Below are 72089 nucleotides of genomic sequence, written 5' to 3' on the forward strand. Positions count from 1 at the left end.
TTGACCAGATCGCCCCACAGATATTCAATCGGGAAATCTCTAAAGCGACCGAAAGAGAATGAAAAAGAAGAAGAAGAAGAATACGGAGGAAGAACAGATTTTATTATACACACACAAGCAATGGATTGAAGAAGCAGTAACACAGCGAATCGTTAACTTACACTATTCATTTTTACTTAGCCCCAAGACAAACGAGTAGGACAGGACGTTCACACTTACACAGGGGATATTGCAGGCAGGTAGGGCTTGAGATGGACTGCTTGAGAGGGAGGCAAGGTCGGGAGGCCGCAGCTCACAATTCCTCGCGGTTTTGGCGGGAAACCCTCCGTCGTGTATCCACTGCGGTAGACGTCACGCGCTGGTTCGGCACACCTGCTCCTCTTCTTGAGGTGGAGCCGTCTCCCTCCTTTCAGCGCGTCTCTCCAAAGCTGGTTTCCTTGCCGAGTACCTCTCCTCTTTGGCTTGGAGCGTTTCGCATCTCACCGCCTCTTGGTGCAGTCTCTTTGCTCATCTCCCAAGGCCTCTCCAAGTCATCTCGCAGCTCATCTCGTAAAGCAGTCCCTTACAGTCGCTTTTATCACCTCGGGCGAAATCAAGCCGCCGGCTCCCAGGGCACGCCTACCGGGTCGCTCACCGCGGTGTTGATTGGCTGTTAGAGCTGGTTCACTCCTTCCCTCTTATGACGAGGTGGAGACACGCCTTTCTTCCCCAACCCTACCTCGTGGCCAATGGTGGTTTGAAGAAAACCGCCCAAAATGCGGAAGGCAATTGGAAGGGAGGTTTTGGGGAAATTGGAAGGGCCTACGCTTATTTTGTTTGATACAATGCAAAGTCAATCTAGTGGGAAACACATATTTAGCCTACATGGAATAAGGAAATACACTATTTAAAAGATATATCGTGACCTGCGTGTAAGTTTCATGGAATTAACTAGGAGGCCGGCTACGACCATTATTTACATTACCAGGGTGTTACCGTACCTTTTGTAACGTTCACATTGTAACGTTTTCACATTCGTTACACTTCCTCCAAAATTGTTACACTTCTCAAAAACCGTTACACTTCTCAAATTCGTTACACACTTCTCAAAATCGTTACAATATATATATATGTATGTGTATATACATATATATACATATATACTCGGCGATACATACATATATATATATATATATATATACATATATATATATATACATATATATATATATATATATATATATATATATATATATATATATATATGTATATGTATATTGCTACGTTTGTGGGGGTAGGTGATGAAATACCATAGTGGAGATAGAACTGTGTAGGCTAGCATGGACTGCGTGCAAGTAGGAAGCCAATCTCGATTTATTTAAGTAGAAAAACTATAAGCTTAAGGTTATTTGCGTGTCACCACACGGGGGGTGGTGGTATGTTAATTAGGTACGGTCGAAGGCTCGTTTTCTGCGGTATGTGATTGCCTCCTGTGATTTTTCCTATGTTGTTACAAATATAACAAGCCAGCCATGAAAACCCACATCTTTAACCAACAACAACCGACATAACTGCCGACAGAAACCCAAACATTCCCGAGCAGAGCCCAACATTCTCGATAAACAAGTGAACCCCACCCCATCAACCGACTATGGAAAAAGGCCACCCCCGAAGTTCGTCATTGGTCGAGCCCAACCATGGGGCGATTCAGTAGAACATGGCGATTGGTCCGGGTGACATCAGAGCGAGAAGGTTCTAGGAGGGGAAGAGGAAGAATCGCCTCTCTCTTGTGCTGGTTTCGTGGCAGACCGTCACTTTGTCTCGGGTAGTTTGATTCAGCCAAACTGAGCAATCGGGGGAGAAGGGCCTTCGTAAGAGAGGTGACCAAGAACCCGATGGTCACTCTGGCTGAGCTCCAGAGATCCTGTGTGGAGATGGGAGAAACTTCCAGAAGGACAATCATCACTGCAACACTCCACCGATCTGGGCTTTATGGCAGAATGGCCAGACGGAAGCCTCTCCTCAGTGAAAGACACATGAAAGCCTGCTTGGAGTTTGCAAAAAAGCACCAAAAGGACTCTTAGACTGTGAGAAACAAGATTCTGTGGTCTGAAGAGACCAAGATTGAACTGTTTGGTTTGGCACCAGCAAAACTACGGGAACACTTCAAAAAACTGCATGGCGAGGGGCAGTACAAATACGCAATGCTGGATGAATTCAAATTGAAGAGAGTCCGATTCGACGCAAGTGCTTCCTTGCCCACTCTCGGCTTCATTCCAATTGACAAACCGATCCTCACCACGTCGTATGAAGTTGCATACCTGATCACAAAGCAGGGCAAACCGCACACCGTTGGCGAGACACTCATCAAACCGGCCGCGTTGAAGATGGCCAACATCATGCTGAGAAAAGCTGCTGAAAACAAATTGTCTCTTGTTCCACTCTCAAATGACACCATCAGATGCAGAATCGACGACATGAGCGACGACATCCTCGCCCAGGTAGTTGCAGATTTAGTCGCGAGCCCGACGAAATTCAGCCTTCAACTCGACGAGACCACCGACTTTTCGAATTTGAGCCAGCTCATCTTATTTGTGCGTTATGTCAAAGGAGATGACATCAAGGAAGACTTTCTGTTCTGCAAGCCTCTCACAACAACGACGAAGGCAGCTGACGTGAAGAAGCTTGTGGATGACTTCTTCAGAAGCAACGGCCTCTCGTGGAACATGGTGTCTGCAGTTTGCTCGGACGGAGCTCCAGCCATGCTGGGATGCAACTCCGGTTTTGGAGCACTAGTGAAGGCCGTTGCACCACACATCATCGTCACGCACTGCGTCCTGCACAGACACGCGCTGGCAGCAAAAACCCTGCCTCCAAAACTGGCCAATGTTCTGAAAATCGTCGTTGAAACTGTGAATTACGTGTGAAGCCGTGCTCTGAATCATCGCATCTTCAAAGAGCTGTGCAATGAAATCGGCTCTGAATTCGAAGTCCTTCTCTACCACTCTAACGTTCGATGGTTATCACGAGGGAAGGTAGTGAGCCGTGTTTTTGCCTTGCGTGTAGAATTAGCCCTGCTTTTGCGAGAACACCAGCATGGCCATGCAACGCACTTCCAAGAGTCAGAGTTCATCCTCACCTTGGCGTACTTGGCTGACATCTTCGACGCACTCAATCATCTCAATTGCCAGATGCAGGGCGGTGGAGTGAATGTCATCGAATCTGAAGAAAAGCTGAGCGCTTTCCGAAAGAAGTTACCGTTGTGGAGGCGGCGAACAGAGAACGACAACTTCGCGAACTTTTCGCTACTGGACGAGTGCGTGAGCGGGATCGAAGATGAGTCTGAAGTTGGAGGCACTGCTGTTCCGGGGGAGCTGAAGCAAGTGATTGCCACGCACTTGGATGAGCTGGGAAAATCATTTGAGGGCTACTTCTCCGACCAAGAGCAATACCCAGCATGGGTGCGGCAGCCGTTTACTTTCGACGTTGCAACGGCAGATGTCAACGACCAATACCTCGACGACCTCATCAAACTTCAGCAGAGCCAGACTCAACAACAACTCTTTGGCACAACAACGCTCTCAACGTTTTGGTGCCGCCAAATGGAAGGGTATCCTCACATCACTAAAATTGCCCTTGAGATCCTCACGCCGTTTGTTACAACGTATCTCTGCGAGCATGCGTTTTCGAAACTGGTGGACATTAAAACAAAGAAAAGGAGCAGGCTTGCATGCGAAAATGATTTGATGGTGGCCCTTGCCAAAACAAAACCACGCATTTCCCAGATCTCCTGGGAACCTGGGAAGGTGCAATTGAACAGAAGATGCTCCTGGGAAGAACAGAAAACGCATGAAGATGCAATTCTTCTTAATTTGTTTTTTGTCAAATTTGAGGGGTTCCGCGAGTGTTCGGTGGGTTTCGTTAGGGTTCGGCGCCTTTAAAAAGGTTAAGAACCACTGCTCTAGAGTGACTATAGACAGCAGCAAATGAATGTCTAACCACGAGAACTGAAGGATTTCATTATGAGGGCCATTATTTAAAGGGAAAGATCCCTATACATAACCACTCAAACATGCCATTGTTGATCAACCAGGTGATTGAAGTGAAGTTCCCGTTACATAATCAGCCATTACAATTGAAGAAACGTGTTTCTAAAGCTGCACATTTCAAAAAATGAAAGTGATAAGTTTCTTTTAATGTTCAGTTTATATATGTATGTATGTGTGTTTCCCAGGCAGGCCAATTCATCAGAGTGTGCTTTTGATCATTATTTTTCGCAGTCTCATCTGTATTTTGACGATTCTTTTTAACGTAGGGCCTTATGTAATTGTGTTCAACTTTCTGGGACAAAGCGTTCGATCGCTATATGTCTGAGTTTTCCAGCAATGTGGATATACAGGGTAAACATGCATTGACTAAACATGTTCTGAATGCCGATCGTCTAAGCCAGGGTTCATTATTACCATCTTGCCTTATGCAGAGATCGACTGAATGTAAACATGCAATACTTGAAGTACGCACTGTAACACGTAGCTCCATAAACCATTGTTACGGATTCGGCCCTAATGATGGTTGTTATGATTATTGTTGTTGGTTCTAAGTATTCTGGTGATTGTGGTTGAAGGGAAAGGGTTATTATAGTTAAAAGGTTTAAAAGCGCTCATGATAAAATAATACCGGAAATGGCAAAGTGGGCCGGAAGAGGTCGAGGGAAGAGGAGGAGGACGTGAGAGAAAGGAAAAGGAAGTGTTAGGACGAAGCTCCGCACCTGGCTTGGGCGAGCTTACATGGCGAGAGAACTTTGATTCCGAGAAGGGAATCTTGAGCGATTGGTGATCGCTGGAATTGGGGAAAAGCCTGCGAAGCCAGGTACAGGTGTGATTCCGGAGAATCTTTGCCGAGCAGCGACGGCTCGAGGACGAGCCAGCCGCCATTACTGGGACCTCGTGGGTCGTTCGCGGAACATTGGGTTGGCCGCATCCGCGGGTCCCGCCATCCGGTGCTTTACCGAAATAGGTGTGCGCACTAAAGCGGCGGCGGAAGATTGCCCTGCGGTTCGTTGACTGAACGGGGAAGGTGCACATCCGGATCGCTTATTTGGGATTCCATGTCCACGGTCAGGTTGATGTTGGATTAGACCACGTGACGGTCCATGCCTTACCTACACCACCATACTCACCTCTTCGCGGTCTTCGCCTCATCTCCGTTGAGTTATAGAGACATTGAAGGGTTGGGCTCCATTCACTGGGAGCGCGGCTCACTGCTGAGCTGCTGCTGAGCTGGGACTGGGATCTGTGAGTTTATGTTACGTAATAAGGTGGTACCATCTTGACGTTAATTGTATGACTGATTGCTTTCATTGCTGTATGTTTTTCCTGTGTGCTTTTAATACAATCGGTTCATCTACAATCTTTGGGTGTGGTTCCACTATTGATTTGTTTTTGACACCGGATAACATATTTTTTTCTGCCGGGGCCCCTCGCGGGGTTCGGAGGTTTACCGAGACCAGGAGATCGGTGAGGACCCCGTAACAGAAATTGGGGGGCTCGTCCAATTGATATTCGTGGCCTCGCAATTGGGTGTGCGTCCGGCATCTATAAAATTCCTAAATTTAGTCCGGGAAAGAATTCCCTAACATTCCCAGAATTCCCAAATTTGGAACTTTTCCCAACATTCCCAAATTTTTCACCCATAATTTTTTTTTAAATTTCTTGTGTGAAGGTTAACAGGTGTTAACAGTAGTCACCATGGAGTTTGACGCAGAGAAGTTTACAGTGACCCCTAGTGAAGCACAGTTCAGAGCGTTAGTAAAATCGGACCTCTTGAAATTGGCCAAACATTTTAGCTGGGAGGTCCGAACTAATATGAAGAAGGCAGAGTTGCAGACAGTGGTGATACAATCTATGGTGGGATTAGGAACATGGGGAGAGGTAGCCCGGGATTGGTTATCCGAGGAACCAGAAGAGGTGGAGCTCCGGAAACTGGAGTTGCAATTGCAGAGCGAGGAAAGAAGAGCAGAACAGGAACGAGAACTCCAGGAAAGGTTAAAAGCAAAGGAAAGGAAAGCAGAAGAGAGAAGAGAAGAGAAACAAGCAGAGAAAAGGAGAGTGGAACGAGAACTCCAGGAAAGATTAAAAGCAGAGGAAAGGAAAGCAGAAGAGAGAAGAGAAGAGAAACAAGCAGAGGAAAGGAGAGTGGAACGAGAACTCCAGGAAAGGTTAGAAGAGAAGAAAGCAGAGGAAAGGAGAGTTGAAAGAGAATTCCAGGAAAGGCTAGAGGAAAAAAAAACAGAGGAGAGAAAAGCCGAAAGGGAGTTAAGGGATCGTGAAATGGCCCTTCAGCAGGAAATTAAACTCAAGGAGCTGGATGTAATGAAAGAACGGGGAGAGGTACCATCCATGCCGACTGGTTCGACACCTAGTCAGAACACCTGGGATCTTGGCAGACATGTGAGGCTGGTTCCACCCTTCAATGAAAAGGAGGTAGCCAAGTTTTTTCCACACTTTGAGAAAGTGGCTCGACTGTTAAACTGGCCTGAGGAGTACTGGTCCATACTAGTGCAAAGTGTTCTGGTGGGTAAAGCTCAAGAGATTTATTCGGCTTTACCGATTGACCAATGTGCAGATTATGATGTATTGAAGAAACACATTCTCAAAGCCTATGAATTGGTCCCGGAAGCTTACCGGCAAAAATTCCGGAATGCCAGGAGGAGGGAGAGTGAGACCCATGTGGAATTTGCCAGAGTGAGGGAAACCATGTTTGATAGGTGGTGTGATTCAAAAGGAGTTGGGAAAGACTTCGAACTATTGCGACAATTGATCCTGGTGGAGGAATTCCAACAATGTGTCCACGAGGACATTAAAGTTCATCTGGAGGAAAGGAAAGTACCAAAGCTGTATGAGGCAGCCACCATGGCAGATGACTATGCTTTAACACACAGGATGGGATTCCACAAACCGAACTTCTCGCCCAGACCTAGCCAGGGGAGCTATGGCACATCAGGGGTGGAGAATGAAAATCCATGGGGGCGACCTCGGGATGAAAATGAGGTCCACTTTGACACCACGACTTTTAGAAATCAGAAGACTGCGGTTCCAAGACAGACCTATCGTCCAGGGAACTCGAGGCAGACCGCCGCCCCCATGCCTTGGCAGACCACGAGGTTCTCCTCCGGGCTTACTTGCACTTTTTGCCATAAACCTGGACACTGGATGTCCAACTGTTATGCTCTGGGAAAGGAAAATCAGGAGCGGAGTTCGACTAGTACGACTCCAAATGCGATGGCCATTGTGAGAAATCGCCCTCAAAAGGGTTACCAACCATTTATTTCCGAGGGGTTTGTGTCACTGGATGGAGCCTCGGCTAACCGGAGACCGGTTAGGATATTGAGGGATACAGGAGCACATCAATCTTTAATGCTTGAAGGCATCTTGCCATGGTCCGAGGAGACGGCAACTGGGGATAGTGTTCGTTTACAGGGGATTGGTGGCTGTGTTAGTGCTCCACTTCATGTCATCCATTTGGTGTCAGGACCGGTCACCGTCGGTTTACAAGCCACGCTTCCTGTAGAGGGAGAATCGGTTGTTATCGGGAATGATTTGGACGGTGGTCAAGTTTATGGTAACCCGATGGTCGTTAAAAAGCCCAGTAGGGAAAATAACACCACACCAGTTAGGGATGGCGACAAGTTTAGCAAGTTATTTGTAGGTGGACTGAACTTCAAAACACAGGAAGATGTTTTGGAGTCTGCCTTCAGCAACTATGGACCGCTTTTGGAAGTTCTGCTGATAAAAGACAGGGAGACACGAAAGTCAAGAGGGTTTGGCTTTGTCACGTTTGAAAACTCAAAGGACGCCAGAGAGGCAGAAAAGTATCTGAATAGCAAGGAGTTGGAGGGTCGGACCATCACAGTAGGGAAGGCATTTCCTCGGGGTCGAGGGGGCTACAGAGGAGGACCACGGAGTAGTAGTGGTGGTGGCCGCAAGCGATATTATTATGGAGGCTTCCAGAGTTATGACAGCTCCCGAAGGACGGATTATCCGAGCAGTGGCCGAGAAGGAGACCGCCAGTCAGGTGACTACTGTGACAAGTGGTCCCACCGTAATTATTAGGAGTCCGGAAAAGTTGAAGCACTGAATGCTGTGGAGCCGCTGAGCCAAGATTCCTACACGGACTAACCGTGAACGCCACATTCCTAAAGGTGTCCAGGTTGTGAACTTTCCTCCCCGGACTAACCGTGAACTCCACGTTCCTAAAGGCGTCCATGTAGTGAATACTTCCAGGCCTCACCACCCAACCACCATGGAACCTGGCTTTCAGCTCGACCTCCCGGGGAAAGTGCTATAGATTTGCTGGCCTTTGGGTTTTTGATCACAACCCCTTAACCTTCATTCAAGAAAAACTAGAAGTAAAAATCAGAGGGGCAGGGACAATGTCGTTGTTGACGCTCGGTCCAGAGGGAATTAACTTTGGAAAGCTCTGGGGGTTGTGTCAAATTTTGTTGCTTTATTTTTGGGGGAATGTTGAATATTGTTGCCCACGAGGATTGCTGATTTGGGTTGTGAATTTACTTTTGCTTGTTTAAAGAGGGCATCCAAAGAAAGTTTTCGCGGTGTTCAAACTTTCTTTCTTGAGGGGGGGGGGGGGGGGGAAGTGTTACGGATTCGGCCCTTATGATGGTTGTTATGATTATTGTTGTTGGTTCTAAGTATTCTGGTGATTGTGGTTGAAGGGAAAGGGTTATTATAGTTAAAAGGTTTAAAAGCGCTCATGATAAAATAATACTGGAAATTGCATAGTGGGCCAGAAGAGGTCGAGGGAAGAGGAGGAGGACGTGAGAGAAAGGAAAAGGAGGTGTTCGGATGAAGCTCCGCACCTGGCTTGGGCGAGCTTACATGGCGAGAGAACTTTGAGTCCGGGAAGGGAATCTTGAGTGATTGGTGATCGCTGGAATTGGGGAAAAGCCTGCGAAGCCAGGTACAGGTGTGATTCCGGAGAATCTTCGCCTAGCAGCGATGGCTCGTGGACGAGCCAGCCGCCATTACCGGGACCTCGCACGTCGTTCGCGGAACCTTTGGTTGGCCATATCCACCGGTCCCGCCATCCGGTGATTTACCGAAATAGGTGTGCGCACTAAAGTGGCGTCGGAAGATTGCCCTGCGATTCGTTGACTGAACGGGGAAGGTGCACATCCGGATCGCTTATTTGGGATTCCCTGTCCACGGTCAGGTTACTGTTGGATTAGACCACGTGACGGTCCATGCCTTACCTACACCGCCATACTCGCCTCTTCGCGTCTTCGCCTCATCTCCGTTGAGTTATAGAGACATTGAAGGGTTGGGCTCCATTCACTGGGAGTGCGGATCACTGCCGAGTTGCTGCTGAGCTGGGACCGGGATCTGTGAGTTTATGTTATGTAATAAGGTGGTACCATCTTGAGGTTAATTGTATGACTGATTGCTTTCATTGCTGTATGTTTTTTCCTGTGTGCTTTTAATACAATCGGTTCATCTACAATCTTTGGGTGTGGTTCCACTATTGATTTGTTTTTGACACCGGATAACATATTTTTTTCTGCCGGGGCCCCTCGCGGGGTTCGGAGGTTTACCGAGACCAGGAGATCGGTGAGGACCCCGTAACACGATCCATAAACGTTTACTACTCGCTACATGATGCGCATTGCATGAACGTGTTCTGGTTGAGATCACGCATGAATGCAATCCCAGTGAGCAGGCATCTTGATGGCTAATGCCAACCGAATGACTATTTGCGAATTGCTGCAATAGTGACTATGGACCCTGGACTTTATCAGAAGATCTTGTGCATCTTGATCGATCTGAGAAGACCCAAAGGACTGAAAGGATAGGGGTTCCAGACAGGATGAGAGGTGGTTTTGAAGGAAGAAGCAACTCTGTTCTGCCAAATGAATGTCAGGCCATGATCAGCAAATTTCCAGCGATAAGTAGCAAACTTCAGGGGCATGGCTGCATGTATTCAGTACCATATTCCAATCATGGATGCCTTTGCTCAAATCCTTTGGGCAAGCAGCAATCTGATGCACCTATCAAATAAATACTTTTTTTCTGTCTTTTTATCCCTCCAGAAAGGTCATCAATATTAGTCTAATCAACAATAGCTCCAAAGTTTATCAATTCAGTTGAAAACGTGCAATCATCTGATGTCAGGTTTTGATCAATAAAATCACAGTTGCTCCGGTTCATCCAGGCTGCACATGCTCTTCCAATAAGCCATTTCTTGTGACAACCCCAAAATCCAGGTGTCCTGTTCACCTGCACTCCTTTGTTAGTCTTTTTTACCACTTATGGAACTTGCTTTCTCAGACTGTTCAATTGCAGTCTTCCATCCAGGTCTTCAAGTGGCCAGTGCACCACCATCGCATGTTGTTCTTCATCCCTTCCTGCAATTTTTTTTTTAAAGGATCGAAGGATCATATTTGGGCCGCACGCACGCGCACACCTCACACACATCTACCTCATTAACCCTCCCCATCTATTTGCCAGTTGGTGTTATTCCTTCCCTCTTCTTATTCCCCTGTTCGCTCATCCTTTTGGTTCTTGCATCCACGAATTGTCCCACAGCCCCACTGTCGTCGCCTTCTCTCCGCTGTCCCTTCACACTTCCAAAAGCCTGCACTCTTTATTAAAAAAAGGTTGCAAACCAATCGTTTAATCGGGTTCACTTATCATCCTGTTGTTACAGTGTTTGTCATTCTATACTGCATGGGAATGTGTATTCTGCTGTTTCAGTAGTGGATGTATATACCCTGGGACTGAAACTGAAGGTCATTATGATCCTCTCACCATATATCCTGTGCTTTTAACAATGTTTGGCAGGCCGCCCTACATTCCAGGCATTTCGCTAGCACCATCAAAGGCCTCCTTCCCTCATGGCTGACCATTGTCCTTGGGTTGCCCTTGATGCATGGTAGATACTTCATCTCACCACCTACCCCCAGCAGCTTGGTAGGTTGTCGGGTATTGAAACGCCTAGCACCCAATTCTGTACCTTAGGTCTCTTGTCAACCTTCACAATTTTCAGGTGTTTTCACTTTATTAGCAAGCTCTTCACCAAGAGACAGACATCATTCATTGCGGACGTAGCTAGTTAAGGTTAAAACTGATCTGAAACCAATAATTTGCTGAAACAAATTTCATGCTCCTGCTGACAATCGAATTTGTTTTCCTCTTATCACAATCTCTGGAAAGCCTGATCTCAGCTGCTTGGCCAACTTCCGTGTCGATATGGCAAAGGTCCATTCAAAAATGTGATGGTAGACAATTTCAATATGTCACGTAAAATGTGTTGGTGGTGTCAAAGTTCATGCTTTGAGACGACATTGGCATCCTTGCAATGACGTAAAGACAATACCTGGTAGCAAGTACATCATCCATAGAAAGGTGGAGTCATGTAGGACCTCCGCCCACTTGGGAGGAGTCTGGAACCTTCCCCAGTCCAAAGATACCCTCCAAGCAAGGTCCTTAATTGAACAATGTCCTGTGAAGCAACCAACACACCCATGAAGCGTTGGCCACTAAAACATGTGTAATACACCATCACAACTTTGTCATCACACATAATGATGTTCATTCATGATACGCTGCCCCTCCGCCCTCCATATGGAGCGGCTCACTTCACCCACCACCGCTATCCTCCCTGTGGAGCGTTCTTTGCCTTCGTAGGAATTACAAACTAGAGGAAAAAATACAAGTTCACAGAAACGTTTCTCATTCATCATCGCATCGGTGCATCATCCCATTGCTCATGAGCCCCACTCATCATGTTATAACCTGCTGTGGGCTCACCTGTGCTCATTATAACGCCTCCGTGTTTGGAGGGAATCTGAATTGTGGAAGGCCACATATGAGCTCCATGAGGTCTTCCAAAAGTCTTCACCTTTCCGTTGGATGTTTTAGTGTTTTGCTTTGCAGGTCAGAGGGCTTTGACTTCTCATTGTGTGTCGACTTCCAAATGTATGCGACACATCGCACACACACGCCACACGATTTGAGATGGAGAGGCTCCCAAGATGTGAACAATTCCTGAAAGTAGCTTTCATTTTCCCACTACTGATGGCACTCCCGAAATAAATACATTACCCCACTTATGTCTCTACTCATAAATCCCCTTTTTCTCCAGCCACTGGAGCCATTATTCTGCTCGATCACACCATCCCTTCCCACACTTACATGGACAACTATCGGGGATACATCTTTACGGTGGTTGTATCCCCCAATGCAAGTCAGTGGCCAAATCTTCCTCATTCTTCCCTGCCGCCCGGATTCGTCAGGGCAGCGCGGTCATGGTCAGAGTGCCAATCGGTCCTCATGGACCAGCCCTTTCCCTCTTCTCTCTCTTTCTTTCTTTCTCTCTCTCTAAATCTTTCGTGGGCCTGACTTTGTGGAGGTGGGGTATCCCATCCTGTATGTGGGGGATCTCTGGGTCACTCCTGCAACATCGTTCGGCTGTCTCCGTGCCACGGGCTTGTTTTGAGAGAACTGTCCAGGGCTATACAACAACATCACTTCCACAGGGACTCTGGACACGTTACCTCCTTCCCTTTCATGACATGCAGGTATTGGTATCAAGACTCATAAAGTAGCAGACAAACAGGGTCAAGGGTCAACAGACAAGCCTCTTGCACAGATTACTGAGTGAACGCTGTGGTGAATGCACTGGACTCTATCAACCTTCTCTCTGATTCGATTTACTTTATAAAACGTGTGAAGAGGTTTGTTGCTCGACATTGCATTAATCATATACACTCTAACTGTAACACCACCCCCTCACTCCAAACCCTCACATAAACTGGCCTCGAGAAAAATAACCCACACACATGCATCATCCCATCCCTGAGACCAAAATATTGGAGCTTGCCTTGGATCAGTCCTTTATCCTTGTTTCTGAGATGTAATAAACATCTGACGTGAGTCACATGAGACGTCTTGTCAGGGTTGGCCACGTAAGCCACGTTCTGTCACCATGTCTCATACATCTTGAACACATTAAATCGCACTGTGTGGGTTGCTGGGGGAGGAAAATATAATGTGACCTAGTTTTGTCGCCTAATGTCACCTTGAGGCTTTTATACCCCCTGCAGGCTTTTTATACCCTTTTCTTCATCATCGTGCTTTGAGTCCCACCTCCTCCTCCCCCCCCCCCCCCCACATCACTTGTTGATCTGTTCTCGGCTCGGTGTGGGTGAGACCCACAGTGGGTGGTGAACGCTCTGCATCATGCGCACATTGTGCGGGACGTAGGTGTTTGGGGAGTTTCTGGTTATGGCTGCGCTAGAACAGCGGTTGAAATTATACCATATGAGTGTTGGGAAGGGGACAGAGGGGGGACATGCTACTTTGTGAGGTTTGACCACACTCTGTGGCGTAATGTTTTTTTATTTTTTATTTTTCTATGTTATGTTATGTTATGATTAATGGTTAGAGCGTCTTTTCTGAGTCTGGGAGATCGGTGGTTTGAAACCTGGCCGAGTCATATTAAAGATTTTTAAAATGGTACCTGTCGCATCCTTGTTTCACGCTCAGCAATTAAAAGGGTAGAGCATGGATAAACAATCATAGGTTAGCCATTATAGGGCAAGTATACATGGGCCTGATGGCCTCCTCCTGTCTTGAAGGTGCTTGGAAGGGAAGTCATATTAATATTATGTATACATATTTTATATACATGTGCATGGCTACAATACTGGGTACACTAAGTGTTACATATGAGTGGAAAAATAAAGTTTCAGGAAACAGTAAGTATGCTGTATTATGTTGTTCTGTATATATTGGAGTATCGGAGTTTGAAGCATTAGATTAGCTACATGCTTCGTTTGCACCGAAATGAAAACGAGAATGCACTTCGCACGCTGGATTTGTGCATAACGCAGCACCGGAGGACACGGACACAAAAACAAGTTCTGACGTCATCTGTAAATGAGTGGTCGTCTGCGTTACACATAATCAAGTTTCGAGCGATGCGAGTTTCTTTTCCCTTTTGCTGGGATGTGATTCGTGCATAACGGGGCGGACAAGGAAAAATTACAAGATTAACGCGAAAAAAATTTCTTTCTTTCTGATTGATCGATTTAATAAGCATCAATGGGTATTCTTCTTAAGGTATTTCTTAACCTACACACCCTGTGAATTTCACGAGTCCTTCGTGATTTGAAAATGAAACTGACATCACAATTATTGTGAATTTACAGTACTGAAATTACAGTACTGAAACTGCTCTCCTCAAAATCACCAACGACCTTCTCCTCTCCTCTGACGCTGGCAACCTCAACATTCTCATCCTCCTCGACCTCAGCGCCGCCTTTGACACCATCGATCACACCATCCTCCTCACCGACTTGAAACCACCTTTAACATTACCGGCACTGCCCTCTCTTGGATTAAATCATACCTCTCTGACAGACGTCAGTTCATCTCCATCAATAACTGCAAATCCCCCACTGCTCCCCTCCCCCAAGGTGTCCCCCAAGGTTCAGTTCTTGGCCCCCTCCTCTTCATCCTTTACCTGTCCCCCCTCGGTCACTTAATCCGCCATCATGGTCTCCAATTCCACTGCTTCGCCGATGACATCCAGCTTTTCATCTCCACCAAGTCCATCTCCACCGCCACCCACTCTATCCTGACAAACTGCATCACTGAAATAAAATCCTGGCTTCAAATCAACTTCCTCAAACTTAACTGTGATAAATCTGAAATAATCATCATTGGCCCAAAAACGCTCACCAAGTCCACCCATAACTTTGCCCTCAACATCGACGGTTTCCCAGTATCCACCTCCCCTCACATCCGGAATCTTGGCATCATCTTTGCCCAAACCCTCTCCTTCGACAAATACACTAAACAGATCACAAAGTCAGCCTTCTTTCACCTGAAAAACATCGCCCGTCTCCGTCCATCCCTCTCCTCCGTGGCTGCAGAAACCCTCATCCACGCCTTCATCACTTCCCGTCTGGACTACTGCAATAGCCTCCTTTATGGTTCACCCTCAACAATCACCAATAAACTCCAATACATTCAGAACTCCGCTGCCCGTCTACTCACCCATTCCCGGACCCGTGACCACATCACCCCCGTCCTTTACAAGCTTCACTGGCTCCCCATCTCCCAGAGAATCCAGTACAAAATCCTCCTCTTGACCTACAAAGCCCTCCATAACCTGGCCCCATCCTACCTGGCTGACCTCCTCTCCAGACACACTCCCACCCGCAACCTCCGCTCTGCTGGTACCAACCTCCTGACCCCCCCCCCCCATCCGGACCAAATTTAGATCCTGGGGGGACAGGGCCTTCTCCATCGCTGCTCCCACCCTCTGGAACTCGCTACCTCACACCATCAGAGACTCCTCCTCACTCACCACATTCAAAACATCACTCAAGACCCACCTGTTCAACACTGCAATCAACATTCAACCCACAGCATTCAACATTTAACCAACAGCATCTAACCCCTGACTATCTCCTCTCCTTCTCCCTCCTTTGTGCTTTGAATATTTCCCTAATGATTCTTCTTTTTTTGCAATTGTTTTTATGTTTTGCTATGCATTATGTTTTGCACTCTGTCAAAGCGTCTTTGGGCTTCCTGAAAAGCGCTATATAAAATAAATGCATTATTATTATTATTATTAATTTGGTGGACACCAAGCGTTATGCACGAATCGCTTATTTTGCCACGCATTGCACATTTCAAGGAATTTTACAAAATGTAAAAAATAACACCAGGAGGCATACTAGACATCAAACATTCCATTTAATTACAATTTTAATCATCAATGCATATTTTTTATTTAAAGACAATGAAATAAAAATTGACGTCGTGAGAATGTAACATTTTATTTCGAAAATATGACATTTTTGTCTTGTTTACTCAACCATCGCACATCTAAGTGCATGATATAATGTGAAAATCTGGTTTTTGCAGGTCCGCAAGACTATTTGCTACAACATAAAACCATAGGTGTCTTTTCATTCACTTTATTTTTTTTAATTGAGGGCATTTTATTTAATCTGTGTAAAAGTGTACCTCGTATTGTAGCCATGCATATATATATATATATATATATATATATATATATATATATATATATATATATATATATATATATATATATATATATATATATATATATATATATATATACTGTATACAGTATATATATATATATATATATATATATATATATATATATATATATATATATATATATATATATATATATATATATATTATATATAATGGTGTTTTTTCATAGTTATGAATAGGCCAGGTCATGGAAGATGTAACCCTCCCGCGTTTTATTTGATGTGACTGTGGAATGACATTTGGATGGCAGATTGCATGGTGAGCATCACATTTGGTCGAATGTTTTAATTTTATCTGCCATTTATGAAAAGGTTATTCTTCCCATGTCTGTGATTCATTGTGGACGCTTCTGTTGTGTCCATAATTTGTTGCGAGTCACACATTGACACGAGCACCGTCACATGGCTCCAAAGATCGTGCGTATCGGATAGTTGTTGCTCCACCCACAATGCATTGTGAGTCACACAAGTCTACATGGACGTATTGGACAGTCGTTGTTCATCCTACAATGCATTGTGAATGACACAAAAGTTCGTGCATATCGGACGGTGGTGGCCACGTGCACAATGCAAGGTGAGTCACACAAGCCTCCATTGATCGTGGTTGTCGGACAACCGTGGGCCCACCCACAATACCTTCAGAGTCATATAGGGCCTTGTGTAATTGTGTTCAACTTTCTGGGACAAAGCGATCACGATGTCTGAGTTTTCCAGCAATGTGGATATACAGGATAAATATGCGTTGAATGTTCTGTTGTTCATGTTCTGAATGCCGAGATGGTCGAAGCCGGGGTTCATTATAACCATCTTGCCTTGTGCAGAGAGCGACTGAATGCATCTATATATATATATATTGATATATTCGCACCTTAAGTTCACTGTCAGGAAGGAGTGCCTATGAGTGTTGCACACAGTTCAGCCCTCTGTTTGCACATGCACAGTCAAAGCAAATGAAAACACCCTTTGAATCAACTCCAATTTGTCTCTTCTCACAGCAAGAATGTTTTTTAAGGAATACTTTGTGATCATTTCTTTTTTCTCTGAGGGTTGTGGTTTCTAACACTGCCAGTTTCTTTCCATTTCATATATTTTAGCTCTGAAACCTTTGCTCAACAAGCAACAACATTAATAATTCACCATGTTCTTCAATACGAAACTAATGGTTTCAATCATTCCATCATCTGCCAGCATTTTAAGCTTATTTTAGACCTTGTCATGTTTTTTTTCATTAATTTGCTATCATATCAAACATGGACAAGACATGACGGTTAATAATGATATTTGTTTCATTTTGTTTATGATGACATTCTTGTGAGATTTAAAGAGGGGGCAGTTGCTGTGTCTGTTGGTTCGGGGAACCATGTGATGGGGGGTTAATGGAAGAAGGGTGCGCATGCGCAGAAGGGAGAGGATGCCAAAATAAAGAAAGCCTCTTGAATCTCGTTCCTGTTGCTGTTTACTGAATCTATGGACACTACAACTGCTGTTGAAACCTCGATGAGAGAATCTTGGTATCGAAATGTTGACGGTTCATATACCTTTTGGATCCGTAAAAAAGTAAGGAACTTTGATAGGATCTTTTTTACGGATCGACATATTTTACGGATTTACGGATTTACACACTGGCAAAGCCGCCTACAACAGTGTTTGTCTGTCCGTATGTATGTATGTTTGTCTCTCACAAACATACACCAATCAGAGCTCGAGATCTGGTCACATCACAGGAGTGATGTAATGTAATTACGTCTGTGATGTCAATAAGGCATGCGACGGCTGACTCCACACACCGCCATTTTGATTTCTATGCAGTTCAGGCCGAACATATCGTTGACCTTGTCATATATCACAATCACCATGCTCTACCTTTACCTTTTTCATTCAGTGTGAAACAAACCAATTGTTAAAATGCCCATCAAATATCAAAAGCATAGGCGTTACGGGTCTTTCAATGACACAGGAAGTATAGGCCTTAGGCTTCATGCCTCACGCCTCACCTTCAGGCCGCTTCGGACAAATTATCCCAGGTTTCTTAATACAGTAGTATCGTTTTTATGAAAACAATAATAATAATAATAACGTTAATAATAGCAATCTTACTATAATTCACCAAATGTCCGTCCGTCTGTCTGTCTGTCCATCCGTTCGTAGGTACTGTAAAAACGGCTGAACCGATCACAACAATATTTTGGGTAGGTAATCCTGGGATCCCCTTGAGTAAAATGGGCTATATTGTTTTTCCAATTTCAGCTTTGGTCTCCAGCATTTTCAGGTTTGGACTCCGGCATAACGTTATTTTCCCGGGTGCCACACAAACGGCTGCACCGATCACTGCGCAGCTGCGCTGCACAGCTGCACCGATCGGACTCAGTGACCTCAGACAAAGACCTTTTATAAGGACTTGGGTTGAATCCCTGCTTGAGAGAATGCCAACCCCCTCCCCACCATCACGGTCGTCTCTCCAACTCACAATCCCATGAGATATGCGGAAAGGACGACCCAAAACCAATTATCTTCTTTTTGATTCGTATATGGACATCATTAAAAGTAAATAATGACCTCGGCCAAAGTTCAAACGACGTGAGTTTAATCTCCACATGAGAGATTTCCAGACAGCTATTTGGGCGGTGTATAAGCCAACAGATCGCTGTCTCTATCGATCTTGCCAAGGCCGTAACACCTATCGGCTCAAAATCCTTTTAACTGTTGACGTGGTCGTTTTTACAATGAAGGAAACACGTATGGGGAGTACATAACACATATATACATAACACATAACACATAACACATAACACATAATAGCGATTGTGAATGTGACAGCTCTGAGGCGTCTTTCGCTTCGCATCGAATTATTCATTACATTCATTCATTCATTACTAATCATTACGCTCATTCTTACGCTCATTAAACGATCATTAAACATTAAACGTTCATTAAACGATTACGAAAATAAAAACGAAAAACATTACAAAATTATGTTCACACCGTCACACCAAACACGACCGTGAACACAAACATCGTCACAACATCGTCACAAACGTTACGTTATGTAATTCAAACCGTGAACACATCGAATATTGGAGAGCCCATTGCCCAAATTTGAAACACGATGGAATAATATTTACCGATATGAACAGTTATGTGGCTTTTATTGAAATTCTACAAATACTGTTTAGATTTTGATGATTTGCGTGTGATATGATTTAACGGATGTTTATATGAATCGTTTAAAATAAAAAAAAGCCTTCAATTTCTGATATTTTGCCTTTTCATTTGGGCCTCCCAATTGCAGCCCCGCCCATAGGGCGTAGGGCGGGTACCGTTGCTAGTATAGTAAATACAAGTCAGGAGACGACGATGGTTTACGAGCGAGCGATATTCAATGACAAAGGACGGACTATAAACCGAAACAGGCCCGGACAGGCCAGGCCTGGAAATGTCAAAACGAAGGTTACTGACCTTGAAATGAGATAGAAAATAATGTATAATCAGTTATGAGGTTAGTTAGCTGCACAATACCGAAAATTGGGTGAAAAATGAAATGAAAAAAAATAAAATAATAATAATAAATAAATAAAATGGGGGGGGGGGGGGGGGAAATGAAAAATCGAGCTCCGTGGGGCTAGATACATGACATTGGCCTAACCAAATATCGAAACCCCTGTCAGATTCCACCAAACCCCTCGGAGAAGATGTAGCTTTTTTTTTCTTTTTTTTTTTTGTATACAATATCGAGGCTCGTGAAAGAGCGAACATTAATCACACAGAAAGACAAACCGACACATAAAACATATAACATAGGGAGCGGTAGACAAGATGGGGAGAGAGGGGGAAGGACACAAACACAACATTTGAGAGCAGGGACCGAGAGACATGGAGACATCGAGAGATCTGAGAGAGGGCGAGGGCTTTGGGGGGGGCGTGGGAAGGGGGCAGTGGGAGAGGTATAAAACATATGGACACTGCCAGGACTTCCAGGAAAGAAGTTGGAATTTCAAACAAGGTGGATCTGGGGTGAATTAGCGGGGGTAGAAAAGATCAAGGTTTTGGATGGGGGAAGATAAGAGATGGTGGTGAACAGCTGTTTTAAAGACCTGGAGGGAGGAGTGGGATTGAAGGGAGTGAGGGAGTTTGTTCCAGAGGCGGGAGAAAAGAGGAATGAAAGAGTGAAGGTGAGCGGAGAGCCGAGATTTCGGCAGTTTAACCATCAGAGGGTTGCTGGCAGATCTTGTGCGACCTGTAGGAATATTTGGGGGACAGAGCACAGAGAGAGCTGGGGGTGCAAGGCCGGAGAGGAGTCGGTAGAAGACAGAAAGACCACCTACCTGCCTGCGGTGAGTGAGTGAAAGGCCCTCAGAGATAGCTTCATCGCGGGAGATTCCAATAATTCTGAAAGCTTTGGTTTCAACAGCGTGAAGCCGAGCTAGGTGTGAGGCAGGAGCACCGGCCCATAGGGGAGAACAGTATTCCATTGAGCTGCGGATGAAAGCCTTGTATGTGGTGAGGAGCTCAGGTGTGCCGAGGAAGGACTTCGCACGACGGAGGATGCCCAGTCGGCGACTGGCTTTGGAGGCCAGCTTTGAAATGTGGTTTTCCCAAGAAAGATCATGGCAGATAGTGAGACCCAAAATCTTGAGCGACAGAACTTCTTGGAGAGGATTGTTGAGAAAGTAGATGGGAGGGTTGTCCAGTCGATCTTTTCGGAGAGACATAGTAAGAGTGTGAGATTTGTCAGGATTGAAAGACATGTTCCACTTGTTTGACCAGTCTGTGATTTTGTCCAGGTCTTCAGAGAGTGAGGAGGCAGCAGACTGCCGATCTGAGGGAAGAGGAATGGAGCGGCAGAGAGTGGAGTCATCAGCAAAGAGATAGAGAGGATTTTCGAGAGAGTCAGAGAGATCATTGATGAAGACCAGAAAAAGCACGGGGCCCAGAACACTGCCTTGGGGAACTCCAGCCTGAACAGGAAGAGGAGATGAGAGAAACCCATTCAGGGCCACACGTTGACGACGACTAGAGAGGAAGTCCGCCAGCCATGCGTGGAGATTTCCATGGATACCAAAGGAGGAGAGTTTGGTGAGCAGAGCGGGGTGCCAGACCGTGTCGAAGGCACGTGATATGTCGAGGGAGACAGCTCTAATTTCCTGTTTGGCATTGAGGACCTCCATCCATTGTTGAGACAGCAGAAGCAGCATGTCCAGAGTAGAGTGACCTGGTCTGAAACCAAATTGATGATCAGAGATCAAGCCATTGGAGAAGAGGAAAGATTTCATATCAGAAGCAATGATGGATTCCATGACTTTGCTGATAATTGGGAGAAGGCTGATTGGTCTGTAGTTGCTAGGATCTGTTTTTGCACCTTTTTTGTGCAAAGCGGTGATGTTGGCTGATTTCCAAGCAGATGGCAGTTGACCTTGAGCAAAAGAGAGGGTGAAGAGAACAGAGAGAGGGTGAGATAGAGCAGCAGAGCAGGATTTTAGGACCCGTGGGCTGATGCCGTCGGGTCCAGTTGCAGAATCAGAGTCGAGGGTTGACAGAAACTTTTCCACCTTGTCAGGAGGAAAGGACACGGAGTCCAGGAGCAGCAGGGTATGACTGGGTATGGTGGGTACAGAGAGGGATGGGTTTGGGACACAAGATTTAGAGGCAAACACAGAGTTGAGGCATTCAGCTTTTTCACGTGCGGAGTCAGCTGTGTAGCCGTTTGAGGTAAGGGAGGGGATGGAGGGGGAACAAACACCAGAAACGGATTTGACCAGACGCCACCAGGATTTGGAAGAGGGAGACAGATAAGAGAGTTCGGTCTTGAGAACGGAGAGATATTTTTCCTGGCTCTCCTGAGGGTGGACACACACTTGTTTCGGGCTTTGTGGAAGGAAATGAGATTTCCTTCCGTTGGATTTGCTTTCCAGGAGACGAAGGCAAGTTGTTTCTGGGCAACAGCCTCACCACAAGATTCCGTGTACCATGGACGGGAGGAAGGGTATGACAACTGAAGACGAGATGGGATAAATCTGTGCATGAGAGAGAGCAATTTACTTTGGAAGAATTCCCAGGATGAGTTGATGTCAGAGGTGGTAGAGATGGGAGACCAGTCCAGATGATTGATGGCTGCTTGAAGACCGTGCCAGTTGGCCTGAGTGAAATGCCAGACTCGTCGACGCTGAGCAGGCTCCCTGAGGATGGTCAGAGAGATGTCCACTTTAACAAGGACATGATCAGATGTTCCGATCGGAGCAGAAGAAGAGCAGCAGACATTTTCAGGGAAGTTAGTCATAACCAAGTCCGGAAGAGAAGATGTTCCGTTGACTGAGATCCGGGTCGGGAAATTGACAGATTGTGTCAGTCCCAGTGAGTCGCAGAAGTCCTTTGCTGAGGAGCCATGGCTGGTGAGAGAGGTACCCACACCCAGCCAACTGGCATGATGACAGTTGAAATCACCACATATGAGGAAGAGAGAGTTGGGATGAGTCGATAGAAGTTGGTCCATATCATCAGACAGCGAGATGTAGATGGAGTCATCACTGTTTGGTGGACGGTACAACACACATATGAACAAGAGGTGGGAGCGAAGGGGAAGCCGTAGCCAGAGGTATTCCTGGGGGTGAGGTGGAGAGAGTGCAGTGCAGGGCGAGTGAGGAAGAGAGTTTTTGATAAAGATAGCAACCCCGCCTCCAGGACGAGGCTCAGGTCTATCATACCGGAGGAGGGAGTAGCCCGGGAGAGATACTATGGAATCAGAGACATCATAAAGGAGGAATGTTTCTGTTAAGCAGATCACGTCTGGTTTGACAGAAGCAACCTGTATGGAGAGATCGGTTAAGTTTGAACGAAGGCCCCGGATGTTTGAGGTCCATACCGTTAATGAAGAGGAAGGGGAAGCATCAGATACAGAACAGGGGGGAGGAGGGGTAGGGTAAGATGTGGAAGAGGTGGAAGAGGTAGGGAGAGCTGTTGAAGGTGTGTCAGAGATTTCAGAATAGCTCGGAGAAAGGGAAGGATGGGGCGGACAAAAAGTTTGATGGTGATTGGGTGAGCCACAATGAGGTGTTATTTGAGGAGGGGGAAGAGCGAGGCAGAAGGTTGGGGGAGATGGAGGTGAGAGTTTGAAGGGGGAAGAAGCGGGGAGGACGCTTTGAGGAGGGGGAGTGAGCGGGGGGAAATTGAGAAGCAATGAGGGTGGGGAGATTTGAAGGGGAGGGGTGAGGGGGGAGTTTGGGAGGGAAGGGACAAGGGGAGGGATTTGAAAGGGATGGGATATGGGGGAGATTTGGAGGGGAGGGGTGAGGCAGGAGTCTAGGAGGGGAGGGGCGAGGGGGCGTCTTGGCGGGGAGGGGTGAGGGGGTAGTTTAGGAGGGAGGGGGCAAGGGGGGAGATTTGAAAGGGATGGGTGATGGGGAAGATTTGGAGGGGAGGGGTGATGGGGAAGATTTGGAGGGGAGGGGTTATGGGGAAGATTTGGAGGGGAGGGGTGAGATTGGATTTTTGAAAGTGTACGATTTATGGGAAACGAACATTTATTGCAAAATGAGTTTCTTGTGACCTTCGAGTTAAAAATACGTTTAAGGACGCTGGATGGAGGATGGAGTGCAGGAGAGGTTAGGGAATGTAGAACAAAGGCACTATAGGAGATGGATATTTTTTTTGGGATGAATTGATTTGGTGAGCAAGTCGAAAGCAGCCTTTTAAAGAAGAAGAAGAAAAAGGTGTTATAAAATATGACGGAATACATAACTTGAGGGGAAAGTGTAAACATTGAAGGTTAATGAGTGAAAACTATCTGGGGAAATGGGGGAGAAACACGTGGTCGAAGAACGAACGAACGAATAAGAATGAATAAACGAATGAGAACAGAGAAGGAAATGTTTTTTTTTTGTTTGTTTTTGTTTTTTTTTTGAGTTGAGATTTACACAAGGAAGTAGGCTATGGGTGAAAAGTCTGGGAATACAGAGAACGAAAGTTATTGGATCACAAACGACGGACCACTGAGAGAAAAACAAAGCCTCAAGGTTGTATAGTGCACACTGTACAAGGCCTTGCTCGCGACACGGCAAACAGACGATCAATTTATGAAAGATAAACACCGAGAAACAACCAAAGTTGCACACAATAACTTCACACACCGAAAGATAAATACAGTTTCGACAAAATACAATTGTGAACAGACTTAACTTCGAAAAACGTGGAGACCGTGTGGAGCTTCGAAAATCCCTGCCGCCGTCTCCAAGATCTCGCGAGATCTCGTAGCTTGAACTCGATTACCCCCTAAAAAGACATCTTTTTCGGGCGTGGCTCTGCCCACAATGGGCGCAATACGCCCACTCTAGGCAGGACACAACTAGATCATGATATCAACCTCCCACCCAAGTTTCACCAAGATCGGATGATATCATTGGGTAGTTATGCTGCGGACAGACAGACAGACAGACACACACACAGACAGACAGACACACATCACGATTATAGTAGTCACTTGATAACTCGTGAACCAATAATCATAACTGCAATCCCTTTGTCGTGACTGCAAACTTACTGGATTGAAGCGGTGTATGGTTGGTTCATTGTTGACTCGAAACATAGAGATCTCGATGGTATTCATAGACTACTTAACCCTGCACAGTCAACTTGGTGCGAACCAACTCATGTTTTTGAAAGGTCTTTTTCTTTTTTCCAATATGGCTGCCAGACCACGTGAGCGATGACATCATAAATTTTTATTCTCTAATGTAATTGTTGTGTAGAGCATGTTCAAGAAATTTCAAACTGATCAGATTAAGCATTGTCCCTGTCAAAGTATGACGTCATAATTAAGGCACCAATGACGTCATCGTTAACAACACATATTCCCCATATTGAGTTCTTTACAATGAGCCATGTTTCAATTTTTTCCATGAAGCGGTTTTGGAGATATGGGGGTGCAACGTTTTTCGGTTTTTCCAAGATGGCGCCTGTAACACATGACTGATGACGTCATGATTATCATTAAAATATTCTAAAGGAGGAGGTGCTCCGATGGTGAAAATTTCGTGTCCATCAGACCAACAGTCGCTGGAAAAAATTTAATAATGATTGGATGGATAAGTGTTGTATTTGTCGAATGATGACGTCATAACGAAGGCACTGATTACATCATCATTAACATTTCTTATTCCTCATGGGGAGTCGGTGACAATGAGCCAGGTCAATTTTTTCCATGGAGTGGTTTCAGAGATATAGAGGTGCGACGTTTTTCCAAGATGGCGCCTGTACCACGTGACCTATGACGTCATAATAATCAGAAAAATATTCTACAGGAGGAGGCCCTCCTATGGTGAAAAGTTCATGTCAATCGGACCAACGCTTGCCGAGAAAATGAATTTTAAAAATGCAGACACACACAGCACACGTACTTACCCGAATGCTTAACCCTGATTTTCGCTTTGCGAGCGCAGGGTAATAAACCAGTGTCTCAATGCAACCGCTTCACTTCCATGGTGACAGACAGCTTAGAGATTTAGAGTACTTCAAAATAATTTAATACCTACATTATTTGCTACCTGGTTTCCCCACCCAGGCCATACTATCCTCTTTAACTAAAGTATCAAACAAGCCCGGCTCAGCCGCTCTTTGACTTTCGGTGTTGTTTATTTAAAAAATGATCTCCGGCACCAATCTTTTTCTGTCCAGATTTCTTTGTCCCAACTGTGAAAACGTCCACATTGATCATTTGGGAATCTGCACACAATGCTGGACAGGACACCCATGAAACCGTGAACTCATTTGGCGGGAATTAAACTTGATTGTTGTAGCAACTCCAACGAATTGTTGTCCCAGTTAATGGTAAATTGAACTTGTACAATGATTGAAACCTCATATCCATCCACCTGCCCCACTTGGCAAGACGAACCTTCAAGATCGGCGGCTCAGAACCCAAATCTGTGAGTTAAGAAACATGGAAAAAAAGAAACAACAGACGTAAATGGAAAGGGAGTTTGGTAAGCATCGGACGTGATTTAAAAAAATGAGTTTATTAGACAGGGAAGTGATTGTTCTTGCGTTCACGCAGTGCCTGCACCGTGAGGCCGCAAGTTTTACCTACGGATATCGAGGCTCATGGAAGAGCTTTATAAGCATTAGACACAACCATGGCAACCGCTGTCGCTTGACCCATATATGTACATGCAAACACAGACAGACGATAGCTCTTAATCCATAGCCCTGATGATATCGTTGATACGATAGAACTTCACCACATTTCAGAACATTGGTTAAAAAACAACAGCCCTTTCTTTGGCTGTTTCACCTACACAGGAAGAGGGACAGGTAGAAGAATTTGCTTTTACACTAAGCAAGTGAATCTGGAGACACATGCAGTCTGGAGACCTAAAATGGTGACACGGGAAATGATGTAATCTGGGAGTAACCTGGAAGTACTATTTTAACTGGTCCTTTCAAATCAGGTGACTCCGACTAGACAAATACTCGGCCTTGACCAGATCATAACCTCGAACCTCAGTGGTAATCCAACTTGTTCTTCTTTCATAAATATCACACGGCTGCGAATATATTCATTGGCTGAGAGCGTCTCTGTGTGGCTGATGTAATGCCTCCTGTATATTATGGCAGAAATTTGGAATTTGGACATGATGCCGACGACAGCACACGTACTCTCCATGGAGGACGACCTGGGATCTTTAACGGCCACCATCTTATGCTGGCAAACGGGTCGCCCGGTTTAACGTCCACCTGAGCGACGACACATATAATGATGGATCACCCTTCCTGCGAGACACCAGAATGACAGTTTGTAGCTGTGCTGACATTCAAACCCAGGGTAGACAGTTCAAGGCGAGTGTACGTAAACCTCGAAGCAATCTTTCCAGCCCATACAAATTGGAAGTTTTTGCAATTGGAAGCCATACAAATTGGAAATCTGTCTTTTACACCATGTTATCGCATTCTACAAGCATGCCCACTTCCACGTACTTTCCCAGTTACATCATTTACCATGCCATTGGCACCTGGCAAGGGGACTGAAAGGTTTTAGGAAGAACCAAAAATAACCAATAAATATTAAAAAGTATTATCTTTTTGGCAGCATTATGGGTCTACACTGTCATCTGAGAAGGAGTTTCGGCTTGATCGTCGCTACTGCTTCGCAGGGATGACCACGACTGGTGCCCCCTCTTGGGGCCGCCACACAAGCACCTGAGCATCGTTGGCGTTCGGTCGACCCAGGGCGTTAGGCGGGATAGGTTCGTTGGTGGCTATGATCTGCGGCTGTTCTTGTGTCGACGGTCCGACCAGTCGCGTCCTTTGTCCGAGCGGACATTGCGGTTCCACATTGATGCGCAGACGGATGTGCCAGCGCACCGTGCGCAGTACGTGCCGCTCTTGCGTGCCCACGTTCTGTGCCACAAGCCACGTAGTGAACGACTGGTCACGACTTACACGGGTCAGTTGTGCCTCCGCAACTCCCGCCATCATCGATTCCACGTTCTCCATCATCAGTTCGTCGACCTCGCCGCTGCTATTGGTGATTGGGACTGCCCACGTTACGCTGGGGTAAAAGTTGTCATTCATGGAAATCGTGACACGCATGGGAGAGCGGCGCATGCGCCGTCCAGTCTCGGCCCGTTGAACCGTGGCCATTTCTGTGGTGTTGCCGTACCACGGGTAGCAGACTCCATCCGAATCGGAGAGGGCGGTAACTAGCCCATCACGAAGGGGTGGGAGTTCCCAGCTTGAGCTGCATCAGATGGAGGAAGTCGATGATTGAGGTACAGGGAACGTTTGAGGTGAAGCAGTAACATGGTTGGAGGAAGGATTGGGAGAGAGAATGGGAAAAATGAGAGACAATTAACATAGGGAGTAAGACAGAGATAACACAAAACAAGTCATATTCCACGAAAAGCTTCAGCAACTGAAGAACGCTTTGGGAAGAACGACAAAAGTAAACTACTGAAGCCTCAGCAACATTCAAATCATCCCAACCTTCCTCTTCATGAAAGGTTAATATTCACAGAGAATGTTGGAGCTTCCACATTAGTACCACAGGCCAAATTGCCCATTTGCCAATGAGTTATTCTTTGGTTGTCACCACTTAAAGGGGAACCCCAATGATTGTTTTTCCCTGTAAACCATTCAAAATCATTAATCATGGTCTTATTTGAAGGGAAATTTTTTTGATTCCTTTTTGCTAATCACAAAGTGTCCCGAAAAAATATTCCAGAATGTGGATTTTAGATTTCGCCAGTGACGTCACGTGATTAACTCACCTTGATCCAAGTGGCGGCTTTACATTGAGAACAGTGTATTTCAAGCTCGGATTCCGATACCGATTCCACCATCATTCGCAACTCTGAAGGTTGTCAGTATGTTGAAACTAAACAGTGGAGACAAATTTTTGCAGAAACTATTGGGGACAAAATTAGTGATGGAAACGTTTTTGGGGAAATTGTGGAGCCGTATCGTTTTGAGCCTTATGCGAGCGATTCAGACGAAGATGGTGTTCGTGAAGATGGCAGTCTTAGTAGTGCAGATGAAAACACCGGTCGCATGTTCACAACAGATTGGTAGGTTTTATTTTTCTGTTCAATTGACTGTTATTCAGGGACCTTGTGCAGTATTAATTGATAAATCAGTTATATTACTCCAGCCGAAATACGGCACGACACAGCATGGACACGACACAGAGATGACACAGCTTGGACACCACCCACGTACAATCGGACACTGCTCAGGCACACTCAGACACCGTCGACCAAATGGGCGACGAATGCTGGGGCCCACTGTAGCAGGCTGACCTGGTGTCCTGTTTCATACTTTCCCGGGACGCCAGTTATGTCTGTGGCCGTGCTGTGCCAAGTCCCACCGTCGTGTCCGTGCCTGTGCCATGCTGTGTTGTGCCATGTCTATGTCCCCTCCCAGTGGAGAAGGGAGGGAAGGGTGGTGGTGACATGAGATCGGTCATCGGCAGACCAACTCGTTTGAGTCATTACTCAAATTGCCCATGTTGATATGCTTGCTGGTGGTTCGGTGGAGATGGTGTTACAGTTTCAAGCGATGGCTGTTTCTTCCACCTAATCATGGGGATGGCATCCTATCTCAATCATGGCGGATAACCACAAGATATAGCCATCTCTGCTTTTTCATAACAGTTCTCTGTAAAACGTTTCGAGCACAAAAGCAAACATTTCATAGGCCTGATCCACACTCGGGTTTTTCGAACAAACCTCGTTCAATTTCTAGCAACCATCTCGGTTTGTGTTACTACGACCAGCAAGGACGCATCAACCCGGAATATTTGTCAAAAATATGACAATCGCCATTAGAGTTCAATCGTACCGTGATGTAACTTATAAATAAATATGAAAGTGGTAGTTGACTTCCTGGTGTGACGTCATGGCTATTCATGAAGAAGAAGAATATTTCGACTTTTAATTGCAAAATGACCCACTTTATAAATCAGAAATTGGTAAAAGACACATCATATCTATTTTGTATGGTATCAGGGAATATTTTAGCATTGAGATGGTCTCAGCATTTGGGTTCCCCTTTAACCTTCCCATTAGAGCCAGCGCCAAGAGCTGGGCATACATGGGGAAGTCAAAACATTCTACGAACGAGATGTTTACAACTATCCAAGAAACGCCATTTGTATTTTTCAATCTACAGGTATGATAAGTAATAAAATTTTTGCGAATTATTTATAATAATCATCATACTAAAATACGCAATTTGGTGTCCGTCTGTCTGTCTGATTTTTTGACCGCAATACATTCGGTCATTACTTATCCAATCTTAACCAAACTTGACAGGAGTACTAAAAATCACAAGATGGAGGCTTTATCAACTTAATTCCCCCCCCCCCCAATGGGGGTTTCCCCCCCCAGGTGGTTGAATTTTTCTAAGGCCGCTTCTAATAACTAAAGTAATAACAAATCGAATGATAATAGCTTAAAATTAATGTTATTACAAATCAATATTAATACCAATATTATCCTCTCCCCCTCCCCAAGGGGGTTCCTCCTTGGGCAAATGCCGTATTAATTTGTATAAATAGCTTATCTGCTATTTTTGTGGGAGTAACGGCCCCTACCAGAAGATAAAATATTATAAACCACAAACACATATAATTACCTTTTGAAACAGTTGCTACTGATGTTTAAAATGAAACTGAAAGGGAGGAATTCCTGGGTGTGTTCAGTCACAGGTCACAGACATTATAATGTTATGTTAAGGTGTATGAATCACTTATAGTGCCGTTTTTACAAGGATGCTATCCCTCCTTCCAAGGGGTTTCAATCCCTCCCTGGTTTCAATCCCACAATCCCCCTGCTGACACCCGCGATATTACCTCCCTCACCCACCCTGTTGACACCCGTGATATTGCCTCCCCCACCCCCCCCCCTGCTGACACATGCGATATTACTTCCCTCACCCACACTGCTGACACCCGTGATATTGCCTCCCACACCCCCCCCCCCCCGCTGACACCCGCGATATTGTCTCCACCACCCCTCCATGCAGACACCCACATTACTGCCTCTCCCACCCCCCCCCCCCTGCTGACACCCACGATATTGCCTCCCCCACCCTCCCTGCTGACACCCACGATATTGCCTCCCCCACCCCCCCTACTGACACCCACGATATTGCCCCCCCCCGCTGTCACCCACGATATTGCCTTCACCACCCCCCCTGCTGACACACACGATATTGCCTTCCCCACTCCCCATCACCCCCCCCCCCCCTGCTGACACCCTCATGGGGAAGGAAATTTTATTATCGGGAAGTTGGAATGGTGAGGCATGTTCTGATCTTTTCAATGACCTGTTCCAACATAAGTAATAGTAATATTAATTTTAGCAATAATAATAATAGTAATAATAATAATAGTAAGGATAATAACATGACCCCCTGGTGCTCTCGAAATGAGCGGGTGTCCCAGTATGTTAAAACTAGAGGGGCGGAAGAGCACATACATGCCTCCACCAAGATAAACAGTTTACATTTTGTATCCCACTGATGGGCACTTTTCTTCTTGTTTATGTCTGCCCTTCATTTATCTAATAAATTCTGTTTTCCCCACTTGGACGTTGGTTCGGATTGGAATTGGTCATCAATGACCTGGGTCAGACCAAGCCCATTATAAAATTGGTGTTAAAAGCCCTCGTTAGGAGGTTTTAAAACCTTTTTTCCGCTGTTACCCCTTGAGCTATTCAGCAAAACCGTAATTACCCTTTAAAAACAAACATGGCAATGTGAAAAAAAGCAAATTAGAAAGGAAAAACAAAATCCGATTTTATTACAATCATTTTGCAAAATATTTTGTCATTCATTGGTAACTGAAAATAAACATTAACTTAGATTCTTCGGAAAAAAATGATAAAAATTAAGTCTTAGGAAGAAAATGTCTCTGGAAAAAATAAAGATGAATAATCCTTATGCCCTGTGTGCGTCATGAGCCCTTTCTGATGTAAGTTAAAACACGTGACCAGCAATTCTTCACAGATCAGTGTGATGGGTCCAATTGCTTCTTCTTCCTCAGCTTTAAGATGCTCGGCTTTATCGCAGCTATAGCGTATCGCCTGTTATTGGCAAGATACAATCTATTTCTTTCCTTGGTTTGAATATTGATATTTGCCCCCACACCCCGGCCACCCCCCAATAAAAAAGATGCCAATTTAATTACTTCCAGGTTAAATACGTCTGCCTTAGGTGGACGAACCGGCTGTCGGCAACATATCTCGTTGTTTCTGTATGTAGGAAGCCGAAGTAAAGATCAGTTTCGCCCACAAGGACCATCCGTCGGTGACACACACACACACACACACACACACACACACACACACACACACACACACACACACACACACACACACACACACACACACACACACACACACACACACACACACACACACACACACACACACACACACACACACTACCAATACCCTCCGCATGGGTGGAGTTTGCGCATTACTTGCTGAAAAAAAAGTCTCGTCTGTATATAAAATATCATGACAATGAGTATGAGTGGATCAATCAAAGTAAAATAAGTGTGTGTATATATATGTGTGGGTATATAAGTGTGTGTGTGTGTGTGTGTGCGCGCGCGTGTGTGTGTGTGTGTGTGTGTGTGTGTGTGTGTGTGTGTGTGTGTGTGTATATATATATGTATGTATGTATGTATGAGTTTGTGTGTAGAGGATGGATGGATGATGACGATGATGATGATAACATTGCCATTAGGATCAACTACATTTGTCTTAAAATTACGGTAGACATTTGTATAAGTAAACCTTTTGTTAGATTAAATCTTTTCTGAATAAAAAACACATTTATACAGAAAACGAAAACAAAACAGCTCAAGTTTCCATCATGATCTATCATTCTGGTGGAATCCTTTGAAAATGCAACATTATCCTAAGAATGATTGAAACCCATCATGCATTTTGCAGCAGGCGGAGCAGGAGCATAACGTTCTGGGTACACACACACACACACACACACACACACACACACACACACACACACACACACACACACACACACACACACACACACACACACACACACACACACACCCCAGGACCTCCCTTCTCTCTGGGCACACTTTAAGCCATCTCTGGACACACCCCAATTTTTCATTAAAATAATGTTTTTCTCTGAGCATTGGGTGATATAATCTTTGACCAAGTTAAAAAAAAACACCTAATAACGTATTTAATAAATGCAGGATATTTATATTGGAGATTCTGCTTTAAGACCAGGTTATCGTGTTTGCAATCCCAGGGAGTGGTTGCAGATCTTGGACTATAAACAAAATTACACACCCAGGTGTTCACATGCCACGTGTGAAGGCCGACTTCCGCAACAAATGGCTAACGAACAGCATGACGATAAATACGAGCATGTGAAATGTAACATCCCAGACCGATCAGATCTGGTGATTCTCGGTTTTTGAAGTTCGACTTTGCTTTCTATTTGATGCAAACATTGACAAAAGTACACACTTTGGAACTTGTGATTTGAGCGATGCGTAATATCCATCACTCGTATTAATGGCTGGTTCCATTTCCACTCCTCCCAAAGAGCGAAACGGTTGCTTCGAGGAGTCTGATAAGATACCGCAGGAGTCTCATACGCTTCTAGCCTGACCTCTATGGAGTATCACGTCTGTAATGATACACAATCGGTATCTCACATTCACCACCAAACTTAAGGTCGTGTCTGCCATTGTGGTCAAGCCACACGTACCATCGAAAATCCACTACGTGACGTGTGGCACAAAATACGCTGAGACATCTTTTTCAGATAAAGTGTTATTATCGTTGCCAAAGGAAAGGGTATTGCATTTTGGTCCATTTGTCTGTCTGTCTGTTTGTCTATCTGTCTGTCTGTCTGTCTGCACATAACTTGAATGGGTGTATTAATTACCTTAGATCCTTATACATATTACCTGTAGACACCTTGACACCCTTTAAAACCCTAAGACCCTTAAAACACCAAAGACCCTTTAATACCCCAAAGACCCTTAAGAAACAAACATAAGACCCTTTAAGACCACTAAGATGCTTGAGACCCCCAAGACCCTTTCGATTCCTGAGACACTTCAGACCCTATAGACCCCATTAGACCGTTTTAGAACCCCAAGACGCCTTAGACTCCTTTCTACCTTTTTAGACCTTTAGACCTTCACAACTTCCATATTTTTAAATACCCTTTAGACTCATTTGACCTTTAGACCATTTTTAGACGTTTTAAGACCCTTTATTATACTCCTTTCGATAATTCTACCCATTTAAACCTTAAATTAAACCCTTTAGACTCCTTTGACCTTTAGACCATTTTTAGACATTTTAAGACCCATTAGACTCCTTTAGATACTTCTACCCATTTAAACCTTAAATTAAACCCTTTAGACTCCTTTGACCTTCAGACTATTTTTAGACATTTTAAGACCCATTAGACTCCTTTTGATAATTCTGACCATTTAAACCTCAAATTAAACCCTTTTGACCCCTTCCCCCTTTTAAGAGCTTTTATACACTTTAGATCATTTCAACCCTTTAGACCCATTTACATCTTTCAACCTTTAGACCATTTCGCCTTTACAATTTTTCCAGACCTTTGACCTTTACACCTTTTACAACTAGATAATTTAGACCTTTCATTTGCAATCAACGACCTTTCATTTAGAACATCCTTCCATTTCTTTGCCACACAAATCAAGTCGGTGAGGGAGGGTCTGCAATCTCTCTCTGATCGCTATTTCTAGTTTGTATCTGGTTTTGTTTTGGAATACACTGCAATGGTTAGTTTGTGCAATATTAACACTCATCTCGGGTTGCATCATCTAATACATAAGGTTTCACTGTAACGTCAATGTCTCCTTCAAATGTGATTGGCTAACTGCCTTTCATTTGTGACCGAAAACAATGCCTTTTCGGCTTTCCCTTTGCAGTGCAGTTTCCACAAACCACTTGCATCCAGCTGCTGCCCCACAAGGTAACAGGCTGGATCTCATCCTGATTATGCTTTGCATGGAACACCTGCCCTATAAAGATCAAGTTGCAGGAGTCATCCACCATTTTAAAGGTAATGTAGATGTAACGATTCTGCGACTGAAGACAAACTCTAAACATATAGGGACATAGTTTGAAGCCTGGCCGGTATACATGTAGTACGCATCCAATAATTGCAAAATGTTTGCCGCCCCAATCAACCCATAGGACCCTACCCAGGTGCACGTAAAGTCCGATTAAGTTTCACAACGTCGGAACACGACTGGTCCCAGGGACCGACGGATGTAGTTTTGGGCTTTGGGGAAAAAACGATGTTCATCTTTGAGTTGTCGTATCAAGTGAGAGTTCATATCATGTGTTGATGGTAAATTAATGATGGTGGGAGAGAAGGATCAGGAAGAGGTGGATGAAAAAAAGGTGGGGTCAGGTGAGTTTTTGTGTGATTAAAAGAATTGTAAAAATCCAGGAAAAAAAGCACTTTATGGTTGGAAACATCCGATTACAGTTTGTGCCAATTCCACATAAATGTCAATTTCCTTTGCCCTTCCAACAGTCATGGCCAAGCAACCTCAACAAAATTTTCGCTCGGGTGCACTTTCTACTATTACTGGGCTCTAATGCCTTGAGTGAAGCTGCAGTTGAATTGCGTCCATCACTGGCCCGTCCCTGAAGCCATCCCTTTGGATTGGGAGTGCGGCGGCGTACTAAATTAGCAAGGTGCCTTTGCTTTTCAACACGTCCCACTCTTTCCTAAAGCCTGCTAATTCAAAGGTTACTTCTCTTGCTTTCTAAAGAGATGGGCCTACCCTGAGTATTAGCACATACATCCAGCATGGCTGCCTCCTCTCTCCTCTCAATCAATCAGGTCATTCTTTGGGAATGCCACCGGAAAAGTGTAACCCAGTGCTATCTGCCGCATGGTTGGGTTGTCGGCGACTAACTGGCTTTGCTACTGGGGCGGGTGACTGAGACACCCCGCCAGAACTAAAAACAATACCTGACAAAGGGTGGATGAGCTCCCTTCGGTTATCCAGCGCGTAGATGGTGTCTCCTTAAAAAAAACACCCAATGGGGTAGGAAAATTTATTTTTCAGCCTGGCCTAGTTACCGCCTCCTGCACAGCGGTCCTGTGAAGAGGTTTCCTCGTTTCTGGACTCGGTGAAGCTTTCGCCAGTTTTTCCTCTTCTTCTTTTTCTTTGTAGCCCTTTACAAATCAGTGGCTCTCGGCCTTCTTTAGGGCACTCTTAAAAAAAAGAATCACTTGCAGTGGCGCTGCGAAAGAACTCCAAAGTGTCACTTCTTGCCTGTGACATCAACGCTTCCTCAAATAATCTTCTGCTGAGAAAACACCTCGTTTGACTTCATGTCGTTGTGATGGGTTAATTATGGCTTCGTGAAGACTACTCTCATCCAATACGGTAAGCCGATTCATCAATCAGTGAACATGAAAGGAAGACTTCAGACTCAGAGACCCTCCAAACTGGTCTTACAGCCAGGAAACTCGCCAAAGTTTCCACTCCTGCCATAAATGATCCCCTGCCCGATTCCACCACTCTGTCTGTAATAGATCATTATTGGCAGCAAACGACAAGCCCCAAAAGCAATTCTCTGTGCTGTTTAGTTAACTCGGACCCAGCCAGGTGGATATGTTTGCATTTCGACCTATAACAGGATATATTTCAGAATAATGTAAAGTGTGAAAGAACAAAGGATTTTTTTCCCCCAAAACCCGTGCACAAACAAAAGGATTTGATTTCAAAGGATCTCGATGTTCCGAGTGGTATAATAGATTCATAGGTCGTTGTCCAGACAAGCACATGTGTTGATCGTAGACCTACGTGGCACGTGTCCTATCCCAATTGAAAGCTTGCCTTACCTAAGCTTCACTTTAGTCTGTAGGGAGTGTAAGTGAATAGCCGATGGAGGGAATTGAGAGAATGCGGAGGTGCCCGTGAGTGAAAGAGGTGGCTCGGATCTCAGGGCCACCTGATACCCACACACAGGTAACCTTGGATTCGGTATAATAATGTAATTATTTACTGTAACCCATGGTGCCGTCTTGGGTGTTATCGTAAAAACCGCAGACACGATGACGCAGATTCAGAGCACCAAGGGGTTTTCCATTTGGCAGCACCTCCATGGCCTGAGAGGTCTCATGGTAATTTGGCGAATGTCTGTGTAGTGTGAGCTATCTTTACATGCTGTGATTGTTGAGGAGAGGAGTTATATTAAGTTCATACAAACAGTGACATTTTGGAATCTAAACAAAGGAGCTTTTACTCCCTTTCACTATATGGATTAAGTACAAGTGTCAACCAGACCGAAGGTGGCAGGCCTACAACAGCTATGGCTTTTCAGACCAAATGACCACGGGGCGGAAGGTCACAGGGATTTTGAGGTCCTTTTGATGGACAAGACTCGGAGAGCATGGGACTAAAGACTATCCCATGAAAACATATGAAGGCGATTATCAAAACATTAACAATCATGTGCATTGTCGAGCTTGTGGAATAACAATGGTGTGATGTTAACAAGTATCGTCTGATTCTCGTCCCTCCCGGTGAGACCTGCAGAAGGTGACCAAGTTAAGGGGTGATAAATGATATATGTGGGATTAGAGGGGTGTAGGAGTGATTGAGGGAAGGTGAGCAAGTTTAGTGGTGATATATGATATATGTGGGAGTGGGGGGGGGGGGGGGTGTAGTAGTGATTGAGGGAAGGTGAGCATGTTTAGGGGTGATATATGATATATGTGGGAGGAGGGGGGGGGGGGGTAGAAGTGATTGAGGGAAGGTGAGCATGTTTAGGGGTGATATATGATATCTGTGGGAGTAGGGGGTGTAGGAGTGATTGAGGGAAGGTGAGCATGTTTAGGGGTGATATATGATATATGTAGGATCAGGGGGGTGTAGGAGTGATTGAGGGAAGGTGAGCATGTTTAGGGGTGATATATGATATATGTAGGATCAGGGGGGTGTAGGAGTGATTGAGGGAAGGTGAGCATGTTAAGGGGGTGATAAATGATATATGTGGGATTAGGGGGGGTGTAGGAGTGATTGAGGAAAGGTGAGCATGTTTAGGGGTGATATATGATATATGTGGGATTATGGGGGGGTGTAGGAGTGATTGAGGGAAGGTGAGCATGTTTAGGGGTGATATATGATATATGTAGGATCAGGGGGGTGTAGGAGTGATTGAGGGAAGGTGAGCATGTTTAGGGGTGATATATGATATATGTAGGATCAGGGGGGTGTAGGAGTGATTGAGGGAAGGTGAGCATGTTAAGGGGGTGATAAATGATATATGTGGGATTAGGGGGGGTGTAGGAGTGATTGAGGGAAGGTGAGCATGTTTAGGGGGTGATAAATGATATATGTGGGATTAGGGGGGGTGTAGGAGTGATTGAGGAAAGGTGAGCATGTTTCGGGGTGATATATGATATATGTGGGAGTAGGGGGATGTAGGAGTGATTGAGGGAAGGCGAGCATGTTTAGGGGTGATATATGATATATGTGGGATGTGGGAGTCGGGGGATGTAGGAGTGATTGAGGGAAGGTGAGCATGTTTAGGGGTGATATATTATATATGTGGGATTAGGGGAGTGTAGGAGTGATTGACGGAAGGTGAGCATGTTTAGGGGTGATATATGATATATGTGGGATTAGGGGGGTGTAGGAGTGATTGAGGGAAGGTGAGCATGTTTAGGGGTGATAAATGATATATGTGGGGTTAGGGGGGTGTACGAGTGATTGAGGAAAGGTGAGCATGTTTAGGGGTGATATATGATATATGTCGGATTAGGGGGGTGTAGGAGTGATTGAGGGAAGGTGAGAATGTTTAGGGGTGATATATGATATATGTAGGATTAGGGGGGTGTCGGAGTGATTGAGGGAAGGTGAGCATATGTTTCGGGGTGATTTTTTTTTTTTTTTTTTTGTATACTGAATCGAGGCTCGTGAAAGAGCTAACATTTATTTCACAAACAAATCAACCAGACAAACAAAATATATAAAAAGAGGGAGCGAAAGACAAGATGGGGAGAGAAGGGGAAGCACACAAACACAACATTTGAGAGCAGGGAGAAGTGTGGGAGGGAGAGGGCTTGGGGGGAGGAGGCGTGGGAAGGGGGGGGAAATGAAGGGGGGGGGGATATTTGATATATGTAGGATTAGGGGGGTGTAGGAGTGATTGAGGGAAGGTGAGCATGTTTAGGGGTGATATTTGATACATGTGGGATTGGGGGGGTGTAGGAGTGATTGGGGGAAGGTGAGCATGTTTAGGGGTGACGAGTGATAATGAGAAAAGAAAGGGGTAATCTTTGCCTGACTGTTGTCATTACCACTCCCCAGTAAATGGTTGTTGATAAACTGATTGATTTAATCCTTATTAAAATGGTGGTGTAGTGCAGCATTGATGTGCCAAATGGCCTCCTGCGTCTAATTTCCTTGTGTATAGTAGGGAGAGGAAAGAGTTGAGGAAGCGTGGAGGGAGGAGGAGAAAGAGGGTGAGTGAGAGGAAGAGAATGTAGATGAGGTGAGGAGAAAATGGGGGTTGGAGAGGTTAAGTGGAAGTGGTAACCTGAAAAGTGGTGGGGTGGGAGAGGTTAAGTCTGGGGTGAGGACGGTGAATTATGCATGGCAGGGAGGATGGTAAACCATGGTAGGGTGGTAGTAAACGGTAGGGTAGTAAAGCATGGAAGAATGCTAAACCATGGTACGGTGCTAGACCATCGTAGAGTGGTAAACCATGGTAGAGTAGTAAAGCATGTTAGCATGATAAAGCATGGTAGCGTTGTAAAACATGGTAGCGTAGCAGTAAAGCATGATAAAGTAGGAGTAAACCATGGTGGAGTGGTAAAGCATGGTATAGTAAAGCATGGTAGTGTTGTAAATCATGGTAGCGTAGTAAACCATGGTAAAGTGGTAAACCATGGTATAGTAAACCATGGTAGGGTGGTAAACCATGGTAGGGTAGTAAACCATGGTAAAGTGCTAAACCATGGTAGAGTAGTAAACCATGGTAAAGTCGTAAACCATGGTAGCATAGTAAACCATGGTAGCGTGGTAAACCATGGTAAAGTCGTAAACCATGGTAGCATAGTAAACTATGGTAGCGTGGTAAACCATGGTAGAGTAGTAAACCATGGTAAAGTCGTAAACCATGGTAGCGTGGTAAACCATGGTAGAGTGGTAAACCACGGTAAAGTAGTAAAGCATGGTGGTGTGGTAACTGGTAAACCATGGTATGATGGGGATAAGGTGAGGATGGGTAGTTGTTAAGCAGCAGTTGGTGCTCTCTGCATCCGAAAGCGCTCTCTGCTGTTCGGTTCTTTGTCATTTTTATAACTTTACATCATTCCGTCCCTTTACGTGTAAATTATCCGAACCGTTCTTAGTTCTTTGCTCTAAGCCCCACGGATCGGGTCGTGTTTTGATTTAAGTGTTGTTCGCCGTCCGGGTCGTGCGGACCCTTAGTCACCGTCCGGTCTCACCGATCGATGGGTGTGTCCGCGGGTCTCGGTTACGACTCGCACTCGCAATTATAAATCCACGAACCGAGGCTCTAACGAACACACAAAAGTCCTTCCGGTGTGCACATTTGACTTTGGACACGCGAGGCTCGGTACAGACCCATCCGCACTGTGTCCTTGCACCTTTTTCCTCCGGATACCCACACTCCGAGATCGCCGTACACGTTGTAGAACTCCATGTGGTTGCACGCTTGCACGAAGCCCACGACCCAGGTGTGTCCTGGAGAGAGCGCGGGCAACAGGACCCGGGCGGACGCCTTGAAGTACGGCGTGCGGTACCGGAGCACGATGGGCGACGACTCCTCGATGACCGTCGGTCCGGGTTCGATGGACGCCAGGAATTCCTCGACCACGATCTGGTCTCTCCGAAAGCGACGCGGTTTGCACATCAGGCTGTGCAGGCAGCCCATGGCGCGGCGTCTCACCGGAGACCCGGGTGTGCGCCGCGCATCCTTTCCGATTTCGCGCCACGGAACCCCCTCCACCACCCGCGCCCCCCGACTACCCGGCACCGCCGGGGTGCTCCGACGAGGGGCGTCTGGCCGCCGAGAAACTCCCGGTTGTTGTAGTGTCGCGGTCGAGCATCCCGTTCACGGAAGATCCGCGCCGTGCAGCTGGCAGCGCGTTCCCCCTCCCCTACGAGGGACGAAGGGGTGGGGTCGTGGGGAATTGCCCCTCCGCGAGGGGAAGGAGGGACGGGGGCATCCGCAGCCCTCGAGAGCCCGGTGATTGGCGTCAGAGGCGGAGGTCGTTAGCGCGGCGTGTGCATCGCATCACGTGTGAGCGACCGACGGCGCACTGTACGAGAGTCGCGCGCAGCACGGTGACACCGACACGCACGGAAATTGCAATGCGATCGTGGTCTCGTGCGCACGCACGTGCTCGCTCGCGATGGTTAAATCAAATGGCATCGCGCGACGGCGGTAGTCAAACGGCCCGTGGCGCGCAATGTGTGTCACGTGCACGGCGCACGTGCTTCGTCGTGCTGCTAAACCCGGGGTCCTCGCACTGCGGCACGGCCCCGCGGGGATGCGCGTCCCCTTCGCCGCCGAGCACGTGACATTGTCTGATCGCGGCACCGACAGAAGCAGAAACTTTTGCAACACTTGTTTGAAACCACATCGAACGTTACGTTTTCTTGTGGCCATTTGTAACGGTGTAGTAAGCGGGGTATACTGTATAGCCTTATACAGCGTTTGCTGGTGCTGGGTACGTTGTACATACACTGATATGTACACGTACCGAGCGTGCCCTCACCGCTTCCATACTTTATATTACTCTCGCACGTGTCCTCTCGTGCTTGACGTCATTCCGAACACAGCGTAATACAAGAAATATACAAAACAAACAAACTAGAACAACACTCGGTAAAGCGCGTACCTTCGCCAGGATGAAGTTTACGTTTGTATCCCATTGATAGGTCGGACCTGGATTCGGACCTGAAACAAAATCTTGTTCTTGCCACCGACCCAACTCATCACCATGTTTTGTCATCATCCATCTACAACTTTTTGAAATCTCATGCTGTATATGGTTTTTGGCCCTTTCACTCAATGGTGAAGAATCACTTAAAACATTATAAATTCTCGTATCGGATCATCACCAAAATTGAATCGATTCGTTCTAGTGACACAACCAACCGGTCCACCAAGTTTCGTTCCAATCGAACTATAACTTTTTGAGATATTGTGCTATATATTGGTTTTGGCCCTATCACTCAATGGTGAAAAATCACTTTTAAAAATTCTACTAGCCTGATCCGGATCTTCACCAAAATCGAATCATTTCGTTCTTGTCACATACGCAACCTCTCCACCAAATTTCGCCTGAATCCGTCAACAACTTTTTGAGATATACTGTTCACAAACGGACAACAAACACAAAGGTACTCAGGTAGTAGCCTGTCACGTATTACGAGAATCGATAGATAGACCTTTGACATGTATATAGTCAAATAACATTGACAGCTTCACTTTTTTCTTTCGGAATCCTCTGGTAAAGTTTGACCTAGATCGCTGAAAGCGTTCGTGAGTTATTGCACTCACAGACAAACATGACAGACCTAGATAGGATGAAAAATTTCAATTTTCGTCATAACAAATATGTCGTGCATAGCATGATACTTGTAAAATCCCTAAAATAAGTTATTGACCTTTGGCCTATGTTGACCTTTTGACATATGTTGACCTCAAAAACAATTGGTTTTAATAAGTGACCGGATATGCAAATCCCATTCAAATTTCAAGTCAATCGGATGAACATTAAGGATTTTGGAAATGTCACCTAAGTTGTTGACCTTTGGCCTATGTTGACCTTTTGACATATGTTGAACTCAAAAACAATTGGTGGTTTTAATAAGTGACCGGATATGCAAATCCCCTTCAAATTTCAAGTCAATCGGATGAACATTAAGGATTTTGGAAATATTACCTAAGTTGTTGACCTTTGGCCTATGTTGACCTTTTGACATATGTTGAACTCAAAAACAATTGGTGGTTTTAATAAGTGACCGGATATGCAAATCCCCTTCAAATTTCAAGTCAATCGGATGAACATTAAGGATTTTGGAAATATTACCTAAGTTGTTGACCTTTGGCCTATGTGGACCTTTTGGCTTATGTTGTCCTCAAAAATAGTTGGTGGTTGAATTCAGTGACCTGATATGCAATTCCTCTTCAAATTTCAAGTTTATCGGATGAAGATTGCCGATTTTAGAAATTTAACAAAGTTATTGACCTTTTGACCTCAAAATCAATAGGATTCTTCCTTATGATGAACTCCACCATTTGGTGGGAAAAGATGTTAAAATTTTTGATCTGTAGGCGATTGACATAAAGACAGACAAACCGACAAACAGATAGATGAAAAATCGGTCAGAGACCGAGGACTTGCCGGAATGTACTTTTTTATCGGCCATTTAGGACAAATATGGCGGCCGAACCACGTGATAGATGACGTCATCATTAACATATATTATTCCCCATGGAGAGTTCTTTACAAAGAGCCATGTCTCAACTTTTTCTATTCAGCACTTTTGGAGATATGGAGGTGCTACGTTTTTCGGTTTTTCCAAGATGGCGGCCGAACCACGTGACCTATGATGTCATCATTAACATATTTTATTCCCCATGGAGAGTTCTTTACAATGAGCCATGTCTCAATTTTTTCTATTCAGCACTTTCAGAGATATGGAGGTGCAAAATTTTTCGGTTTTTCCAAGATGGCGGCCGAACCACGTGACTGATGACGTCATCATTAACATATTTTATTACCCATGGAGAGTTCTTTACAATAAGCCATGTCTCAATTTTTTCTGTTCAGCACTTTTGGAGATATAGCGGTGCAAAGTTTTGCCGTTTTTCCAAGATGGCGGCCGACCACGTGACTGATGACGTCATCATTAACATATTTTATTCCCCATGGAGAGTTCTTTACAATGAGCCATGTCTCAATTTTTTCTGTTCAGCACTTTTGGAGATATAGTGGTGAAAATTTTTGCCGTTTTTCCAAGATGGCGGCCGACCACGTGACATATGACGTCATCATTAACATATTTTATTCCCCATGGAGAGTTCTTTACAATGAGCCAAGTCTCAATTTTTTCTGTTCAGCACTTTTGGAGATATAGTGGCGCAACGTTTTTCGGTTTTTCCAAGATGGCGCCAGAACCACGTGACTGATGACGTCATCATTTACGTATTTTATTCCCCATGGAGAGTTCTTTACAACGAGCCATGTCTCAATTTTTTCTGTTCAGTACTTTCGGAGATATAGAGGTGCAAAGTTTTTCGGTTTTTCCAAGATGGCGGCCGAACCACGTCACCGATGACGTCATCAATTGGGCACAGTCTATTCCAGTGCAAGACCAATATGTGTGCAAAGTTTGGCGATTCTACGTGCAACGGTGTAGACGCAGTGCTGCAAACAGACAGACAGACAGACAGACAAACAGACAAACAGACAAACAGACAGACAAACGAACAGATCAACATACTTGCCGGAAAAATTTTTCCGGCAAGTAACAAACCTACAAACAAACAGATAGACAAACCTACAAACAAATAGATAGACAAACAGGCAAACAAAGAGTGAAAATATAACCTGCACCCATCATTGGTGGCGGTGGTAACAAGAAGTCCGAGACGCAGGAGGAGGCCGTCCGGAAAATCATGTCCGCGCATTCCCGCCAATATCCATGTACAGAGGTCCGGTACGTTTACAGTACTTCTCTATCCTCAATGCTTTCCTCGTACCTATCCAACTCCTGTTTAAACCCTTCCACCATTTCAGTTGTCACCACTGCTCCAACGAGACCATTCCATGCAACTACCCTCTGACAACTATTGGGGAGATCTTCACGGTGGTTGTATCCCTTGGTCCCAACTCAATTCGAGGGCCAAATCTTCCCCATTCTTCCCTGCTGCCGAGATTTGTCAGGGTAGCCCGGTCACGGTCAGAGTGCTGATCTCTCCCCATGGACCGGCCCTTTCCCTCTTCTCTCTCTCTCTCTCTCCCTCCCTTTCTCTCTCTCTTTCATGTAATCTCGATTTTCATTATTCTTGCCCACCACTGCTCACTTCCACTCATTCTGCTCATTTCCACTCATTCTGCTCACCTCCACTCAACACTTAAACATGTCATGGTCCCTCTTTCTCGCCTGTGGAAGCAACTCCCACATTCTCTTCAATCTTATTCTTCCCTCCAAGTCTTCAAGAGACAGCTGTTCACCACCATCGCAGATCTCGGATCAACCCCCCCCCCCCCACCCCACCATTCCCATACACGCTCTCCTGTCCCCATTCCTCCCCACACACATTGTTATTTGTTTGTCCAAGTCTTCCTCTATTTCGGCCTTCAACTCTTCTGTTTGTGTTCCTCCCCACCTCCGTCTTTACTCTTCCTGTTGCCCTATTGCGTCCTGATACTTTCAGTGGTCTCGCTCTTCCACGAGCCTCGACTAGAAAAGCCCAAGCACCCTTACAGGTTCTCATGTTAAACTTTATCTGCCAATGTTTTTCCCAAGTTATCAGATATGTAGGCTTTTCTGAATTAGATCCCCCACCCAACCCCCTCTCTGCTTTACCTCCAAAGTTACTGTCATGTGCAAATTTGGAAAGCATGCTCCCAATCCCATTGCCCAAATCGTTGATGTAGATTATAAATAATAAGCATCCTAGATCTGATCCCTGGGGTACACCACTACTTATCCTCCCAGGCGGATATCCTCCCTTTCACAGTCGCTCTTTGCTTCCTGTAGCAGTTTCCAATCCAGTTGGCTACTCGAGCAGCCACTCCACAAGCCCCCACCTTCAACACAGAGTGTGAACATCTTGAAACGTTAATGCATATTTAGTGGATCTGTGGCAGACTTGGTGAACATGCTCACCTTCCCTCAATCATTCCTACAACCCCCTAATCCCACATATATCATTTATCACCCCTTAACTTGCTCACCTTCTGCAGGTCTCACCGGAAGGGACGAGAATCAAACGATACTTGTTAACCTCACAATATTGTTATTCCACAAGCTCGACAACGGGGTTTGGGTTTACGACGAGGGAGTTAGCCTCTGTTCCTTCCAGACCTACGGGACCTTCGGCTGCTGCGCACGAATAACTTCGTACTTCTGCAGGTTGCGAACCAGCAACTATGAATGCCAATTGGTCTGTCGCGCAATAGCTTACCTGTACCACGTTACCGTCCCAATCGGGGAACGTACCTACGTACCTACGTACCTTCCCTCCGGTGGTGTACCACTTTATTTTGTTCCTGGATCAAAATTTAGATGGCCGAGCGAAACCGTTGGTACCCATCGGGCGAATGCTAGTTTTGTTACGGCGGATCGTTAATCTGGGTGCGAGCAATGGCAGACCAATGGAAAAAAAAGACATTCACGGACAGAGAAAAAAAGGAAACGTTTAACGATTTGATTTATTTACAAGTATTTACAGTGTAATTTTTCATTAGGAAAGAAAAAAGGAAGAGAAGCAGTACCTTAGATTATCATATGCCTTATTACAATTACAACAAATAAACATAACATGGGCCCAGCACACATTTAGGGGGAGGGGAAAGGGAAAACGAACATTGGAAACCTGTTAGCACAAAGGCCACAATGTTTCAGATGCCTCTCCATGCGATGCCTTTTGTCTCGATCTCACCAACAAGCACCTGGCTGGAAAACGGTAGTCCCCTACACGAGCAGGTAAAGAACGACGGGAACTTGGCAGAGTGAGTGCGTCTGGAACCGTGCAGGGAAGAGTGCAAGGGACACGTGGAGTAAACACGTCGTGCTCTCGTGCAGGGTAAAGAGTACGTCCTGGCTTCATGCAGAAAGTGGGTGTCATGCACACGTGCACCGAGAGTGAGTCCAAGAACACGTGTACAGCCAAAGGAATCCAAGGCGAAGAGTAATGCAGGCACGTACTGAGGCCTGTGAGAGGATCCGACCAAGAAAGGAGCACATGTCCTCAGTGAAACCAGCAAAGAAAGAGAGAGTCATGCAGGCACGTGCTGAGTCAACCTGGCAGAGAGAGAGAGGAGGGGGAGGAGGAGGATGCTGAAGAGCACTTATCTGCACGGATCCCACCGGCAGTCCTCAAACCTGGGGAAAATAACTCGTACGAAACGTTTTTTAAATGTACAAAAATACCGGATTTATTAAAAGAAATGTCGGAAATACAAAATAAAACACGGTCAAATAAATTCCTTAATTGGGACGTCCCCACAACAGACTTGAAACACGGACACAGGGAAAGATAAAATAACTGGAAACAATTGTGTGTGGGTGCACTTAACTCTGATCACTGGTGGGGTCTCGTCAGGAGTCGTCAAGGTCATTGGCGGGAAAAGTTCGCTCGTTGGCGGGAACCGCTCACTCCTGCGCTGCTAGGCCTCTGCACGCCCTCGCTCACACGGATGCGCCCGCCAGCGTGCAACAGGCTTTCCACGCAAATCGAACGGTTGCGTGCAGCTCGCCCTCCAGCCGGGCCTGTCCCTGTCGGCCCCTGTGGGAAGCTGCAGCCCTCGGTCCGCAGCCCTGTCCTTTTCCTCTGCATGTCCACCAGTGGTGTGTCCGAACACGATCCGTCCGATCGCTTCCTTGAGCCCGTGGTCCCAGCACGATCGTTCGCTTTATTGTCCAGAACGAGAGAGACAAATGCCGACTGCAGCGATCCAGACCAGACGCAGAGAGCAGAGAGAAGTGAAGAGGGCGAAGCGAAGAGAAGAGAGGAAATGAAATGTCTGCTAGCGCATCTTTTTATCACCCATGCTCTCACGTCATCAGCCGTGCTTCGCCAATCAGCGAGTCCCTTCTTACCAGTCCTCCTGTCAATCAAGAACCCTGACTAACCACGGCTACTCGGGGCGTGGCCTCAGCCTGCCCGTCCTGTGTGTGCCTCCCAAGTCAGCTGTAGGGCTCAATTCTTGGCACAGATTCTGATGTGTCTTGAGCTGGTGGTACGGTGATGCCAGGAAGGAGTGGTTGCTCGGTATCATCTCTTTCATTCCCTTGGCAGGCAGATGCTAAATGAGAAGCATTCCAGAACCGTCAATCGGACAGTTTGTACGTGTGAGATCCTCTTCGCTCCATAACTTGGAGGGGCGCTGAAAATTTTGATTGTCCCTTTCGGAAGATGCCAGGTTTCCTCACTCGGAAGAAGGAGCCACATTCAAAGTCCACATCCTTTGCCCCCCGCCGTTTGTCGGTGTATGCCTTTTGCTTGTTCTGCTTCTCTTGTAGCGTGAGTGCTATGTCTTGGCGTGATGTTGTGTTGGCCTTTGGCATCTGTAACCCAGATACATGCAGCTTGGTGTGCATCTCTCTCCCATGAAGCAGTTCAGTAGGTGATCGCTGTGTTGTGGCATGTCGGGTTGCCCGGTCGGTATGTTTGAAGAAAGTTCATTATAAATGTTTTCCAGTCTTTCCTCTCGATGTTAGCAGTGAGCAAGCTTTCTTTTAAGCTTCGATTGAATCGTTCTATTTCGCCATTCGCTTGCGGGTAGTTGACTGCTGAATTTCTGTGTGTAATGTCTCTGTCTTTCAGAAAGGTTTCAAATTCCCGAGAGGTGAATTGTGAACCATTGTCGGATATCAACTCTTTTGGGTTACCTTCTCTGCCGAAGACAGATGACAGGAACTTGATCACTGTGGTGGAAGTGACCTGGGAGGTTAAGGCAATTTCTGGCCATTTGCTAAAGTAATCGATGAGTGTGATAGCGAAACGACAGTCCAGTGGTGCAGAATCGAAGGGTCCCACTATGTTGATTGCCAGTTTCTCCCAAGCTGCATCAGAATAAGGAACTGGCTGCAGTGGTGATGCGTGTGTCACAGCTGTCTTGTAGTGCTGCTGACAAGTAATGCAAGCTTTGATGGCGGACTCTACGTGCTCGCCATTCCCGGCCATCAGTACAGATCCCTTAACCGCTGCTTTGTCCTCGCTAAGCCCTGGTGAGTGTCATGCGCTAATTTGATGAAATGCAGTTGTAGTGCTTCCGGGACAAGAAGGCGGGGAGTACCTCTCAAGAACGTCATCACGCAGTCCTCTTGTAATGACAGTTCACTTTGCAATCTGGAGTAAGGAAGGAGATCAGGATTCAGGCCTTTTGACATTTTCGGCCAGCGCTTTGTAAGCATTTCCTGCAGCTTTGCTTGAACAGGGCAGGAAATACAGGCAGTTTTGAATTATTCAGCTGTCACAGCAGTGAGGGTTGATGTAAGAGCGACAACCTCAACATCACCCTCCAGGCTTGGCTCTGAAGTAGGCAGTGGTAGGCGAGACAAGCAATTAGCTGTTACATTTTCAGAGCCAGGCTTGTACTGAATGTCATAATTAAATGACAGAAGCCGTGCGGACCATCTGGTCACGTGCATTCCAGCTCTTCCCAATCCTTCTGTGGAAAGCAGTGTAGTGAGAGGACTGTGGTCAGTGCGTAATGTGAAATGTCTGCCCCAGAGATAAGTCCTCCACTTCTCTGTTGCCCACACGCATCCAAGTGCCTCCTTTTCCCCCCGTGGAATATTTTCTTTCCGATTCATTCAGCGTTCGGGATGCAAATGCAATGGTTTTCTCTGTTTTGTCAGCACGGATTTGCGTCAGGACCGCTCCAAGACCATAATCAGAGGCATCAGTTGTCACTATGGTGTATAGCTTTGGATCAAAAAGAGCAAGGGCTGGACTACTGACAATCAGTTCTTTAACCGAGTCAAAACTTTGCTGTGTCTTGACTGACCAGGAGAAGGTGGATGGTCCCCATAGTAATTCACTCAGAGGTTCCACGACTGATGCATATTTTGGGATGAATTTTGCACACCATGACGTGAGTCCAAGAAAAGAGCACAAACTCTGCACGTCTTTCGGTGGGGGTGCTTGTGACACTGCAACAACATGACCAGGGTCAGGTATCAGTCCTGCGTGTGACACCACATGTCCTAAAAATGACAACCTCGTCTGTCTGAAGTGGCATTTTGAAAGGTTCAGTTTCAGCCCAGCTGCATCGGTACATTGTACCATGCATTGGTACAGTGCGTACATAAACCATTCGTCTGAGGTTTTTATCTTGTGCTTCGGGAATCCCTTCCAAAACGATAGGTAACACCGAGCTCCGGGCTGGTTTTTTTAAATGGCAGACATCATCCTCTGGAAACAACTGGGTGCTAAGGGCAGTGGCGTACCTAAGGTATGGCAGGTATAGCACGTGCCCTGGGCACCACTTGAAGGGGGGCGCCACTGAAATCCAAATCGCGCAAGACGCTGTCCATTAGTCGCTGGAACGCCTGAGCCGCATTCTTCAAACCGAAGGGCATCCGAAGAAATTCGAAAAGTCCGAATGGCGTGATGACCGCCGTCTTCGGGATGTCCTCCGGCCTGACAGGGACCTGATGGTAGCCGCGTATGAGGTCCACCTTAGAAAAGAAGGACATGCCCGCCAACCGGGCGGAGAAGTCCTGAATGTGGGGGACGGGGTAGCGGTCGGGGGTGGTGGTGTCGTTGAGGCGCCGGTAGTCCCCGCACAGTCGCCATCCCCTGCCGGGCTTTGGCACGATGTGAAGCGGCGACGCCCAAGCACTCTCGGAGCGCCGCACGATGCTGAGCCGCTCCAGCATAGCGAACTCCGCTTTAGCTACCGCGAGCTTCGTCGGCTCGAGGCGGCGTGCCCAGGCGTAGACCGGTGGCCCGGCGGTGGGGATGTGGTGTTCCACTCCGTGCTTGATGGCCCCCGCCGAGAAGGTGGGCCGCATGAGGGCCGGGAAACCAGTGAGGAGGCGGGTGAATTCGTTCACTGCCGGAAGCGTACAGATGAACCTGGCCGGAACAGAAACGCTCAGCAAGCCGCTCGGCGAGCCGCCCGATGAGCCGCTCCGTGAGCTGCTCAATGAGGCGGGCAGCGTGCACGCGAGCGAGCTGAACGTCTCAGCCTGGACAAGCCTTCTGTGCTTTATGTCCACCAGCAGACCATTGGCACATAGGAAGTCCGCGCCGAGCAGTGCCATAGGCACGTCGGCAGTGACGAACGACCACCGGAAAACCTGCCCTCCGAACCGCAGATAAAGACAGCGTTTTCCGTATGTGCGAATGGACATACCGTTGGCAGCAAGCAGCGTGGGGCCCCGGCCCGCGGACTGCTTGTCGGACGTCCCGGCGGGAACGACACTCACCTGCGCTCCCGTGTTGCACAGGTAACGGCGCCCGGACAAGGTGTCCGTTATAAACAGTAGGCTGTTTGAACGCCCGGCGCTCATTGCCACTACCGAGGGCCAGCCCGGGCGTTTCCCGACCTGCCGAATGAGCACGGCGGGCGACATTGCCGAGCCTCGTGGCCGAACTTGGCGTGGAAAAAACACCAGGTTTGTGGCGAAGGTGGCGGAGGCCATTTTAGCCTGATTAAGCCATTTTAGCCCGATTAAGCCATTATAGCCCGATTAAGCCATTTTAGCCCGATTAAGCCATTTTAGCCCGATTAAGCCATTTTAGCCCGATTAAGCCATTTTAGCCCGATTAAGCCATTTTAGCCCGATTAAGCCATTTTAGCCCGAGTAAGCCATTTTAGCCCGATTAAGCCATTTTAGCCCGATTAAGCCATTTTAGCCCGATTAAGCCATTTTAGCCCGATTAAGCCATTTAAGCCATTTTAGCCCGATTAAGCCATTTTAGCCCGATTAAGCCATTTAAGCCATTTTAGCCCGATTAAGCCATTTTATCCCGATTAAGCCATTTTAGCCCGATTAAGCCATTTTAGCCCGATTAAGCCATTTTAGCCCGATTAAGCCATTTTAGCCCGATTAAGCCATTTTAGCCCGATTAAGCCATTTTAGCCCGATTAAGCCATTTTAGACCAATTAAGCCATTTTAGCCCGATTAAGCCATTTTAGCCCGATTAAGCCATTTTAGCCCGATTAAGCCATTTTAGCCCGATTAAGCCATTTTAGCCCGATTAAGCCATTTTAGCCCGATTAAGCCATTTTAGCCCGATTAAGCCATTTTAGCCCGATTAAGCCATTTTAGCCCGATTAAGCCATTTTAGTCCGATTAAGCCATTTTAGCCCGATTAAGCCATTTTAGCCCGATTAAGCCATTTTAGCCCGATTAAGCCATTTTAGCCCGATTAAGCCATTTTAGCCCGATTAAGCCATTTTAGCCCGATTAAGCCATTTTAGCCCGATTAAGCCATTTTAGCCCGATTAAGCCATTTTAGCCCGATTAAGCCATTTTAGCCCGATTAAGCCATTTTAGCCCGATTAAGCCATTTTATCCCGATTAAGCCATTTTAGCCCTATTAAGCCATTTTAGCCCGATTAAGCCATTTTAGCCCGATTAAGCCATTTTAGCCCGATTAAGCCATTTTAGCCCGATTAAGCCATTTTATCCCGATTAAGCCATTTTAGCCCGATTAAGCCATTTTAGCCCGATTAAGCCATTTTAGCCCGATTAAGCCATTTTAGCCCGATTAAGCCATTTTAGCCCGATTAAGCCATTTTAGCCCGATTAAGCCATTTTAGCCCGATTAAGCCATTTTATCCCGATTAAGCCATTTTAGCCCGATTAAGCCATTTTAGCCCGATTAAGCCATTTTAGCCCGATTAAGCCATTTTAGCCCGATTAAGCCATTTTAGCCCGATTAAGCCATTTTATCCCGATTAAGCCATTTTAGCCCGATTAAGCCATTTTATCCCGATTAAGCCATTTTAGCCCGATTAAGCCATTTTAGCCCGATAAAGCCATATTAGCCCGATTAAGCCATTTTAGCCCGATTAAGCCATTTCAGCCATTTTTGCCCGATAAAGGCATTTTAGCCCGATAAAGCCATTTTAGCCCGATAAAGCCATTTTAGCCCAATTAAGCCATTTAAGCCCGATTAAGCCATTTCAGCCATTTTTGCCCGATAAAGGCATTTTAGCCTGATAAAGACATTTTAGCCCGATAAAGCCATTTTAGCCCAATTAAGCCATTTTAGCCCCATTAAGCCATTTTAGCCAGATTAAGCCATTTTAGCCCGATTAAGCCATTTTAGCCCGATTAAGCCATTTTAGCCCGATTAAGCCATTTTAGCCCGATTAAGCCATTTTAGCCCGATTAAGCCATTTTAGCCCGATTAAGCCATTTTATCCCGATTAAGCCATTTTAGCCCGATTAAGCCATTATAGCCCGATTAAGCCATTTTATCCCGATTAAGCCATTTTAGCCCGATTAAGCCATTTTATCCCGATTAAGCCATTTTAGCCCGATTAAGCCATTTTAGCCCGATTAAGCCATTTTAGCCCGATTAAGCCATTTTAGCCCGATTAAGCCATTTTAGCCCGATTAAGCCATTTTAGCCCGATTAAGCCATTTTAGCCCGATTAAGCCATTTTAGCCCGATTAAGCCATTTTAGCCCGATTAAGCCATTATAGCCCGATTAAGTCATTTTAGCCCGATTAAGCCATTTTAGGCCGATTAAGCCATTTTAGCCCGATTAAGCCATTTTAGCCCGATTAAGCCATTTTAGCCCGAGTAAGCCATTTTAGCCCGAGTAAGCCATTTTAGCCCGACTAAGCCATTTTAGCCCGATTAAGCCATTTTAGCCCGATTAAGCCATTTTAGCCCGACTAAGCCATTTTAGCCCGACTAAGCCATTTTAGCCCGATTAAGCCATTTTATCCCGATTAAGCCATTTTAGCCCGATTAAGCCATTTTAGCCCGATTAAGCCATTTTAGCCCGATTAAGCCATTTTAGCCCGATTAAGCCATTTTAGCCCGATTAAGCCATTTTAGCCCGACTAAGCCATTTTAGCCCGACAAAGCCATTTTAGCCCGATTAAGCCATTTTAGCCCGATTAAGCCATTTTAGCCCGATTAAGCCATTTTAGCCCGATTAAGCCATTTTAGCCCGATTAAGCCATTTTAGCCCGATTAAGCCATTTTAGCCCGACAAAGCCATTTTAGCCCGACTAAGCCATTTTTGCCCGATAAAGGCATTTTAGCCCGATAAAGCCATTTTAGCCCGATAAAGGCATTTTAGCCCAATTAAGCCATTTTAGCCCGATTAAGCCATTTCAGCCATTTTTGCCCGATAAAGGCATTTTAGCCCGATAAAGCCATTTTAGCCCGATAAAGCCATTTTAGCCCAATTAAGCCATTTTAGCCCCATTAAGCCATTTTAGCCAGATTAAGCCATTTTAGCCCGATTAAGCCATTTTAGCCCGATTAAGCCATTTTAGCCCGATTAAGCCATTTTAGCCCGATTAAGCCATTTTAGCCCGATTAAGCCATTTTAGCCCGAGTAAGCCATTTTAGCCCGAGTAAGCCATTTTAGCCCGACTAAGCCATTTTAGCCCGATTAAGCCATTTTAGCCCGATTAAGCCATTTTAGCCCGATTAAGCCATTTTAGCCCGAGTAAGCCATTTTAGCCCGAGTAAGCCATTTTAGCCCGACTAAGCCATTTTAGCCCGATTAAGCCATTTTAGCCCGATTAAGCCATTTTAGCCCGACTAAGCCATTTTAGCCCGACTAAGCCATTTTAGCCCGACTAAGCCATTTTAGTCCGATTAAGACATTTTATCCCGATTAAGCCATTTTAGCCCGATTAAGCCATTTTAGCCCGATTAAGCCATTTTAGCCCGATTAAGCCATTTTAGCCCGATTAAGCCATTTTATCCCGATTAAGCCATTTTAGCCCGATTAAGCCATTTTAGCCCGATTAAGCCATTTTAGCCCGATTAAGCCATTTTAGCCCGATAAAGCCATTTTAGCCCGATTAAGCCATTTTAGCCCGATTAAGCCATTTCAGCCATTTTTGCCCGATAAAGGCATTTTAGCCCGATAAAGCCATTTTAGCCCGATAAAGGCATTTTAGCCCAATTAAGCCATTTTAGCCCGATTAAGCCATTTCAGCCATTTTTGCCCGATAAAGGCATTTTAGCCCGATAAAGCCATTTTAGCCCGATAAAGCCATTTTAGCCCAATTAAGCCATTTTAGCCCCATTAAGCCATTTTAGCCAGATTAAGCCATTTTAGCCCGATTAAGCCATTTTAGCCCGATTAAGCCATTTTAGCCCGATTAAGCCATTTTAGCCCGATTAAGCCATTTTAGCCCGATTAAGCCATTTTAGCCCGAGTAAGCCATTTTAGCCCGAGTAAGCCATTTTAGCCCGACTAAGCCATTTTAGCCCGATTAAGCCATTTTAGCCCGATTAAGCCATTTTAGCCCGATTAAGCCATTTTAGCCCGAGTAAGCCATTTTAGCCCGAGTAAGCCATTTTAGCCCGACTAAGCCATTTTAGCCCGATTAAGCCATTTTAGCCCGATTAAGCCATTTTAGCCCGACTAAGCCATTTTAGCCCGACTAAGCCATTTTAGCCCGATTAAGCCATTTTAGTCCGATTAAGCCATTTTATCCCGATTAAGCCATTTTAGCCCGATTAAGCCATTTTAGCCCGATTAAGCCATTTTAGCCCGATTAAGCCATTTTAGCCCGATTAAGCCATTTTATCCCGATTAAGCCATTTTAGCCCGATTAAGCCATTTTAGCCCGATTAAGCCATTTTAGCCCGACTAAGCCATTTTAGCCCGATAAAGCCATTTTAGCCCGATTAAGCCATTTTAGTCCGATTAAGCCATTTTAGCCCGATTAAGCCATTTTAGCCCGATTAAGCCATTTTAGCCCGATTAAGCCATTTTAGCCCGATTAAGCCATTTTAGCCCGATTAAGCCATTTTAGCCCGATTAAGCCATTTTAGCCCGATTAAGCCATTTTAGCCCGATTAAGCCATTTTAGCCCGACTAAGCCATTTTAGCCCGATAAAGCCATTTTAGCCCGATTAAGCCATTTTAGTCCGATTAAGCCATTTTAGCCCGATTAAGCCATTTTAGCCCGATTAAGCCATTTTAGCCCGATTAAGCCATTTTAGCCCGATTAAGCCATTTTAGCCCGATTAAGCCATTTTAGCCCGATTAAGCCATTTTATCCCGATTAAGCCATTTTAGCCCGATTAAGCCATTTTAGCCCGATTAAGCCATTTTAGCCCGACTAAGCCATTTTAGCCCGATAAAGCCATTTTAGCCCGATTAAGCCATTTTAGTCCGATTAAGCCATTTTAGCCTGATTAAGCCATTTTAGCCCGATTAAGCCATTTTAGCCCGATTAAACCATTTTAGCCCGATTAAGCCATTTTAGCCCGATTAAGCCATTTTAGCCCGATTAAGCCATTTTAGCCCGATTAAGCCATTTTAGCCCGATTAAGCCATTTTAGCCCGACTAAGCCATTTTAGCCCGATAAAGCCATTTTAGCCCGATTAAGCCATTTTAGTCCGATTAAGCCATTTTAGCCCGATTAAGCCATTTTAGCCCGATTAAGCCATTTTAGCCCGATTAAGCCATTTTAGCCCGATTAAGCCATTTTAGCCCGATTAAGCCATTTTAGCCCGATTAAGCCATTTTAGCCCGATTAAGCCATTTTAGCCCGATTAAGCCATTTTAGCCCGATTAAGCCATTTTAGCCCGATTAAGCCATTTTAGCCCGATTAAGCCATTTTAGCCCGATTAAGCCATTTTAGCCCGATTAAGCCATTTTAGCCCGATAAAGCCATTTTAGCCCGATTAAGCCATTTTAGCCCGATTAAGCCATTTCAGCCATTTTTGCCCGATAAAGGCATTTTAGCCCGATAAAGCCATTTTAGCCCGATAAAGGCATTTTAGCCCGATTAAGCCATTTTAGCCCGATTAAGCCATTTCAGCCATTTTTGCCCGATAAAGGCATTTTAGCCCGATAAAGCCATTTTAGCCCGATAAAGCCATTTTAGCCCAATTAAGCCATTTTAGCCCCATTAAGCCATTTTAGCCAGATTAAGCCATTTTAGCCCGATTAAGCCATTTTAGCCCGATTAAGCCATTTTAGCCCGATTAAGCCATTTTAGCCCGACTAAGCCATTTTAGCCCGATTAAGCCATTTTAGCCCGATTAAGCCATTTTAGCCCGATTAAGCGATTTTAGCCCGATTAAGCCATTTTAGCCCGATTAAGCCATTTTAGCCCGATTAAGCCATTTTAGCCCGACTAAGCCATTTTAGCCCGACTAAGCCATTTTAGCCCGATTAAGCCATTTTAGCCCGATTAAGCCATTTTAGCCCGATTAAGCCATTTTATCCCGATTAAGCCATTTTAGCCCGATTAAGCCATTTTAGCCCGATTAAGCCATTTTAGCCCCATTAAGCCATTTTAGCCCGATTAAGCCATTTTAGCCCGATTAAGCCATTTTAGCCCGATTAAGCCATTTTAGCCCGATTAAGCCATTTTAGCCCGATTAAGCCATTTTAGCCATTTTAGTCGCATTAAGCCATTTTAGCCCCATTAAGCCATTTTAGCCCGATTAATCCATTTTAGCCCGATTAAGCCATTTTATCCCGATTAAGCCATTTTAGCCCGATTAAGCCATTTTAGCCCGATTAAGCCATTTTAGCCCGATTAAGCCATTTTAGCCCGATTAAGCCATTTTAGCCCGATTAAGCCATTTTAGCCCGATTAAGCCATTTTAGCCCGATTAAGCCATTTTAGCCCGATTAAGCCATTTTAGCCCGATTAAGCCATTTTAGCCCGATTAAGCCATTTTATCCCGATTAAGCCATTTTAGCCCGATTAAGCCATTTTAGCCCGATTAAGCCATTTTAGCCCGATTAAGCCATTTTAGTCCGATTAAGCCATTTTAGCCCGATTAAGCCATTTTAGCCCGATTAAGCCATTTTAGCCCGATTAAGCCATTTTAGCCCGATTAAGCCATTTTAGCCCGATTAAGCCATTTTAGCCCGATTAAGCCATTTTAGCCCGATTAAGCCATTTTAGCCCGATTAAGCCATTTTAGCCCGATTAAGCCATTTTAGCCCGATTAAGCCATTTTAGCCCGATTAAGCCATTTTAGCCCGATTAAGCCATTTTAGCCCGATTAAGCCATTTTAGCCCGATTAAGCCATTTTAGCCCGATTAAGCTATTTTAGCCCGATTAAGACATTTTAGCCCGATTAAGCCATTTTAGTCCGATTAAGCCATTTTAGCCCGATTAAGCCATTTTAGCCCGATTAAGCCATTTTAGCCCGATTAAGCCATTTTAGCCCGATTAAGCCATTTTAGCCCGATTAAGCCATTTTAGCCCGATTAAGCCATTTTAGCCCGATTAAGCCATTTTAGCCCGATTAAGCCATTTTAGTCCGATTAAGCCATTTTAGCCCGATTAAGCCATTTTAGCCCGATTAAGCCATTTTAGTCCGATTAAGCCATTTTAGCCCGATTAAGCCATTTTAGCCCGATTAAGCCATTTTAGCCCGATTAAGCCATTTTAGCCCGATTAAGCCATTTTATCCCGATTAAGCCATTTTAGCCCGATTAAGCCATTTTATCCCGATTAAGCCATTTTAGCCCTATTAAGCCATTTTAGCCCGATTAAGCCATTTTAGCCCGATTAAGCCATTTTAGCCCGATTAAGCCATTTTAGCCCGATTAAGCCATTTTAGCCCGATTAAGCCATTTTAGCCCGATTAAGCCATTTTAGCCCGATTAAGCCATTTTAGCCCGATTAAGCCATTTTAGCCCGATTAAGCCATTTTAGCCCGATTAAGCCATTTTAGCCCGATTAAGCCATTTTAGCCCGATTAAGCCATTTTATCCCGATTAAGCCATTTTAGCCCGATTAAGCCATTTTAGCCCGATTAAGCCATTTTAGCCCGATTAAGCCATTTTATCCCGATTAAGCCATTTTAGCCCGATTAAGCCATTTTAGCCCGATAAAGCCATATTAGCCCGATTAAGCCATTTTAGCCCGATAAAGCCATATTAGCCCGATTAAGCCATTTTAGCCCAATTAAGCCATTTCAGCCATTTTTGCCCGATAAAGGCATTTTAGCCCGATAAAGCCATTTTAGCCCGATAAAGCCATTTTAGCCCAATTAAGCCATTTCAGCCCGATGAAGCCATTTCAGCCATTTTTGCCCGATAAAGGCATTTTAGCCTGATAAAGACATTTTAGCCCGATAAAGCCATTTTAGCCCAATTAAGCCATTTTAGCCCCATTAAGCCATTTTAGCCAGATTAAGCCATTTTAGCCCGATTAAGCCATTTTAGCCCGATTAAGCCATTTTAGCCCGATTAAGCCATTTTAGCCCGATTAAGCCATTTTAGCCCGATTAAGCCATTTTAGCCCGATTAAGCCATTTTATCCCGATTAAGCCATTTTAGCCCGATTAAGCCATTATAGCCCGATTAAGCCATTTTATCCCGATTAAGCCATTTTAGCCCGATTAAGCCATTTTATCCCGATTAAGCCATTTTAGCCCGATTAAGCCATTTTAGCCCGATTAAGCCATTTTAGCCCGATTAAGCCATTTTAGCCCGATTAAGCCATTTTAGCCCGATTAAGCCATTTTAGCCCGATTAAGCCATTTTAGCCCGATTAAGCCATTATAGCCCGATTAAGTCATTTTAGCCCAATTAAGCCATTTTAGGCCGATTAAGCCATTTTAGCCCGATTAAGCCATTTTAGCCCGATTAAGCCATTTTAGCCCGAGTAAGCCATTTTAGCCCGAGTAAGCCATTTTAGCCCGACTAAGCCATTTTAGCCCGATTAAGCCATTTTAGCCCGATTAAGCCATTTTAGCCCGACTAAGCCATTTTAGCCCGACTAAGCCATTTTAGCCCGATTAAGCCATTTTAGTCCGATTAAGCCATTTTATCCCGATTAAGCCATTTTAGCCCGATTAAGCCATTATAGCCCGATTAAGCCATTTTATCCCGATTAAGCCATTTTAGCCCGATTAAGCCATTTTATCCCGATTAAGCCATTTTAGCCCGATTAAGCCATTTTAGCCCGATTAAGCCATTTTAGCCCGATTAAGCCATTTATATCCCGATTAAGCCATTTTAGCCCGATTAAGCCATTTTAGCCCGAGTAAGCCATTTTAGCCCGACTAAGCCATTTTAGCCCGATTAAGCCATTTTAGCCCGATTAAGCCATTTTAGCCCGACTAAGCCATTTTAGCCCGACTAAGCCATTTTAGCCCGATTAAGCCATTTTAGCCCGATTAAGCCATTTTATCCCGATTAAGCCATTTTAGCCCGATTAAGCCATTATAGCCCGATTAAGCCATTTTATCCCGATTAAGCCATTTTAGCCCGATTAAGCCATTTTATCCCGATTAAGCCATTTTAGCCCGATTAAGCCATTTTAGCCCGATTAAGCCATTTTAGCCCGATTAAGCCATTTTATCCCGATTAAGCCATTTTAGCCCGATTAAGCCATTTTAGCCCGATTAAGCCATTTTAGCCCGACTAAGCCATTTTAGCCCGATAAAGCCATTTTAGCCCGATTAAGCCATTTTAGTCCGATTAAGCCATTTTAGCCCGATTAAGCCATTTTAGCCCGATTAAGCCATTTTAGCCCGATTAAGCCATTTTAGCCCGATTAAGCCATTTTAGCCCGATTAAGCCATTTTAGCCCGATTAAGCCATTTTAGCCCGATTAAGCCATTTTAGCCCGATGAAGCCATTTTAGCCCGACTAAGCCATTTTAGCCCGACAAAGCCCATTTTAGCCCGATTAAGCCATTTTAGTCCGATTAAGCCATTTTAGCCGATTAAGCCATTTTAGCCCGATTAAGCCATTTTAGCCCGATTAAGCCATTTTAGCCCGATTAAGGCATTTTAGCCCGATTAAGCCATTTTAGCCCGATTAAGCCATTTTAGCCCGATTAAGCCATTTTAGCCGGATTAAGCCATTTTATCCCGATTAAGCCATTTTAGCCCGATTAAGCCATTTTAGCCCGATTAAGCCATTTTAGCCCGATTAAGCCATTTTAGCCCGATTAAGCCATTTTATCCCGATTAAGCCATTTTAGCCCGATTAAGCCATTTTAGCCCGATTAAGCCATTTTAGCCCGATTAAGCCATTTTAGCCCGATTAAGCCATTTTAGCCCGATTAAGCCATTTTAGCCCGATTAAGCCATTTTAGCCCGATTAAGCCATTTTAGCCCGATTAAGCCATTTTAGCCCGATTAAGCCATTTTAGCCCGATTAAGCCATTTTAGCCCGATAAAGCCATTTTAGCCGATTAAGCCATTTTAGCCCGATAAAGCCATTTTAGCCCGATTAAGCCATTTTAGCCCGATTAAGCCATTTCAGCCATTTTTGCCCGATAAAGGCATTTTAGCCCGATAAAGCCATTTTAGCCCGATAAAGGCATTTTAGCCCAATTAAGCCATTTTAGCCCGATTAAGCCATTTCAGCCATTTTTGCCCGATAAAGGCATTTTAGCCCGATAAAGCCATTTTAGCCCGATAAAGACATTTTAGCCCAATTAAGCCATTTTAGCCCCATTAAGCCATTTTAGCCAGATTAAGCCATTTTAGCCCGATTAAGCCATTTTAGCCCGATTAAGCCATTTTAGCCCGATTAAGCCATTTAGCCCGATTAAGCCATTTTAGCCCGATTAAGCCATTTTAGCCCGAGTAAGCCATTTTAGCCCGAGTAAGCCATTTTAGCCCGACTAAGCCATTTTAGCCCGATTAAGCCATTTTAGCCCGATTAAGCCATTTTAGCCCGATTAAGCCATTTTAGCCCGAGTAAGCCATTTTAGCCCGAGTAAGCCATTTTAGCCCGACTAAGCCATTTTAGCCCGATTAAGCCATTTTAGCCCGATTAAGCCATTTTAGCCCGACTAAGCCATTTTAGCCCGACTAAGCCATTTTAGCCCGATTAAGCATTTTAGTCCGATTAAGCCATTTTATCCCGATTAAGCCATTTTAGCCCGATTAAGCCATTTTAGCCCGATTAAGCCATTTTAGCCCGATTAAGCCATTTTAGCCCGATTAAGCCATTTTATCCCGATTAAGCCATTTTAGCCCGATTAAGCCATTTTAGCCCGATTAAGCCATTTTAGCCCGATTAAGCCATTTTAGCCGATAAAGCCATTTTAGCCCGATTAAGCCATTTTAGCCCGATTAAGCCATTTTAGCCCGATTAAGCCATTTTAGCCCGATTAAGCCATTTTAGCCCGATTAAGCCATTTTAGCCCGATTAAGCCATTTTAGCCCGATTAAGCCATTTTAGCCCGATAAAGCCATTTTAGCCCGATTAAAGCCATTTTAGCCCGATTAAGCCATTTCAGCCATTTTTTGCCCGATAAAGGCATTTTAGCCCGATAAAGCCATTTTAGCCCGATAAAGGCATTTTAGCCCAATTAAGCCATTTTAGCCCGATTAAGCCATTTCAGCCATTTTTGCCCGATAAAGGCATTTTAGCCCGATAAAGCCATTTTAGCCCGATAAAGCCATTTTAGCCCAATTAAGCCATTTTAGCCCCATTAAGCCATTTTAGCCAGATTAAGCCATTTTAGCCCGATTAAGCCATTTTAGCCCGATTAAGCCATTTTAGCCCGATTAAGCCATTTTAGCCCGATTAAGCCATTTTAGCCCGATTAAGCCATTTTAGCCCGAGTAAGCCATTTTAGCCCGAGTAAGCCATTTTAGCCCGACTAAGCCATTTTAGCCCGATTAAGCCATTTTAGCCCGATTAAGCCATTTTAGCCCGATTAAGCCATTTTAGCCCGAGTAAGCCATTTTAGCCCGAGTAAGCCATTTTAGCCCGACTAAGCCATTTTAGCCCGATTAAGCCATTTTAGCCCGATTAAGCCATTTTAGCCCGACTAAGCCATTTTAGCCCGACTAAGCCATTTTAGCCCGATTAAGCCATTTTAGTCCGATTAAGCCATTTTATCCCGATTAAGCCATTTTAGCCCGATTAAGCCATTTTAGCCCGATTAAGCCATTTTAGCCCGATTAAGCCATTTTAGCCCGATTAAGCCATTTTATCCCGATTAAGCCATTTTAGCCCGATTAAGCCATTTTAGCCCGATTAAGCCATTTTAGCCCGATTAAGCCATTTTAGCCCGATAAAGCCATTTTAGCCCGATTAAGCCATTTTAGCCCGATTAAGCCATTTCAGCCATTTTTGCCCGATAAAGGCATTTTAGCCCGATAAAGCCATTTTAGCCCGATAAAGGCATTTTAGCCCAATTAAGCCATTTTAGCCCGATTAAGCCATTTCAGCATTTTTGCCCGATAAAGGCATTTTAGCCCGATAAAGCCATTTTAGCCCGATAAAGCCATTTTAGCCCATTAAGCCATTTTAGCCCCATTAAGCCATTTTAGCCAGATTAAGCCATTTTAGCCCGATTAAGCCATTTTAGCCCGATTAAGCCATTTTAGCCCGATTAAGCCATTTTAGCCCGATTAAGCCATTTTAGCCCGATTAAGCCATTTTAGCCCGAGTAAGCCATTTTAGCCCGAGTAAGCCATTTTAGCCCGACTAAGCCATTTTAGCCCGATTAAGCCATTTTAGCCCGATTAAGCCATTTTAGCCCGATTAAGCCATTTTAGCCCGAGTAAGCCATTTTAGCCCGAGTAAGCCATTTTAGCCCGACTAAGCCATTTTAGCCCGATTAAGCCATTTTAGCCCGATTAAGCCATTTTAGCCCGACTAAGCCATTTTAGCCCGACTAAGCCATTTTAGCCCGATTAAGCCATTTTAGTCCGATTAAGCCATTTTATCCCGATTAAGCCATTTTAGCCCGATTAAGCCATTTTAGCCCGATTAGCCATTTTAGCCCGATTAAGCCATTTTAGCCCGATTAAGCCATTTTATCCCGATTAAGCCATTTTAGCCCGATTAAGCCATTTTAGCCCGATTAAGCCATTTTAGTCCGATTAAGCCATTTTAGCCCGATTAAGCCATTTTAGCCCGATTAAGCCATTTTAGCCCGAGTAAGCCATTTTAGCCCGAGTAAGCCATTTTAGCCCGACTAAGCCATTTTAGCCCGATTAAGCCATTTTAGCCCGATTAAGCCATTTAGCCCGACTAAGCCATTTTAGCCCGACTAAGCCATTTTAGCCCGATTAAGCCATTTTAGTCCGATTAAGCCATTTTATCCCGATTAAGCCATTTTAGCCCGATTAAGCCATTTTAGCCCGATTAAGCCATTTTAGCCCGATTAAGCCATTTTAGCCCGATTAAGCCATTTTATCCCCATTAAGCCATTTTAGCCCGATTAAGCCATTTTAGCCCGATTAAGCCATTTTAGCCCGATTAAGCCATTTTAGCCCGATAAAGCCATTTTAGCCCGATTAAGCCATTTTAGCCCGATTAAGCCATTTTAGCCCGATTAAGCCATTTTAGCCCGATTAAGCCATTTTAGCCCGATTAAGCCATTTTAGCCCGATTAAGCCATTTTAGCCCGATAAAGCCATTTTAGCCCGATTAAGCCATTTTAGCCCGATTAAGCCATTTCAGCCATTTTTGCCCGATAAAGGCATTTTAGCCCGATAAAGCCATTTTAGCCCGATAAAGGCATTTTAGCCCAATTAAGCCATTTTAGCCCGATTAAGCCATTTCAGCCATTTTTGCCCGATAAAGGCATTTTAGCCCGATAAAGCCATTTTAGCCCGATAAAGCCATTTTAGCCCAATTAAGCCATTTTAGCCCCATTAAGCCATTTTAGCCAGATTAAGCCATTTTAGCCCGATTAAGCCATTTTAGCCCGATTAAGCCATTTTAGCCCGATTAAGCCATTTTAGCCCGATTAAGCCATTTTAGCCCGATTAAGCCATTTTAGCCCGAGTAAGCCATTTTAGCCCGAGTAAGCCATTTTAGCCCGACTAAGCCATTTTAGCCCGATTAAGCCATTTTAGCCCGAGTAAGCCATTTTAGCCCGAGTAAGCCATTTTAGCCCGACTAAGCCATTTTAGCCCGATTAAGCCATTTTAGCCCGATTAAGCCATTTTAGCCCGACTAAGCCATTTTAGCCCGACTAAGCCATTTTAGCCCGATTAAGCCATTTTAGTCCGATTAAGCCATTTTATCCGATTAAGCCATTTTAGCCCGATTAAGCCATTTTAGCCCGATTAAGCCATTTTAGCCCGATTAAGCCATTTTAGCCCGATTAAGCCATTTTATCCCGATTAAGCCATTTTAGCCCGATTAAGCCATTTTAGCCCGATTAAGCCATTTTAGCCCGATTAAGCCATTTTAGCCCGATAAAGCCATTTTAGCCCGATTAAGCCATTTTATCCCGATTAAGCCATTTTAGCCCGATTAAGCCATTTTTGCCCGATAAAGGCATTTTAGCCCGATAAAGCCATTTTAGCCCGATAAAGGCATTTTAGCCCAATTAAGCCATTTTAGCCCGATTAAGCCATTTCAGCCATTTTTGCCCGATAAAGGCATTTTAGCCCGATAAAGCCATTTTAGCCCGATAAAGCCATTTTAGCCCAATTAAGCCATTTTAGCCCCATTAAGCCATTTTAGCCAGATTAAGCCATTTTAGCCCGATTAAGCCATTTTAGCCCGATTAAGCCATTTAGCCCGATTAAGCCATTTTAGCCCGATTAAGCCATTTTAGCCCGATTAAGCCATTTTAGCCCGAGTAAGCCATTTTAGCCCGAGTAAGCCATTTTAGCCCGATTAAGCCATTTTAGCCCGATTAAGCCATTTTAGCCCGATTAAGCCATTTTAGCCCGATTAAGCCATTTTAGCCCGATTAAGCCATTTTAGCCCGATTAAGCCATTTTAGCCCGATTAAGCCATTTTAGCCCGATTAAGCCATTTTAGCCCGATTAAGCCATTTTAGCCCGACTAAGCCATTTTATCCCGATTAAGCCATTTTATCCCGATTAAGCCATTTTAGCCCGATTAAGCCATTTTAGCCCGATTAAGCCATTTTAGCCCCATTAAGCCATTTTAGCCCGATTAAGCCATTTTAGCCCGATTAAGCCATTTTAGCCCGATTAAGCCATTTTAGCCCGATTAAGCCATTTTAGCCCGATTAAGCCATTTTAGCCCGATTAAGCCATTTTAGCCCGATTAAGCCATTTTAGCCCGATAAAGCCATTTTAGCCCGATTAAGCCATTTTATCCCGATTAAGCCATTTTAGCCCGATTAAGCCATTTTAGCCCGATTAAGCCATTTAGCCCGATTAAGCCATTTTAGCCCGATTAAGCCATTTTAGCCCGATAAAGCCATTTTAGCCCGATTAAGCCATTTTAGCCCGATTAAGCCATTTCAGCCATTTTTGCCCGATAAAGGCATTTTAGCCCGATAAAGCCATTTTAGCCCGATAAAGGCATTTTATCCCAATTAAGCCATTTTAGCCCGATTAAGCCATTTCAGCCATTTTTGCCCGATAAAGGCATTTTAGCCCGATAAAGCCATTTTAGCCCGATAAAGGCATTTTATCCCAATTAAGCCATTTTAGCCCGATTAAGCCATTTCAGCCATTTTTTCCTGATAAAGCCATTTTAGCCCGATTAAGCCATTTCAGCCATTTTTGCCCGATAAAGGCATTTTAGCCCGATAAAGCCATTTTAGCCCGATAAAGGCATTTTATCCCAATTAAGCCATTTTAGCCCGATTAAGCCATTTCAGCCATTTTTTCCTGATAAAGGCATTTTAGCCCGATAAAGCCATTTTAGCCCGATAAAGCCATTTTAGCCCAATTAAGCCATTTTAGCCCCATTAAGCCATTTTAGCCCGATTAAGCCATTTTAGCCCGATTAAGCCATTTTAGCCCGATTAAGCCATTTTAGCCCGATTAAGCCATTTTAGCCCGATTAAGCCATTTTAGCCCGATTAAGCCATTTTAGCCCGATTAAGCCATTTTAGCCCGATTAAGCCATTTTAGCCCGATTAAGCCATTTTAGCCCCATTAAGCCATTTTAGCCCGATTAAGCCATTTTAGCCCGATTAAGCCATTTTAGCCCGATTAAGCCATTTTAGCCCGATTAAGCCATTTTAGCCCGATTAAGCCATTTTAGCCCGATTAAGCCATTTTAGCCCGATTAAGCCATTTTAGCCCGATTAAGCCATTTTAGCCCGATTAAGCCATTTTAGCCCGATTAAGCCATTTTAGCCCGATTAAGCCATTTTAGCCCGATTAAGCCATTTTAGCCCGATTAAGCCATTTTAGCCCGATTAAGCCATTTTAGCCCGATTAAGCCATTTTAGCCCGATTAAGCCATTTTAGCCCGATTAAGCCATTTTAGCCCGATTAAGCCATTTTAGCCCGATTAAGCCATTTTAGCCGATTAAGCCATTTTAGCCCGATTAAGCCATTTTAGCCCGATTAAGCCATTTTAGCCCGATTAAGCCATTTTATCCCGATTAAGCCATTTTAGCCCGATTAAGCCATTTTAGCCCCATTAAGCCATTTTAGCCCGATTAAGCCATTTTAGCCCGATTAAGCCATTTTAGCCCGATTAAGCCATTTTAGCCCGATAAAGCCATTTTAGCCCGATTAAGCCATTTTAAGCCCGATTAAGCCATTTCAGCCATTTTTGCCCGATAAAGGCATTTTAGCCCGATAAAGCCATTTTAGCCCGATAAAGGCATTTTATCCCAATTAAGCCATTTTAGCCCGATTAAGCCATTTCAGCCATTTTTTCCTGATAAAGGCATTTTAGCCCGATAAAGCCATTTTAGCCCGATAAAGCCATTTTAGCCCAATTAAGCCATTTTAGCCCCATTAAGCCATTTTAGCCCGATTAAGCCATTTTTAGCCCGATTAAGCCATTTTAGCCCGATTAAGCCATTTTAGCCCGATTAAGCCATTTTAGCCCGATTAAGCCATTTTAGCCCGATTAAGCCATTTTAGCCCGATTAAGCCATTTTAGCCCGATTAAGCCATTTTAGCCCCGATTAAGCCATTTTAGCCCATTAAGCCATTTTAGCCCGATTAAGCCATTTTAGCCCGATTAAGCCATTTTAGCCCGATTAAGCCATTTTAGCCCGATTAAGCCATTTTAGCCCGATTAAGCCATTTTAGCCCGATTAAGCCATTTTAGCCCGATTAAGCCATTTTAGCCCGATTAAGCCATTTTAGCCCGATTAAGCCATTTTAGCCCGATTAAGCCATTTTAGCCCGATTAAGCCATTTTAGCCCGATTAAGCCATTTTAGCCCGATTAAGCCATTTTAGCCCGATTAAGCCATTTTAGCCCGATTAAGCCATTTTAGCCCGATTAAGCCATTTTAGCCCGATTAAGCCATTTTAGCCCGATTAAGCCATTTTAGCCCGATTAAGCCATTTTAGCCCGATTAAGCCATTTTAGCCCGATTAAGCCATTTTAGCCCGATTAAGCCATTTTAGCCCGATTAAGCCATTTTAGCCCGACTAAGCCATTTTAGCCCGATTAAGCCATTTTAGCCCGATTAAGCCATTTTAGCCCGATTAAGCCATTTTAGCCCGATTAAGCCATTTTAGCCCGATTAAGCCATTTTAGCCCGATTAAGCCATTTTAGCCCGATTAAGCCATTTTAGCCCGATTAAGCCATTTCAGCCCGATTAAGCCATTTCAGCCATTTTTGCCCGATAAAGCATTTTAGACCGATAAAGCCATTTTAGCCCGATAAAGGCATTTTAGCCCAATTAAGCCATTTTAGCCCGATTAAGCCATTTCAGCCATTTTTGCCCGATAAAGGCATTTTAGCCCGATAAAGCCATTTTAGCCCGATAAAGGCATTTTAGCCCAATTAAGCCATTTAGCCCCATTAAGCCATTTTAGCCAGATTAAGCCATTTTAGCCCGATTAAGCCATTTTAGCCCGATTAAGCCATTTTAGCCCGATTAAGCCATTTTAGCCCGATTAAGCCATTTTAGCCCGATTAAGCCATTTTAGCCCGATTAAGCCATTTTAGCCGATTAAGCCATTTTAGCCCGATTAAGCCATTTTAGCCCGATTAAGCCATTTTAGCCCGATTAAGCCATTTTAGCCCGACTAAGCCATTTTAGCCCGACTAAGCCATTTTAGCCCGACTAAGCCATTTTAGCCCGACTAAGCCATTTTAGCCCGATTAAGCCATTTTAGCCCGATTAAGCCATTTTAGCCCGATTAAGCCATTTTAGCCCGATTAAGCCATTTTAGCCCGATTAAGCCATTTAGCTTGACTAAGCCATTTTAGCCCGACTAAGCCATTTTAGCCCGATTAAGCCATTTTAGCCCGATTAAGCCATTTTAGCCCGATTAAGCCATTTTATCCCGATTAAGCCATTTTAGCCCGATTAAGCCATTTTAGCCCGATTAAGCCATTTTAGCCCGATTAAGCCATTTTAGCCCGATTAAGCCATTTTAGCCCGATTAAGCCATTTTAGCCCGATTAAGCCATTTTAGCCCGATTAAGCCATTTAGCCCGATTAAGCCATTTTAGCCCGATTAAGCCATTTTAGCCCGATTAAGCCATTTTAGCCCGATTAAGCCATTTTAGCCATTTTAGTCGCATTAAGCCATTTTAGCCCCATTAAGCCATTTTAGCCCGATTAATCCATTTTAGCCCGATTAAACCATTTTATCCCGATTAAGCCATTTTAGCCCGATTAAGCCATTTTAGCCCGATTAAGCCATTTTAGCCCGATTAAGCCATTTTAGCCCGATTAAGCCATTTTAGCCCGATTAAGCCATTTTAGCCCGATTAAGCCATTTTAGCCCGATTAAGCCATTTTAGCCCGATTAAGCCATTTGAGCCCCATTAAGCCATTTTAGCCCGATTAAGCCATTTTAGCCCGATTAAGCCATTTTAGCCCGATTAAGCCATTTTAGCCCGATTAAGCCATTTTAGCCCGATTAAGCCATTTTAGCCATTTAGTCGCATTAAGCCATTTTAGCCCCATTAAGCATTTTAGTCGCATTAAGCCATTTTAGCCCCATTAAGCCATTTTAGCCCGATTAATCCATTTTAGCCCGATTAAGCCATTTTATCCCGATTAAGCCATTTTATCCCGATTAAGCCATTTTATCCCGATTAAGCCATTTTAGCCCGATTAAGCCATTTTAGCCCGATTAAGCCATTTCAGCCCGATTAAGCCATTTCAGCTGGATTAAGCCATTTTAGCCCGATTAAGCCATTTTAGCCCGATTAAGCCATTTTAGCCGAATTAAGCCATTTTAGCCCGATTAAGGCATTTTAGCCCGATTAAGCCATTTTAGCCCGATTAAGCCATTTTAGCCCGATTAAGCCATTTTAGCCCGATTAAGCCATTTTAGCCCGATTAAGCCATTTTAGCCCGATTAAGCCATTTTAGCCCGATTAAGCCATTTTATCCCGATTAAGCCATTTTAGCCCGATTAAGCCATTTTAGCCCGATTAAGCCATTTTAGCCCGATTAAGCCATTTTAGCCCGATTAAGCCATTTTAGCCCGATTAAGGCATTTTAGCCCGATTAAGCCATTTTAGCCCGATTAAGCCATTTTAGCCCGATTAAGCCATTTTAGCCCGATTAAGCCATTTTAGCCCGATTAAGCCATTTTAGCCCGATTAAGCCATTTTAGCCCGATTAAGCCATTTTAGCCATTTTAGTCGCATTAAGCCATTTTAGCCCCATTAAGCCATTTTAGCCCGATTAATCCATTTTAGCCCGATTAAACCATTTTATCCCGATTAAGCCATTTTAGCCCGATTAAGCCATTTTAGCCCGATTAAGCCATTTTAGCCCGATTAAGCCATTTTAGCCATTTTTGCCCGATAAAGGCATTTTAGCCCGATAAAGCCATTTTAGCCCGATAAAGGCATTTTAGCCCAATTAAGCCATTTTAGCCCCATTAAGCCATTTTAGCCAGATTAAGCCATTTTAGCCCGATTAAGCCATTTTAGCCCGATTAAGCCATTTTAGCCCGATTAAGCCATTTTAGCCCGATTAAGCCATTTTAGCCCGATTAAGCCATTTTAGCCCGATTAAGCCATTTTAGCCCGATTAAGCCATTTTAGCCCGATTAAGCCATTTTAGCCCGATTAAGCCATTTTAGCCCGATTAAGCCATTTTAGCCCGACTAAGCCATTTTAGCCCGACTAAGCCATTTTAGCCCGACTAAGCCATTTTAGCCCGACTAAGCCATTTTAGCCCGATTAAGCCATTTTAGCCCGATTAAGCCATTTTAGCCCGATTAAGCCATTTTAGCCCGATTAAGCCATTTTAGCCCGATTAAGCCATTTTAGCTTGACTAAGCCATTTTAGCCCGACTAAGCCATTTTAGCCCGATTAAGCCATTTTAGCCCGATTAAGCCATTTTAGCCCGATTAAGCCATTTTATCCCGATTAAGCCATTTTAGCCCGATTAAGCCATTTTAGCCCGATTAAGCCATTTTAGCCCGATTAAGCCATTTTAGCCCGATTAAGCCATTTTAGCCCGATTAAGCCATTTTAGCCCGATTAAGCCATTTTAGCCCGATTAAGCCATTTTAGCCCGATTAAGCCATTTTAGCCCGATTAAGCCATTTTAGCCCGATTAAGCCATTTTAGCCCGATTAAGCCATTTTAGCCATTTTAGTCGCATTAAGCCATTTTAGCCCCATTAAGCCATTTTAGCCCGATTAATCCATTTTAGCCCGATTAAACCATTTTATCCCGATTAAGCCATTTTAGCCCGATTAAGCCATTTTAGCCCGATTAAGCCATTTTAGCCCGATTAAGCCATTTTAGCCCGATTAAGCCATTTTAGCCCGATTAAGCCATTTTAGCCCGATTAAGCCATTTTAGCCCGATTAAGCCATTTTAGCCCGATTAAGCCATTTGAGCCCCATTAAGCCATTTTAGCCCGATTAAGCCATTTTAGCCCGATTAAGCCATTTTAGCCCGATTAAGCCATTTTAGCCCGATTAAGCCATTTTAGCCCGATTAAGCCATTTTAGCCATTTTAGTCGCATTAAGCCATTTTAGCCCCATTAAGCCATTTTAGTCGCATTAAGCCATTTTAGCCCCATTAAGCCATTTTAGCCCGATTAATCCATTTTAGCCCGATTAAGCCATTTTATCCCGATTAAGCCATTTTATCCCGATTAAGCCATTTTATCCCGATTAAGCCATTTTAGCCCGATTAAGCCATTTTAGCCCGATTAAGCCATTTCAGCCCGATTAAGCCATTTCAGCTGGATTAAGCCATTTTAGCCCGATTAAGCCATTTTAGCCCGATTAAGCCATTTTAGCCGAATTAAGCCATTTTAGCCCGATTAAGGCATTTTAGCCCGATTAAGCCATTTTAGCCCGATTAAGCCATTTTAGCCCGATTAAGCCATTTTAGCCCGATTAAGCCATTTTAGCCCGATTAAGCCATTTTAGCCCGATTAAGCCATTTTAGCCCGATTAAGCCATTTTATCCCGATTAAGCCATTTTAGCCCGATTAAGCCATTTTAGCCCGATTAAGCCATTTTAGCCCGATTAAGCCATTTTAGCCCGATTAAGCCATTTTAGCCCGATTAAGGCATTTTAGCCGATTAAGCCATTTTAGCCCGATTAAGCCATTTTAGCCCGATTAAGCCATTTTAGCCCGATTAAGCCATTTTAGCCCGATTAAGCCATTTTAGCCCGATTAAGCCATTTTAGCCCGATTAAGCCATTTTAGCCATTTTAGTCGCATTAAGCCATTTTAGCCCCATTAAGCCATTTTAGCCCGATTAAT

General features: G+C 44.8%; 1 protein-coding gene across 1 annotated transcript; it reads right to left on the reverse strand.

Annotated features, from left to right (window-relative positions):
* Window positions 1-26074: 26074 nt before the first annotated feature.
* Window positions 26075-40721, reverse strand: LOC137432819 (protein FAM78B). Its single transcript, XM_068125053.2, has 2 exons — window positions 40256-40721; window positions 26075-27815 (listed from the first exon to the last, which is right to left on the reverse strand). Exons 1-2 carry the CDS (start codon window positions 40540-40542, stop codon window positions 27215-27217), a joined length of 888 nt encoding a protein of 295 aa, XP_067981154.2. The 5' UTR covers window positions 40543-40721; the 3' UTR covers window positions 26075-27214.
* Window positions 40722-72089: the final 31368 nt, after the last annotated feature.

The sequence above is a fragment of the Myxine glutinosa genome, chromosome 8 (genome assembly GCF_964187855.1).
Source record: "Myxine glutinosa chromosome 8, kmMyxGlut1.1, whole genome shotgun sequence".
Taxonomy (NCBI): Eukaryota; Metazoa; Chordata; class Myxini; order Myxiniformes; family Myxinidae; genus Myxine; species Myxine glutinosa.

Coding starts and splice junctions, on each gene's coding strand:
- LOC137432819 (XM_068125053.2), bottom strand. CDS start 40,542: ATGGGCTGCCTGCACAGCCTGATGTGCAAACCGCGTCGCTTTCGGAGA. Junction 27,816..40,255: donor TGGGTATCCGGAGGAAAAAG/GTGCAAGGACAC, acceptor CATCTGATGCAG/CTCAAGCTGGGAACTCCCAC.